We start from the raw sequence: 72,089 nt of genomic DNA, 5'->3' as shown, positions 1-72,089 counted from the left end.
AGAAATAGCCCTGGTTATAGATATTTTTATGATTTTATACATTAATGTATGCTGTTATTATTTGTATGTGTGATGCTTTCAGCCTGTTTTACTGTTTCCTACTCGATTGATCTATTCATGTAATGTTCTGTTCTTATAGGAAGGCAAGTTGTCGCACCTGGAGAACTTTCCCATCAGAGGGAGCAATCAAGACATTGTTAGGACAGTACCAGATGTGCTCCTACGTGTTGAACAATGTTATGTAGTAGTGAGATAAGGAAAATTATGTAGACTTTGTTAGGACAGTACCAGATGTACTCCTACGTGTTGAACAATTCCTGTGTAATGAAATTTTGCATTCCCTGTGTACATGTTGCTTTAATGACAGATTGTGAAAATTACTCAATTGCCATGATAGTACCGGGCCTGAATAGGCCATGACCCAGAAATAAACGTGGTACAAATGTGGTCTGGGGTGAAAAGGCCATGGCCTAAACAATATTTTTCTGGAAGGACAAAAACTAATAAGAAATGCATTATAAGAGGCCATGGCCCAGAAATAAAAAGGCAAAATGTGGGCTTGGCCCATGTAGTCAACCAAATTAATAGTGAAAAAATATTCTAAAAAGGCTGAATTGTTGGGCTAGGCCCATGTAGAACACCGAATTGGACCGGGATGATTCTTGTGCCACATCAGATTGCCACGTCGGATGCCTACGTGGCCTGAGGAGGCTGCTAGTGACCAAAACAAAATAGTAGGCATATTTTGGTCGTAAACGTCTACGACCTTCTCACAGAGAAGGTCGTTAATTTCAGTTTACGACTGCCAGCTTTTGACCTTCTGGTTTTGGTCACAGAAAGGTCGCAAATGAAAAACTATGACCTTTCAGAGACCAATAGTGAAGGTCACAAGTTGACATATTTCTCGTAGTGAATAGGAGGGGGCTGCCCCCCCCCCCCCAGCCCAATAGTCGGGCAGGTTGTGAATTGTCAGGAGGAGCTTAGGGTTGTCAGTACTTGCAGGTTGTGAATTGTGTTTTGTGTTGTGTATTTTGAGAGTACTTTCAGATATGAATGTCTTTTGAATTTCAGATTTGCAGTATTGAGCATATGAAGTATTTTACGAATTCTAGATATCTATTTTTAGCACTTAAAAAATGTAGTTTCATAGGAGTATAAAAGTGCAGACAATGTGATTCTCAGAGAAGAAACTGCAATTTTCAGTTTCAGATAAGAAACTGCAAGTTCAGTTCCATATAAGAAACTTCAACTTTCAGAGGCAGAGCATTTATATTAACACGGCCTTTTCAAACAGGGTTAACATCATGTTGGAAGTTTTATTCATGGTCGAAAATGGAACTACCAGCCAGTTAACATCATGCTGATCAACATTCATGCATAGCACATCTTCATATGATGCACAGTCAAAATGCCCACACAATGTCGAGTGTGCGAAACAAAGAGAAAACGAGGGACGGAGTTTTGGCAAGTGTTGGACGTGGTTTTGGGCTGCCCCGTCTCGAATGGGAGGTCCATAGGCATGTTTGTATTTTCTTAGGGCCGTCATGTATCGACCGACCTATGGACCTCCCATCCGAGGTTTTATTTTTGGCAGCCCAATTTATGTACTTTTTTGAAGAAAACGCAGAGGTCTATTCTATTTTTATATAAGAATAGGAACGCCAGGTCCGACTTATGTTTCCCTTCTAACTATATTGTATATATTTAAATTATTTTATATGTTGACTGTTTAGTTCACATAATTGGCAAATAGATGACCGCTCTCGCGATCCCCTTCGCCCCCGCCACCACCTCCACCCTCGCCGCCGCCCCCGCCACTACCTCCACCCTCGCTGCTGCCATAGATCTCGCTGCCATCCCCCGCCTCCTGACTCCGGGCGTGCCTGCCTCCCTCAGCAAGTCTTCTCGCACGCCCCATGGAGTCGCCGGCCATATCCACGGGGGAATGGCTGGAAGACAGGCAGATGTACAAGATGCATCTACCACATGTCTACAAAGCCTTCCCGCGGATGCTCCAGCCGCTCGACTCCGTCGCGCCGACGGTGCTGCGAGAGACTCGAGGGAGGAGATGGAGGGAGCGGGCGATGCGGATCCGCGACGAAGCTCTCTCCTGGACCCAGTGCACGCGCGACTAGAGGGAAGCAGAGGAGGAAGCTGCGAGGGAGGAAGCCAAGGAGGGACCGAATCCGTTCTCTCACTCGCGCAGGTATGCTCGGATGTGCAAGGATCATGTGGATTGGGAGCAGCTGAATCTATCCCTGCGGATCTACTTCGAAGGAGATTTCTCAGAGAAGCACAGGATGCCCAACCCCAGTGAGCCGTCGATTGCGTTCGTTCGATGGGCGAAGGGAGAAGTGAATTTAGGAGATCCACGCCGTGCTGCGAGATGGGAATGCTTAACTGGACTCCTGCCCACCAGCACGCCACCGGAGCCGGAGCAGGTGGATCCCCTACCTTGCCTCTCCCCCAAACCTGTAGAATATTGAAATTAGGCTTGTAATCTGGTTCAATTGAACTGTCTGGTGGTTATTTCTGCTTCCTGAGAAACAACATCTGGCTGGAGGATGAGAAGGAACCAGGAACTCCGATGAATTTCCCCTATCACAATGGGGTGGAGCGCCGGTTGGGCAGTGGTACGGCCCAACTCCACCCCAAATGGGGGCTCAATCTGGGAAGGCTCCTGTAATTGCCCAAGATCAATCTGCTGGTGGTTCTGACTCTCAGATCAGTGGGAAATCTCAAGGCAAGAATCAGCAAAAGAAGAGATATAGCACATCCAGAAAACTGCTCCTGCCCCTGCTTCGGGTCTTATGGCATACTCTGAGGTGATCTGCTACAACTGTGGGGAACCAGTGCATCATTTGGATAAATGTGTCAAGCCCAAGAGTTGTTTTATCTGCAAAATGGTTACCCATAAAGTTAAGAATTGCCCTGTCAGAAGGAAAACCCACAGTTCTGCTAGATATGTTGGAAGTGCTGCTCCAGGATTATGTCCACCATTGATAGAATTTTCTGTGACACAGAATTAGATAGTTTTTTCCCCTTTCTAGTTGTAGAGCTCTGCCTAGATGTGGTAGTGACCACACTCCTTTGATCTGGGACTCTGGTCTTAACCAAACTTCAAAGAGCAATAGTTTTAAATTTGAAAAGTGGTGGTTGCTTAGAGAAGATTTTACTGAGCTAGTCAGGAAAATCTGGAATGAGCCTACTGGGAGCAGCTGCCCCCTAGAAAATTGGCAGATCAAAATCAGGAGATTTAGAAGAACTACCAAAGGGTGGAACTCCAATGAGGAAGCTAATCTTAGAAGATACAAAAGGCTTCTCCTCCTTAAGTTTGATTCTCTAGATATTAAGGCAGAAACCACTTACCTCTCTGAGGCTGAGACTAATAGATTAAACTTTGTCCATGGAGAGCTCATGAAAATTTGGCTTCAAGAAGAAATCAAAGCCAAACAAAGGTCTAGATATAGGAACATTAAGGAGGGTGATAGAAATACTGCTTACTTCCATGCAGTAGCTAACCAGAGAAGGAGGAAAACCCTCATTCACTCCCTTGATGGCCCTAATGGCCCTGTTACTGAGGTAGATGAGATGCTGAAAGTGGCTAGTGACTTCTACAAAGACCTATTTAAGAAAGAAAACCCTTCTGGGTTCTCTCTACAAAACAATTTTTTCTCTGCTTCTGAAAAAGTCTCTCCTGCTAAAAAAATGAGCTGCTAGAAGCCCCTTTTTCAGAGACAGAGGTGAAGGAAGCCATTTTTAGCTCTTATCCTGATGGGGCTCCTGGTCTTGATGGGATTCCCTTCTTGTTTTACCAGCATTTTTGGGAATTGGTGAAAAATGATCTCTTAGATCTTTTCCAAGCCTTTTGTAGAGGAGAGTTGGATCCAGCAACTTACTCATGGGGGGTTTGTTGGGGTCAAGTTAAATAACTGTGAAAGTGATTTCTTCCTTGCTGGTAAAGGCCTTAGGCAAGGTGACCACATCTCCCCGCTTTTGTTTAATTTAGTAGTGGACGTTCTTACTAAAATGCTGAGCAAAGCTGCTGATCATAGTCTGATTGCTGGGCTCTGTCCTGAGGTCTGCCCTGGTGGCATCATCTGCCCTCAATATGCAGATGATACCATCCTTTTCTTAGACAATGACTCCACACATGCTAGCAATCTGAAAACTGTTCTAACCTGGTTTGAACAAGTCTCAGGCATGAGAATGAACTACTCTAAAAGTGAACTCATCCCTATCAACATGGATGATCAGGAGTTAGCTGACTTCCTCTCTATTCTAGTCTGTAATAAAGGTAACTTCCCCATTAAGTACCTAGGTATCCCTCTCCACTATGATAAACTGAGGAGAGAGGATATCCAACCCCTTCTGGATAAAATCATTAAAAGGATTGCTGGGTGGAGGGGCAAACTTCTCTCTTACAGAGGTAGATTGATCCTCATACAAGCTTGTTTGGCTAGCATTCCAGTGTATCTCCTCTCCTTCTTCAAGTTCCCTAAATGGGCAGTGAACCTCATCAATTCTCAGATGTCTCATTGCTTGTGGAATGATTTTGAAGGAAATAGGAAGCTACACCTTGCTAATTGGGCCCTAGTCTCTATGAAAAATGATTTTGGAGGCCTAGGCATACCTAACCTCCAAGAAATTAACATCTGTCTTCTAGGGTCTTGGATTAAAAGATTCTATGAGGTAGACCTGAAACCCTGGAAGCTTCTTATTGCCCATAAATACCTAGGAAATAAACCTAATATTTTTGCCCCTTCCTCCAACCCTAAGACCTCTAGATTCTGGAAAGGATTAAAATCTATTATGCATGCTGTGAAATTTGGCTACAGATGGAACATAGGGGATGGGAGCAGAACCAGGTTCTGGGAAGATACTTGGTTTGGCACATCCCCCCTAGCAGTCCAATTTTGGCCTATTTACTCTGTCCGCAATGAGCTTGACAAAAGTGTCAATGAAGTTTGGGACGGTCAATGCATAAAACTCTCTTTTAGAAGGAACTTTAGTGATAGTTTCATGGAACAATGGTTCCAGTTGGAGGAAATTGCCAAAAGCATTATCTTTACTGTCGAGCCGAATGCCCTGATTTGGCAGCTGGACAATAAGGGGAAGTATTCCTCCAACTCCCTCTATCATGTTATCAACTTTAGAGGGGTTCAACCCGTGTTTATCCCTGCTGTCTGGAAATTGAGAGTTCCCCCTAAAATTCATGTATTTCTCTGGCTTCTCTCCAAAAACAAATTGATGACTAGGGATAACCTTAGGAAGAGACACATCATCAAACCCCTTGATTGTGTTTATTGCTTGGAACAAGAGTCTTGTTCTCACCTATTTTTTGAATGTATAGTAGCTAAACATCTTTGGGCCCACATTGAGGAATATTTCTCTAGTCAGATTGGCTCATCCTTCGAATCTGTCGCTAGATTCTGGATTGCTACAAAAAAGTGCTCAGTTTTAAACACTGTTAGCTTAGCTGTCCTTTGGTGCCTCTGGAAATATAGAAATTCTATGATTTTCAGTAACACCTCCTGGATTTCCATTCCGCATGTCTTGAGGTTGATCAGGAACATGGTGAGGAACTGGGCGGTTCTCTCCTCCGGATTGGACAAGGATAAGTTGATGAGCTTCGTGGAAACCCTAACAAGATCCCTCCAGAAACCGTTGGCGATCACTTGTGGCTGAACAAGGCTCGACCTACTCTGGGGCTGGACCCGTGGGCTCGTCTCAAGATCTTTGATGAAGATGATGGGCACCTGGCGCCGAAAAAGAGGGACATCCACCATGCTACGCCTTCCAGCCCAGTGTTTCCGCTTGCTTACTGGCCGCCGCAGGCTGACACGGCCTCTCAGCTGAAGACCATGAAGGCTTCGCTGGACCCTCCTTGTGTCATTGGAGTGCTCTATCCGCTCTGCCTTTGGCACCACCCGGGTGATTTGTGTTATTCAGAGAACTTGTTCATCCACCCCCTAGTTTGTAGCTTTTCTACCTTTGCTTTCGAACTCCTCTTTGAGCTGCTGTATCAGAATATGTTGTGGTTTCGTTCTCAGCAATGGAACAGGGGAGATGCTCCCTGTTTTTCTAAAAAAATTATTTTATATGTTATTATATAAAGCTTGGTAAGACTGTAAATTTAAGGACGAATGTAATAATATCACTTATTATTTAAATATATTTATAACAAAATGCTTAGCCCCTTCTTATTTTTTGATAACATTGCTGGCCCAACCCAACATTATAATTAGAATCAGCCCAGCAAAATCGTGTATTTCGAGAAAGTGCAAATGGGCTGTAATTTTTTAGGAAATAAAATAAACGGGCCGCATTGACGCTATATTATTTGTCCACCCAGCCCAGCTAATGGCTGTAATTCAAAAAAAAGATCAAATTGACTGTAAATTCTACCGCGCAAAAAAAGACTATAAATTCTGAAAAAATGGGTTGAATACGTGCCACATTTTTGGAGGTTGAAATGTGGGCCAATAGGTCGAAGCCAATGCAAGTCGTTATCAATTTAGTCAACAAATGATTCTGACATGTTAGCCGTTGGATTTACATCCAACGACCGACATCCATCTTCAATCTCTCATCTTCTTCCTCCAGCGCCGCCGGGGCCACCTCCCCCCTCCTGCTGCTAGCAGCTCTGCTTAGCACGCTTCGCTATGAAGCGCTACTCCACCGTTGGCTAGGCCATACCTCCACCCCTCCACACCTCCTGTTCTTGTCCACCGGCTGCCGAACCACACCGCACTAGAACCAGTTAACCCTCGTACACCTCTTTGTCTGCGACTCTACTCCCGCGTCTTTCCATCTCCGGCTCGTTGCTGTCTGGGGCCTCGCCGTCGTCCACCACCTTGGATGCGCTCGGCGCGGCGTGGTCAACGTGGTCAATGAACGCACCATCGGAAGTAGACTATGCGTGGAGAGGCTGACAGCTGGGTCCACGGCCACACACAAGGAAATTCCTCCTTATTACGCGCAAAATAATGATTCCTCCACCTGACATCTGGGACCCACCGGAAGGGCCTCTGTATTTCGCGAAATAAAGTGCCCCCCGCTGACATGTCGGACCCACCAGCTATCTTCGCACGCAAGGAAGTGCCTCCTTATTACGCACAAAAAATGAATATTCCCCCTGCTAGCTGGAACCCAGCATAGTGGGAGGCTGACTTGTGGGCCTACCAAGTTGACGGGGACGGAGGGCTTTGTCAACTTAGTCAATATGAACGATTCTAGCTTCTGTTACCATACGATATTCATCGAACGGCCGCAGTGCTTCTTCAACCTCTGGTCTTCTTGCTCCAGCCGCCCAAACTAGCACCGGTACTGCCGCGTGCTCCTGCCTCCGGTGGCCGGCTGTGATGCCGCGGAGGCCTCACGGCCCCCTACTACTCCCACCGCTGGCCAAGCCATCCCTCTACTCACCCTCACCCCCTGTTATTCTGCGGTGACAGCAGCCTCACACTGCAACCGAACCAGTAAACCCTCGTACTCCTCTTCGCATGGGCATCCACTGCTGCGTCTTCCCCGGCTTCGAGTCGTCCCCTTCCTAGTCCTCGCCGTCGTCCACCGCCTTGGTGCTCTCGGCGCGGCGCGGTCAACGTGGTCAACAACTGACTTCCATCGGAAGAGTACTATACATGGAGAGGCTCCACGACAGCCGCAAGGAAGTGCCTCCTTATTACGCGGAAAATAATTATTCCTCCACTTGACAGCGGGGACCCACCGGACGGGCCACCAGTATTTTGCGAAAAAAATTGTTTCCCCTGACTGCTGGGACCCATCGGATGGGCCACTGTATTTCGCGAAAAAAACATCCCCCCCGCTGTCAGCTCGGACCCACCGGAAGTGCCTCCTTATTACGCACAAAAAAATGAATACTCCCCCGGCTAGCTGGGACCCACCTTGCTGGGAGGCTGACTTGTGGGCCTACTAAGTTGACGGGGACGAAGGGCTTTGTCAACTTTGTTAATATGAACGATTCTAGCTCCAGTGACCGTACGATGTCCATCCAATGGCCGTAGTGCTTCTTCAACCTCTAGTCTTCTTGCTCCAGCCGCCCAAAGCAGCGCCGGTCGTGCAGCATGCTCCTGCCTCCCGTGGCCGGCTATGCTGCCGCGGAGGCCTCACCGCCCCTACTATTCCCACCGCTAGCCAGGCCCTGCGGCGACGGCAGCCTCACACCGCAGACGAACCAATGAACCCCCGTAGTCCTCTCCGCGCGGGCTTCCACTGCCGCGTCGTCCCCTTCCTAGTCCTTGCCGTCGTCCACCGCCGTGGTGCTCTCCGCGCAGCGTGGTCAACATGGTCAAGGAACGACTTCCATTGGAAGAATACTGTACGTGGAGAGGCTGATAGCTGGGTCCACGGCCACAGCCCAGTTTTTTTGTGATTTGCCAAGTAAGTCGCTTTGTCAGGCCTATTGGGCTGCAAATCTTTCAAGACAAGGAGAGCTTTCATTCGGCTGGCCGAGAAAATGGCCCATTAGTAATGAGCAATGGGTTGTACATTTTTAAAACATATCAAACCGGCAAGTACTTTCAAATATCTTTTTTTTCATTTCAAGATTTTAAATTACATTAATTTTTATGCGTGGAGAATTTGTTGGATTTTATATTGATATACATTTATTTTTAAAATCAGTTTGAATGTGAGTCGAAATTTCGGGATTAAAAATAGTTCGGACCGCACCAAAATATGCAAAGTTTCGTATAATTTTTTAACTGTTGCCACAATATGGGCTGTAATGCTAACAAAAAGAATATGGGCTCCAAAAAAACCTTAAGAATTAGCAATTGGGCTGTAAATTACTAGAAATAATGGCAGATGGGCTGTATGCTATTTTCCACAGATTTGAGGCTTTCCTAAAAAAGGTTTACGCACAAGCACTGACTGTAAGATGTCCATCCAACGGTCGTCGTGCTTCTTCAATCTCTGCTCTTCATGCTCCAGCCGCTCAAACAAGCGTCGGCGGGACTGCCTGCTCCCTCCTCCTCGTGGCCGGCTGTGCTGCCGTGCAGGGCTCGCCGCCCGACCGTACTCCCATCGTTGGCCTAGCCATCCCTCTACTCACCCACACCTGCTGTATTCTCCGGCGACGGCAAATGAACCAGTAAACCGTCGTACAGTCGTACTCCCCTCCAAACACCCCCCCGCAACGCTCACTGTTCATCCAGAGGCAGCATCGATCGGCTTCAGTTAGCAGAAGTAGCGAAGGAATCACTCGATCGGGTTCAGTTAACAGCCATCGATCGATCGCTCGGGTTCAGTAACGCGTAGCCTGCAGTGCAATCGCTCGGGGTTCAGTTAGAGCCCAACGCCTCGCTTGGGTTCAGTTAGAGCCAACGCCTCGCACACACGCGCGTACGTGTACGAGAGAAACGCGCATCGCTCGGCCCCCGGCCTCCCACCGTACCGGGAACTCCGCGAAATTTTCCTCCCTCTCGCTTCTACCATGGTTTTTTCCGTCATGGACGACCCAAAGAATGTCATGCAGCTGCATCTCCGGCCCGCCCAGGACGAAAAGCCCTTTTTCTGTCATGATTTTTTTTCATAGAAGTAGGAGCCCACCACATCTATGATGATACCGGGTTTTATCACAATTATCGTCATAGAAGTGTCATATGTATGACAAAACAAATTCATTCGACCCAAAATGTCATGGATGTGTCTTTTTTTGTAGTGCTTGCAGGTGATACAAAGAATCTGTCTCGCCTGTGGGCGACGTATCGTTAGAGAAGACGACCGTCTCACCACCGTCTATCAATCCTTAAGAAAATTCCCCTCCATGTATGCAACCCAGGAAGGCCCGCCGCACGGCGGGTTGATCCCGATCGGGTGTCGCACGCTGAGCCGTCTTGATGAGGTTGGTGCAGACGTCCGGCTCAGGGCCTGACTCGTCGATCTGGCCGATGAAGACCTTAATTCTGCCGAAGGGGACCCGGTACCTGTACTCAATCGAGCTGGTGTGGCACCCCGGCTCAGAGGAAACTAGAACGCCCCGTAATCCAGCCCAGAGATCGAGGTGAAGTCTTCTGTAATACGGCACTGCTTAGTATAGAACATACCAGCTCTCTATTATAACACGAATATGAATATAAGGGTTCTGATATTACAATGAATAACATCAGCACGGGGGCACTACGCTAACCACGGTTGCTCTATACAAATGAACGGCGATGATGGACTCCAATCCACAGGGACTCTGGCTGGAACATTTATCCTAGCTTGCGAACACAGGAACAACACCAAACAAGCAAGCAATCCAAGCACGACCTGCAAGCTGGCATGACACGCCAGGCCAGTACATTGAATGTACTTGCAAGCTCACAATAACTAGAAGCATTCAAGACAAACAACATCATGGCAATTACAGGTTAAGCAGGAATTATTATGAGATCATCAGGATAACATGGCACGAACAACATGAACATAATATGGCTAGAACAATATGATCATGGCATGAACATATATATCTGATGATACTAGCATGCAACATGATGACACTACATGCACCATTTATCCTGCTCGGGTTACCTCGTAACCATCACATGCATCCCTTACCAACTTCGAACATTACACGATCATCTCAGGATCAAATCAAGCTTGGTATAAACAATACCGTAGTAATCATCAAATGACCACAAGGAGCTTGATCTTTACCCACGATTCTCGCACAACATCACGAACATCCAACAACTCGATATCCTCGATACCACGATGATCATTACGGCGATCACAACCATGACCAACACTTGGTCTCAAACGATGATCTTTCCAGCGATCACAACCAACTTATCTCATCATCGAACCGGGGTTATTATTAAACACATTATTATTATTATTGTTGACTCACAGTGTGACCGACACGAACTGGGCCCTTATCCGCGAGCGCGACTATCGATAGATTTAATATACACTCTGCAGAGGTCAGTACACCGTACCCACACTACGGAACCTATGGCCTCACACTCCCATTCGGGTGGACCAACGACGTTCCGACAAAACCGATCAATTGTCATGACACTCTCCCGGCCACTCCGACCCACTCCCAACTGGGCTAGTCCTGGGTGGCCCCGTGTCTACCAAAGACACAACGACCACCGTCGTGGCCAAACGTCCCTCACGGGGACCGGATCCATAATAACAACAATGGGCACACAAGGTTATGTCTGCTTACTGGGCCAGGGTACCGCACGCCCATAACCTTCCCTAGTTGGAGGCACCGGCGAGAGGCATGACAATAGACCCAGTTAGGACCTTCCCATAAAAGTAAGCGTGGTTGCACCGGTCAGTTCGATATGGTGGCACCATGACTCAGCCAACATGTGTTCAAGTTTAATTTAATCCGGGTAAACTTGAATGCAAATATGCTGAGCCATGATAAAATAACATGATACAAATACAATGCATGAGCATGATGTCAACATAAGCACGAGTGCAACATAACTAGCCACCATATCAACAATGAATCATATCCAACTAAGCATGGCATACTAACTAGCATGAACATCATAAGTACATAATTATCCAAAACATAGCATGACCACTAGCATCAACAATAAATATCATGCAAGACATATCAATAATGCCATTGTGCAAGCATTTAACCAACTGGATGCAATGGAACAAGCATAACAACGGTACTTGGGACAGACGACAGTCTTGCACCGAAGACCATTACCAACATCAGCATGTACTACTAGCAAACATAAGCATATGAAAGGAATACTAACAACTAGCAGGGCATGACCACCAGGTGCATAACAACATAGCAAGAAAGTAAGCACTAGCCAAGAATCATTACCGAACAACAATAACCATGTTTTAAACAAGCAAACTGTTGGCACGCGAAATCGCCGCGCAACACCAGGATATTTGTCGTGCTTTCGTAACAACGAACGATTGCTTTACGAGCAAAGCAACAAATATTTCCTTGCTTTTGTGGAGGAGAACCGGCCGCTTTCCAGCGCAAAACGGCAAAGATCGCCAAACCCTAGGGCTGCTAGGGCTCGGCAAGAAGTAACGACAGAAAATAGACGTACGTGAAAATAGTGTTTGTATTGATAGATCGATTGTTGGGGTTTTCCAATCGGCCATGGCCTTACATATATACGGCACGCTAGACTTGGCGTATAAGACTAAAACTCTGAAGCCAAAACCGACTAGCGGCCCAAATTAACATGTCACGTACAAATACTCCTGGGCCTACAAGGAAAATAGTAAAATATTCCCGCCACGTCGCTATCACCAGATAATATAGTAGCCCAAGCTCTAAGCATACTCGTACAAATACCTTGAGCCTTCAAAGAAAATAATAAAATACTCCGGCAACGTCGCAAATCATATGCAATAGTAAGCATCATGTACTAAGCACACTTCTCCATCTAGTACACGCAAACTCCATACTTCATCTTAGCATACGAGGTTGGTTAAGTGATATCCGTGGCAGCAGTATGCTAGTTCAACGCATCCCTGAAATCTAGTCAGCCTTATGTAGATAACTGGAATATTGAAGCTATGCATCAACTGATTAGTTGGATTAATGATAAAATCAATTTGGCCCATACTAACTAGCCAAATTACATCGTCAACACATGCCCCCTGTTTTTGGTACAATTGTATTGACCAAAAATACAATAGCAATTACCGTAGGATGAAATCGATCACTTCACCGACCATGTTACTGCTCTGAGCGATGTCCAAAGATACATCGGCAATTTTCCTTAGGGTGATATCTTGAATGATATATCAGCCAAATGTGCTCAAGCCTCCTGCCACACGCTAGGATAGTATTTTTTAAAATATTTCCCGTTGAGAGCTTTGGATAACCTCTCTCCCTGCAAAGATTGTACAAAATATGAATTTCCAGGAACAATCTCTATGATTTTGTACGGGCCTTCCCAACTCGGCGACCATTTGCCGAATTTCCTAACTTTAGTTCCAATAGGTAAAATCATTTTCCACACTAAATCTCCTATTTGAAACAATTTCTCTCTCACCCTTTTATTATAAGCCTTGGCTACTCCTAATTTCTCCTTCTCAATTTCTCGCAAGGCTCTTAATCTCTCTTCTGAAATTTCATCTATCCTATCCATCATCAATTCATTATAATCTACATCCGATAAATCATTTTGTCTGGCCAATCTAAGAGCTTGTAAATTAACCTCTACAGGTAACACCGCCTTCTGACCATATACCAAGTCATACGGTGCCACTTGATCAGTTGCTCCATGTTTTGATATCCGATGAGCCCATAAAGCTTCCGAAAGTATCTCATGCCATCTTTTGGGATGCTCCTCAATTTTCTTCTTTATAAGTTTAATTAAGTTTTATTGCTAGATTCGGCCTGTCCATTAGCTTGAGCATAACAAGACGACGAATTTAACAATTTAATTCCTAGAGATTCGGCAAATTTGTGAAATTGATGAGACATAAAAGAAGAACCTTGATCGGTAGTTAAAGTTTGAGGAATACTGAATCAATGAACAATATGCTCTAAAACAAAACTGATAACCTCTTTATGGGTCATGTTTTTCAAAGGAACTGCTTCTGTCCATTTAGTAAAATAATTTGTGGCTACTAGGACGAAGCGATGTCTTTTACAAGATGAAGGATGTATTTCACCAATAAAATCTAAGCCCCATCCTCTAAATGGCCACGGCCTAATTATAGGATTTAACATAGCTGCGGGCGCTAACTGTATATTCCCAAATTTTTGACATGCCTCACAACCTTTATAATACCGAAAACAATCCTCTAACAAAGTTGGCCAATAAAAACCTGCTCTTTTTAATAACCATCACATTTTGTGAGCCGACTGATGTGTTCCACATATTCCTTCATGCACTTCACCCATAGCTATTCTAGACTAATCAGAATCCATGCATTTTAAAAATAACCCATCTATTGTTCGGCGATATAGCTCGTCATTAAACAAAGTATACTTTAAAGCTTGTCACCGAATTTTCCTATCTCTTGTTTGACTTGGATACTTTAAATGATTAACTAGACGAACTCTCCAATCACTTAGTTCTAAATTATTTTCTAATTCGGCCATTTGTGACCCATGCACCGAATCTGCAGTACATTGTACAACTAGTTGTTCAACAGTCCTAGGCCCAAGTGCACCATATGGAAAAGTATCCATCATTATAGACTCAGCATGCATCGGCTTGTCTAATATAAAAAACATTCCTTTACTAATATGATAACCGGATGCTTGCTGTGCTAAACAATTAGCTCTAGAATTATCTTCTCTAGGTATATGATGGATGGTGAATGTATTTAGAGACTTAATTATGTCTAAACATCGGTCCAAATAACTATTTAATAACCCATCAAAACATTGAAATTCGCCTTTAATTTGTTGTACTACCAGAAGCGAATCCCCAAAAGCATCTACATCCTTCACACCCATATCAACTAAAGTATGTAATCCAAAGAGTAAAGCTTCATACTCAGCTTGGTTATTAGTGCAAGGATATTCCAAATGGACCGATGTATCATAAACAACACTATTAGGTGAAACTAAAACATTACCGACGCCTTGCCCGTCCCTACAAACTGATCCATCAAAATAAAGCTTCCATGGACACACACTAACATAATTAATATTTTCATCATCTTTAATCCTATGATCAACAATGAAATCGGCGATAACCTGACCCTTCATAGCACGCAACGATTCATATGTTAAATCATATTTTATTAGCGCGTAAGCCCACTTTCCAATCCTACCACTAAAAATCGGTTGTTGCAACATATACTTAATGACGTCAGCCTGGCAAGCTAATACACACGTACTAGAAAGAAGATAAGGCCGAAATTTGGTACATGCATAGTATAAAGATAAGCATAACTTTTCAATAAACACGTACCGACTTTCGGCGTCGAGCAAACGACGGCTTAAGTATGCAATGATGTATTCTTTCCCGTTGACCTCTTGCACCAACACAGCACTGATCACCCTATCTTCTGCAGCAATGTACAACCTGAACGGCGCACCGGTCTTGAGCGCCCGCAATATTGGAGGATTCAACAATCATCGCTTTATATAATTAAAAGCATCTCATTGCTCTGCCCCCCAAGTAAATTCGGCTTCATTCTTTAGCCGAAGTAAAGGAACAAACGATTCAATTTTACCTGCAAGGTTAGATATGAATCGTCTCAAGTAATTAATTTTTCCTAACAAGTTTTGCACATCCCTCTTACACGTGGGTTCCTCCAAATTTCTAATTGCCTCCACTTTCTTAGGGTCAATCTCTATGCCATTTTCATGAATTATGAAGCCTAAAAACTTGCCAGCCGACACGCCAAAAGCACATTTGAGTGGGTTCATTTTTAATCCATACCAGCGCATCCTTTCAAAAGCTAATCTTAAATCAGCTAAATGATGATCAAACCCATCCCATTTAACAACTATGTCATCAATATATATTTCTAGTACAATGCCTAGAAGATCATGAAAAATTAAATTCATGGCTCGTTGGTATGTAGCGCCGGCATTTTTCAACCCAAATGTCATAATGACCCACTCAAATAAACCAACAAAACCTGGTCAATGAAAAGCAGTCTTAGACATATCTTGTTTGACCATAAATATTTGATTATAACCTGCATTACCATCTAAAAAGCTAATCACTTTATGTCCCGATGCATCATTAATAAGCATGTCGGCTATAGGCATAGGATATTCATCTTTCGGAGTAGCCTTATTCAAATCTCTAAAATCAACACAGATTCTGATATTACCAGTATTTTTCTTTTCCACAGGCACAATATTAGAAACCCAATCTGCATATCTACACGGCCGAATGAACTTAGCTTTTAACAACTGATTGACTTCTTCCTTGATGCGGTCATACAAATTAGGATTGAAACTTCTACGAGGTTGTTTATATGGCCTAAAACCAGATTTAATAGGTAATCTATGTTCTACCAAATCTCTACTCAAACCGCGCATCTCAGTATAATTCCAAGCAAAGCAATCAACGAATTCTTTGAGTAATAAACATACCTTACTTTTCTGATCAGCTTTCAAGATAGCTTTGATAAATGTAGGCCTCGAAATACTTCCATCACCAATATCAATTTCTTCAAGTGGATCAGCTGATGAGAAATCCTGTCCAAGCTTTTTCATGTTATCAAAATTTTCAATAGTTTCATGCATATCGTTCTTTCCGGAACGATACTCCTCCGTGCGCCTTTGCAGCCACTTAATACTGTCGTCTTTATTCATCATTTATATAGATAAATCATTAAGCCGAGCTACATTAGCCAGTTGTGCATTTATAGGTACAAAACCATCTCTACCAATACTGACACAATCATAGTTCGATAAATCCCTACCGGTCAAACATCGCATCTCACCGTGTTGCCAATCAACTGGCGCGTCCGTCAAAGCAATGCATGAAGAATTATCGGCCTCAATCGCCTTCACATCATCATTAACCCACTGAATTAAGCACTGATGTAAGGTAGAAGGGATGCAACAATTTGCATGAATCCAGTCGCATCCCAATAGAATATTATACCGGACATTGACATCAACAAAAAAAACGCAGTCGGCAACGTTTTTCTTCCGACTGTGAGCTCCATAGAAATAACACCCTTAGCCTCGGATAATTCCCCTGAGAATCCACTAAGTCCCATATTGGTCTTCATTAACTCGCTCTCTTTTCGGTTCAGTTTAGAAAACACCGAAAAGGGCATAATATTAACACCGGCACCGCCATCAACAAGCATGCGACCAATAGGCTTACCAGCAACATGACCTCTGATAAATAATGGCTTCACGTGTTGTTCATGCTTCTCCAGTTTCTGAAATGTAGCATTCTTTGGACCAAGAACAAGCTTAGCAATTTCGGCCTCGGGCGCACGAAACTCAGCAGGCAACGCGAACACCATATTAACATCCATATCAGTTGGTACATATATATCATTCTCTGAATTTTCTGCAATAATTGTGTCATCTGTATTTTTATTTTCTTCTGCTGCGATGCGCTTCTCCTTCCAAGTCTTTATAGGTGCCATTGGTTTATCCTGATTGAACCATCTATCGCGCTTCTTCTCAGCTATTTCTTCCTTTATTTCCAATGTCCGCAGACATTGTACACGTCGTTTCTGAGTGTGAGTAAGCCCCTTCGGGTACCACTGAGGTGCTGGTTTAGTCCCTGGCGTGACTGACTTAATTTTCCTGCCCCCCGGATCCTTTGGCCTGTACTGACGTATTGTTGTTACTGGGACAAATGCTTTGTTTTTGGCTGAAAAACCTCCTTGCTGATTGTATACTTTACTAGCATTAAAATCCTGGCCGCGTACATTATTTGAATCCCAACGTGTACATGTGCTGCTGTTATACTTGAAACCTGTTGGAGGCAAACTCTTGGACGTTCCTGGGCCACAATTTCTCATAACTAAATCAGCATACGAACTTGCCGATTTATTCTGTTGATTAGTACGTGAGGATACAACACATTCCTCGTCTGAACGTGCATGCAGGTTATGCCCAGAATTAGCTTTCTCTCCAAATTGATTAGATTGGCCAGCTTGCCGCAACTTCACGCCGTCACTTTTCTCCTCTGTACCAAGAGCTTCTTTTGAGACGCCACTTGTTTCTGTACAATTGAAAACACCTCCATCTGAATGGTGTTCCACTATTTTTAGACCATGAGCAGCATCTAAATCATCTGTACTTTTTTCGGGTTTAGCATCGACACGTTTCACCGGCATCCATACGCGCTTGTGGTCGCCCTTATAGTTGTTGCGTTCTGCACTGCGTACCGGTGATCAACCTCCTCGAATCTCAATAGCACCATGTGATCTAGCGTCCTCATTGAACTGAGCCCTTTTCTCATGCTTGTTTGGTCGAAACATAGGCCTCGGCGGAATCCATCCCGGCTGAAACTAACCTGCTGGTCCTGTAGGATATGGCGCCCAAGGATTAAATCCCCATGGAGGAAACTGTGGATACATCGGAGGCCCACAACCCCAATATGTCGGCTCCATTGCAAAATATGGTTGCTGGTCATACCAATCTCCTTGCCATTGCTCATGAACGCCATGTCCAGAAGGAGATCTAGGACGCTTATTACCTCCGAGCCGATTAAACACATTGTTGGTCTTGTGTGAGGTATATTTTTCCAACAACATGCTAACTGTCGGCTTTAGCCTTGAGGCTTTTCTCCTCCCTTCGTTGACTTTCCACACTCCTGTTTCTAATTTTTTTTGGTTTGATCATCCTTGGAGAAGCACTGTTATCAACAATTTTTTTCTCTCTTGCGGATTCGGCTGATCCGACCGAATAAGCATTTTTTTTATTCTCAAGCTCGACCACATTGATAGGAAAAGGGTCGCTGTCGAGCTTCATCTTAGAACCTTCTGTAAACGTCAATCGTCCTTCATTGATAGCCAATTGCACCTGTCGAGGAAACACGTTACAATCATTAGTAGCATGAGAAAAAGATTTGTGCCACTTACAATAAGCTCTTCTACCCAATTCTTCTGGAGGTGGAATTACATTACCCTCCCTCACTCTAATTAATTTATTTGGTAGTAACATATCAAAAATTCTATCACACTTGCTTACATCAAAAGTATATTTAATTTCGTCTCTTCTAGAAGGTGTAGGTTTTAAAGCAGAACATGCAAAAGGTTTTGACTTTGGCGCTTGAACCCATTCGGCTACACATATATTAATATCATCCTCACTAGCCGAATCACTATCATAATCTAAGGCATTAACTACATGGTTAGCTTTCTCTTTATTTCTATTATCTTTAAACCGGCTATATTGTTTAATTTCCTTAGCCCGGTTTTCCTTGCGCCAAAGCCTTCTGCAAAACTTGATTAACATCTAAAAATTCTTGCCCTTCTAGTTTATCCTTAATATGAGCGAGTAGACCCGAAAAGGCAAGATCGGCTAAATCCTTTTCGGCTATGGTCAAGCTGAAACATCGGTTTTTGACATCCCTAAACCTCCTAATATAATCATGAACATGCTCATTATATTTCTGCCTAACCATAGTTAAATCTGAAAGCCGAAGTTCTGTTTCACCGCTATAAAAATACTCATGAAATTTTTGCTCCAATTGTGCCCATGTTGAAATAGAATTAGGAGCAAGCGATGTAAACCAAGTAAATGCAGTGCCGGATAAATATAATGGAAACAATTTTAATCTAAAAACATCCGATGTGCCGACCTTGCTGCATTGTGATAAAAATTGTCCCACATGCTCAAAAGTAGATCTACCATCTTCCCCCGTAAATTTAACAAAATCTGGAATTCTAAAACCACGAGGATATGGTGTCGAATCAAAATAATCAGGGTATGGTTTTTGATATGCACGTGCTCTACCCTTAGGTTCTAAACCAAATTCTCTAAGTATGTTAACAAGCTGATCCTTAAAATTATTATTGGGCTGTAGAGAACTGGCTTGTGGAGCAGATGGAACACCAGCACATGGTGGAAATTCTGGCAAAGAAATTGGAGCATGCGAAGTTTGCAACGGAGACCCACTAAAATATGAATCAGGAACTGGCCCATACGGAACCCCGGTACCGACAGGCGGCAGCGGTGGCGTACTATATGCCACTGTCCGGTAACTAGGCTGCTGCATATTAGAATTTAATCCAAAACTTCGGTTATTGCTATTGTGATTTTCTGGAACCGAAGTCGAAACAATAGGACCAGTAGTACTAGGAACAAAATTATTAGCCGAACTACCAACATAGTTCCAGCCATCCAGATTATTGTTTAAAGGGGCGTAAGGCTGCATAGCATTAGCCGATGCACTAGGCGTATGTATATTACTTGGCAAATTGTTAAATCTGCTACTGTTCGGTGGCATCGGTCTTTTTCCAGAATACTCATCATTGACTTGTAGCACTAATGAGCGTACATGACCAGGTAAACAATTCTCAAGATCTTTATTAAACTGCACCTTAAATTCTTCAAGTCTATTAGCTACTACTTGAGTAATTGTACGTGTCACATTTTCCATATCAGAACCATATTTACTAGCTACGGACACATCAATTAGATGAGCAATTTCTTCGGTTGAGTTTTTTACCTGCGCATCGGAAGGGCTCGGAACTACCTTTTTGACGACGTCGTTCCTCGTCTTCGCGTATCCAGCCAACTTCAGCTTCAACCTCTCAACCTTTTCTTTCTCAAGCTCCTCTTCAAGCTCGCGCCGAACATCTTCCGACAGATCGTCGAGTGTGACGGCGATGACGTTCTCCGGGTCGATGTCGCTCCCGTTCTTGAACTCGGTACTCATTGTGTAGCTCTTCTTCTTCTCTTCCCCAGTGGAGTCGCCAATTGTGTTGGCACGCGAAATCGCCGCGCAACACCAGGATATTTGTCGTGCTTTTGTGACGACGAACGATTGCTTTACGAGCAAGCAACAAAGATTTCCCTGCTTTCATGGAGGAGAACCGGCCACTTTCCAGCGCAACACGGCGAAGATCGCCAAACCCTAGGGCTGCTAGGGCTCGGCAAGAAGTAACGACAGAAAATAGACGTACGTGAAAATAGAGTTTGTATTGATAGATCGATTCTTGGGATTTTCCAATCGGCCATGGCCTTACATATATACGGCACGCTGGACTTGGCATATAAGACTAAAACTCTGAAGCCAAAACCGACTAGGACATGCCCTATTTCGGTCGTTTACAACTTGCACTAGCGGCCCAAATTAACATGTCACGTACAAATACTCCTGGGCCTACAAGGAAAATAGTAAAATATTCTGGCCACGTTGCTATCACCAGATAATATAGTAACCCAAGCTCTAAGCATACTCGTACAAATACCTTGAGCCTTCAAAGAAAATAATAAAATACTCCCGCAATGTCGCAAATCATATGCAATAGTAACCATCATGTACTAAGCACACTTCTCCATCTAGTCCACGCAAACTCCATACTTCAGCTTAGCATACGAGGTTGGTTAAGAGATATCCGTGGCAGCAGTATGCTAGTTCAACGCATCCCTGAAATCTGGTCAGCCTTGTGTAGATAACTGCAATATTGAAGCTATGCATCAACTGATTAGTTGGATTAATGATAAAATTAATTTGGCCCATACTAACTAGCCAAATTACATCGTCAACACAAACATTTAATAAATATTCAAGTTGAAAACCATGTCTACTGCATGAATATCATGCAAGTGGGTGTTGTAGCTTGCCTGGGGTGACGGAGACTCCAGGAAGAAGTGCGGTGAACCGCGGAATGAAACACCGGGCGGTTCTCTCTCAGAGGGGGCTGATTAGAGGCAACGGCAAAATGGTCATTTTCACTGTGAGAACACCTAGTGAAAATGCTACCAAAAGATAGAGCTCGACGATACGAAGAAGTGAGCGTTGGTTTCACCTCAATCGGAGTTACGGTTGCGGAGTTATGAGGTGTAGAAGATCAGGGACCAATCTGTGAAAAATTTATCACCAACGGGTTCCTGGGAGGAAAAACAGAAAGCGCATAAGGAGAAATACGTTTTCAGACTGAGCAAACGTATTATTGGTTGAAGTAGAATGAAAGTACGCTTTCCGAAGAAGAAAACGTATTTCTGGGAATACATCTCCACTTAAACACGTAGACCGGGGGGAGGAGAGGCTTACAGGTTGGGTCCAGGCGCAGGAGGAGGGGCCGAGCGGTCGTCGTCTTCTTCCTTCCGCTCCTGTGCTCCCGTGCGGTACAGAGGACGAGCAGGGAGGAAGCGGCGAGGGGGCGGCCAGCTCCGGTGGCCTCCGGCCAAACTGAACGCACCGGCGGGCTCGCAAGGATGCAGCACCTCCGTTCAGAGGAGAAACGGCTACAAGGGAGGCGCGTGGAGGAGGGGAGGCTGCAGCGACGGAGGCAGGCAGAGAGGCGGCGGTGGTGTTGGTTGTCGGTGATGTGGGCAGCTCCGCCGAGGGCTGAGGGGTGGGGGCGAACCGCCGGAGTGAGGAGGAGGCGAAGGTGGCGACGAAAGGGAGAGAGGAGGCTCGGGTTGGTCGGAACCAAGGCGAGGCCGAGGCGGCCATGGTGGATGACGGCGAACAACGGCGAGATGAGGCGATTTCTAGAGAGAAAATGAGGCGACAGAGAGATGGGTGAGCTGTGGGAGGGCTCAGGGCATGCTTATATAGCCGAGGGGAGCCTTCTCGAGCATCGCTAGTGAGCTTGAGCAGTGCTCTAATGGAGGTCAGAGGCGGGGCATGGCACGGGCACTGCTCTAGCGGCACATTAATGGCAAACCACGATGAGGAAGCGATGCAGGGTGACGCAGTCATGCACGGGCGAGCTCCTGGACAAGGTTTGAGGTCGAGACGAGGAGGGAGGAGACGAGCATAGTGGTTGTAACAAGCCAGAGCACGTCTGCAGCCATGACACAAGCGTGATCACCACGCGCACTAGCGCAAGCGGTGCTCTTTGGCGTGGCCAACCATGTCCAGTGGATGGACCTTGGTGCCCTCAGTCAAAATGAGGAAATAAATCGGTCTAGGAGCAAAGAAGAGATTTGCACTTAGCTCCAAAACTAAATCAGTAAGAAGGTGTTTGTAACTCTCTATGGTTAAACCAGCTAGGTAACGTGGTAACTAGTTTGTCTGATGATGATCACATACTAAGGTGATGTTGATCACCAAAAATCAGACTAAGAGGAGGAGTTTAGTTGAGGGTTGCGGTAGAAAGTGCAATACTGGCCAGAATTGGGGATTTGGATGATGCGCTCACATAATTGATCTATGTGAGCTAAAATTTGGCATAGAATGGTTATATGATGATATGAAGCTGCTGTAAAAGTTTCATGCCATTTGGAAATACCAAAGTGGCACTTGCTTCACAAAGCTTCATTCTAGACAGAAACTTGGAAAAAATACACAGGGTAATTGGATTAACCAATTGAGGTAAAACTTGGTGGAGGGAGTTGATATAGGTAGAATCATGTCCTGGTAAAGTTTCAGCTCAATTGAAGCAATATAAAATATAGTTGCTTCACAAACTGAAAATCTGACCAGAAATTACGATTTGGAGCTGGGCTCACATAGATGAGTTACATGATCTCATATTTGGTGGAGAGTCATTATTTGACCATAGGAAGGACCTTGCAAACTTTCAACTCATTTGGATATTCCTAGCTTGTACTTCCTTCACAATCGCTTCCCTCAGACAGGAACTTTCAAATAATTCTCAGGAATATTTACTACGCCAATTTAGTTGAATGTTGGCATAGGTCAATGATATGAACAGGAAATGCTGTCCAAGAAGTTTGGGGTCAATCAAGCAAATATAAATAGCACTTCCTTTGCAAAGTGCCATTTAGGACATAATAGGAAACGAATTATTGGAGGATAGTTTTTGAACATGGAAATGAAATAGTTTGCCCTGTTTGAAGAATATATTACCCAAACAATTTATGAGAATTATTTGGGAATTTTACGAGTGACAGAAATAAAGGTTGCTTCACAACCTAGGGTGTTAAGGGTTATTCCTTTATCAGGAAAGGAATATTCCCAACAAAAGAATTTTGGGTTAGGTCAAGGATGGAAATGACATGATCTTGGGATGATGAAGAGGGTGACAAGCCACTATAAAACCTAGGAAGACATGATCTTCCCAAGTTTTAGAACCACATAGCCACGGTAAAGCAGAACAAAACATGAAATCCAAGAAAATCAAAGGAAAAAGAAGAGGGCAAAAATCCAGGCTGTTACAGCCGGCATCGGGGCCCCATCCTTCGTCGTCAATGTAGAGCTTGCCGCGATGACTCTTGGTCATCCGGCCCACAGCGTATCCCTTGAGCCCTTCGAAGTTGCCCGTCAAGAACTCAAATCCACCGTGCGCTGGCCCCATGGTGGGCGCCAACTATCGTGGAATTGTCACGACAGATGTCCTAGAGAAAGGACTTAGACGTAGGGCCATCGCAACAAGGAAGCTTAAAGGGGTTAATCGGGACAAAGGACACGACAGGTTTATACTGGTTTGGCCCCTTACGGTGAAGGTAAGACCTAGTCCAGTTGATGTTGTATTGCTAGGTTTCGATAACCAAGGAGCGAATCCGCTAGCTTGGCTATCGATCTGTTGTTTCTTGTCTTAAGCCACCGCCGGGTTGTCCCCTTATACATATGGGTTAACGCCTGGCGGCCTACAGAGTCCCGGCCGGCTCATAAAACGTGTCCGGCTCGGTGACTTCTTTTATATGACTTTCTTTACAAGTCTTTATTTACATATGGCGGTTTACAAGGTTATCATGCCATTTTTCACCTAAGTAAGGTAATTATGCCAATTTTAAGATAACTAAGCATATTATGTCATTTTGGAGGAAACAAAGTTAAGTATAGGTCATTTTAGAGCTAACTTGGGTAAAATAGGTCATTTTGGAGCTAAGTAAGCTTATTATGTTATTTTGGATGAAAATAAGATGAGTATATGATATGTATGAGCTTACGAAGGTTATTATGCCATTTTAAACCTATGTAAGCTAATTATGCCATTTTTGACATAAGTAAGCTAAGTATTGGTCATTATTGAGCTAACCTAGGTAACTAAGCATATTATAGCTAACTTAGCATATTTGAGCTAACTTAGGTCATTTTGGAGCCAACTTAGGTAAAATGGATCATTTTGGAGCTAAGTAAGCTTATTATGTCATTTTGGAGGAGAATAAGCTAAGCATATGACATTTATGAGGTTAGCAAGGTTATTATGCCATTTTTTTACCAAAAGTAAACTAATTATGTCATTTTTGTCATAAGTAAGCTAAGTATATGTCATTATTGAGCTAACCTAGGTAACAAAGCATATTAGAGCTAACTTAGGTCATTTTGGAGGAAACAAAGCTAAGTATAGGTCATTTTAGAGCTAACTTAAGTAAAATGGACAATATTATTGTCAGAATTCAGTAAGAAGGATATATAACTATTTCTGAATACTTGAGTAGCAATGGTATGGAATTTTTTGTATTTTCATCAACCAATTTGGCCCATTTTATATTTGTTCTGATTTTCTAGTATTTTCTCTCAGCTTCAAGGAGCTTATTGGTATGATAAATAAGTATCTTCCTGAAGTTCTTTTTGGGCCTGGACAGTGGTCTTTGATCTTCTGGCCCATCAAGTAACTTGACATAGAAACAACATCTCTCCATGGTGAGGTTCAGCTGTCATAGCTTTTTACTCCAATTTTTTAAGCCGTTTTTGATTTACTTAATGTTTTTTGCTAAGTCACCAAAGTGAGCACTATTCAACCAATGGTTTTATACTGTTTCAATAAAGCCCTCGAATTCAATCCAGAATTCCTCAAGTCTGAAGATATGACATTTAGGGATATGGCTATCAATTTATACCTTAATAGGGACATGATCAGATGAGATCTTAGCAAGAGGAATTGCTAGAGCATTCAGAAATTTTCCAGTCCAATTAGAGCTTGTGAAGATCCAGTCTAGTTTCTCAAATAGAGACTGGTCCTGCATGTTGCTCCAGGTGTATTTTCTACCTTTGAGAGGGATCTCCATAAGGTCTTGATTAATGATAATGTTTTTGAATATCATCATACTATTTGGATCTCCATTGTACCTGATTTGTTTCTATCTTCTGGGCTTCTAATGAAGTTGAAATCTCCCACTATCATCGAGTGCTCCAATGTACTGGAGTCAAAATTTCTGACGAAGTTCATTACATAGAGCAAAAGACAATGGCCTTTGATAAAGGTTATGCTAAACATATAGCAGGGCATGTCCCATTTGTAGAAATTTTGACTATTCGTTGGAATTGTCATACTTAAGTGGAGTGGATGACACTTCATGAAGTTCCATCTTGCAATACCCAGTACTAATAGCCTGCAATGTGTCAATGGGGAGCACTGGAGGGGTGGTTCCTGCTTATCCACAACAAAGGCATCAAATTTGGGGCCCAAATTCAAAGCAACTTTAGTTTTCTTCTTATTGATAGTTTTTGCATCAGACTGTGGAGCCTGCATCTTCTCCTTGCCCTTTTCTTTAGCAGCCAGTACGGATTGTTTGTATTTAAACCCCATGTTGATCTGAGCAATACTTCCACTTCTCCTACAGAGAGACTCATCCACAAGTACCTCCCACATCAAAAAGGTTAAATTTGGCATTTACAATCTTGGCTCCTCTAAGTTTGGGAATGATATCATGGGCATTGGAGACCAGATTGTCAATGACGCCTTGCAGTGCAGCAATACTACCAGACATGTCATCATCTCCATAGATATTTGGGTAGTATTCAGAGCTATCAGCAAAAGTATTGGTCTCATAATTCATAGCAGTGTTGCTTGGGACAAATACTGGGCTGTTGGCCATGGTAGGAGCAGAGTTGTCCAGCACAGGGGACTGTGGAACAGGTATGACATCATCATTTGCTTGGGCAAGATCATCCAGTAGAGCTGCATTAGGATGGTTCTGACCTACAACCACTATAGGAATCGGCTGATTTTTCGTCTGCCATGGCGACAAATGACCAAAGAGGATGGCATAGGTCTTTGTTGTCTGCCGCTGACGAAATACTTTTATGGCACTCACAGTTACGGTAAAGAGCCTCTTTGCCATATGTTTTAGCATATCGGACAAAAAGACCTTTGCCATTAGCTTTCCTACCAAGCAGACGACTCAGAAAGTGGACGACAAAGAATAGACGTTAGCAACGTTAGATGGCAAATGGGAGACTTTGCCGTCTGCCAGCTGACGGCAAACGTGTCCTTCCCTTTGTCGTCTGCTTCCTGACGTCAGTAGACCCGTGGTTGACGTCACTCCTCCCCGCTCTTTGTCGTGTGCCGCTCTTTTTCTTTGTCGTCTGCCGCCCTTTTTCTTTGCCGTCTGCCACAGACGGCAAACCACACCATCCTTTGCCGTCTGCACAGACGGAAAAGTGACCAAATGGGTCAGCCCTAGTGCTCCCAGGTTGCACAGGTTGCTGCCACGTGGCCACTTTGCCATCTGTGGCAGATGGTAAAGACCCCTTTGTCGTCCGTGGCAAACGGCGAAGTGCTTGTATTGCCCCATTTCATTCTATTTTTTGCTATATCCACACATTTTCACAGCAAATATATGAAATATATATATATATATATTTCACAGGGCAACTTTCATAGCAAATATATGAGATATCCAACACATAAGTTTCATCCATACATACATAGTTCCATCCATACATACATAGTTTCATCCATATTACAATAGTTTCATCCATATACCAAGTTCCACATTATTTGATCGATACAAATTCAAAACAGAAAGTAAAAACAAGCACTCCATCAATGCAAGCTTCCGTGAAGTGCATGAAATCTGCAAAATGGGAAATAAGAAAGTTAGAAGAAGAAAAAGAAGACTAGAAGAAGAAGAAAAAGAAGAAGAAGAAGAAGTATATGACATTTATGAGGTTACCAAGGTTATGATGCCATTTTTTATCTAAGTAAGCTAAGCATTTGACATTTATGAGCTTAGCAAGGTTATCATGCCATTTTTCACCTAAGTAAGGTAATTATGCCATTTTTGAGTTAACTAGGCATATTATGTCATTTTGGAGGAAACAAAGCTAAGTATAGGTCATTTTAGAGCTAACTTGGGTAAAATATGTCATTTTGGAGCTAAGTAAGCTTATTATGTCATTTTGGACGAAAATAAGCTAAGTATATGATATGTATGAGCTTATGGAGGTTATTATGCCATTTTTAACCCAAGTAAGCTAATTATGCCATTTTGACATAAGTAAGCTAAGTATTGGTCATTATTGAGCTAACCTAGGTAACTGAGCATATTAGAGCTAACTTAGCATATTTGAGCTAACTTAGGTCAATTTGGAACCAACCTAGGTAAAATGGATCATTTTGGAGCTAAGTAAGCTTATTATGTCATTATCGAGGAAAATAAGCTAAGCATATGACATTTATGAGGTTAGCATGGTTACTATGCCATTTTTTTACCTAAGTAAACTAATTATGCCATTTTTTACATTAGTAAGCTAAGTATATGTCATTATTGAGCTAACCTAGGTAACAAAGCATATTACAGCTAATTTAGGTCATTTTGGAGGAAACAAAGCTAAGTATAGGTCATTTTAGAGCTAACTTAAGTAAAATGGATCATTTTTAGCTAAGTAATCTTATTACGTCATTTTGGAGGAAAATAATCTAAGTATATGATATTTATGAGTTTACAAAGGTTATTATGCCTTTTTTTACCTAAGTAAGCTAATTATGCCATTTTTGACATAAGTAAGCTAAGTATATGTCATTATTGAGATAACCTAGGTAACTAAGCATATTAGAGCTAACTTAGCATATTTGAGCTAAGTTATGTCATTATGGTAAGCATATCTGTTGGGAATATAACTTTCAGGTATGACCCGCCCAGGAGGGGCCGGGTCAACCCTAATGACGGGTTGTTAAGAGAAGCCTAGTAATATTCAAGGTGATAGTTTATTAAGAATTGTAGAAGGCCTAAGCCCAAAGGCGGCTTAAGGCCCAATATTGTAAACCACCATATGTAACGAAAGACTTGTAAAGAAAGGCATATACAAGAAGTCACTGAGCCGGACACGTTTTATGAGCCGGCCGGGACTCTGTAGGCCGCCAGGCGTCAACCCGTGTATATAAGGGGACGACCCGGCGGTGGCTTGGGACAAGAAACACAAATCGATAGCCAAGCTAGCGGATTCGCTCCTTGGTCATCGAAACCTAGCAATGCAACATCAACTGGACTAGGCCTTACCTTCACCGTTAGGGGCCGAACCAGTATAAACCTCTCGTGTCATTTGTCCCGATTAACACCTTTAAGCTTCCTAGTTGCGATGGCCCTACGACTAAGTCCTTTCTCATGGACATCTGCCGTGACAATTCCACGACAGTTGGTGCCCACCAGCGCACAGTGGATTTGAGTTCTTGAAGGGCAACTTCGAAGGGCTCAAGGGATAAGCTGTGGGCCGGATGACCAAGAGTCGTCGCGACAAGCTCTACATCGATGATGAAGGCTGGGGCCCCGGCCCCGGCTCAATTGAGTACGGGTACCGAGTCCCCTTCAGCGGAAACCATGTCTTCATCGGACGGATCGGCGAGTTAGGCCCTGAGCCGAACATCTGCACCAACCTCATCGAGATGGCTCAGCGCGCGAGACCCACCCGGGCTCAATCCGCCATGCGGCGGGCCTTCGTGGGTTGCATCCATGGAGGGGAATTTTCTGAAGGATCAATAGACGGTGGTGAGACGGCCGTTTACTCTGATGGTGCATCGTCCACAGGTGAGACAGACTCTTTGTATCAGGTACAAGATGGCGTGCTTGGGGATTCCTCCGATGGCAGCAGTATTTCAGACCCCTCTGAGCCGCTAAATCAATCTGGAGTCTTCATGGCTGGCACTCAACCCGGGCAGAATTCTACGGCTGCAGCAGCAATAACCACCGGGTCGGCAGCAGCCGGGACAGGAGACCCCGCACGCCCCCGGCTCAGGTACTAATGGACCTCATGGATAAGATTACGGCTCTGTTGACTTCTGTGGTTGAGCCGGCGAATAAGGCTCAACATAACATGGAGGTAGCACGACTACGTGAAGAGGTGGCACAAGCCAAGGAAAAATTAGTAGCAGAAGATGTCAGGATGGATGTGGAGCGGGCGATTTTGGATGCTCGTGCTCAGCAGCTTCAAGCGGAGACTTTCCGGCTCTCGATGGATCTGAACGCGTCAAATGAGGTCATGAGGAGAAGACACCAGAAAACTAAATCACGTCTGCCTCTAATTTACGATCCTAGGATCCTTCTCCATACACCCTGGGCCGATCCCAGCAACCCGCTGGAGGCAATCCGGATCACAACACCCGGGACGGGGGCCCCGGTTTAGCCGAGGGCCATGGAACCACCCCGCGTGAATACTGCTCCGCCTCATTACACGCCAGTACCACCGGGTCACTTCTCTAACCCTTTGGAGAATTTAATTGCTGCGTCGGTTCGACTGGCGGTTCTCCCAATGGAAGGTGACTCTCCAACGGTGATCAAAACACGAAGGGTTAGAGAACTTCTTCAGACAGCCCTGGCACAGCAGGATGCATACTCTTATAGTCGAGACAGAATCCATTCAACCCCTCGCCCAAGCCGGAGCCTGAGCTATAGCAGGCATATGGACTCAGCGGCTATGTCAAGCAATGCCCAACGCTGTAACCAACCGCGCAAGCATGACCTGGCGCAGGACAGAGCCTTTAACTTCGTGGATCGGGAGAGGATCCATCAGGAGGCTGAGCAGGTGGTTCAACTGACAGCTGAGCAGGCGGCTCATCAGGCTTTTCCGGTTTATCAACCAACCTCTGTTGAGGCAGGAGTGGCCACAAGGACAGGAGGTGTCCCTTGCCTGGTGCCGACTCTACGTAATGAGCACTTGCCAAAAGATTTTAAGGGGCCTCGTAAGGTGCCTAATTACACAGCCGACTTGCAGCCTGGGGCATGGATTGAAAGTTATGAGATGGTGATGGAGCTATTGGAGGTCAGCGATGCAGCAATGGCTAAATATTTCACTATGATGTTGGATGGAACAGCTCGCACTTGGCTGAAAGGGTTGCCACTCAACTCCATCGGCTCATGGGCGGAGTTATTAGCCCGGTTTATTCAGAACTTCAAGGACATATGTAAGCAACCTATGTCAATCATGGACTTGACTAACTATAATCAAGAGGAAGGTGAGTCCATGACCCATTGGGTGTGTCGGTTCAAGGAGATAATACATTCATCTGATAAGCGTGATTGTCATGACATGGGCCAGTTGATGGCGGCTCTGGTCAAATATGCTGATTCAGATAGTACCAAGGATCCCGCGTCTGATGAAGAGAAGGCAGGGAAGGGAAAAAACAACGACAATGGCAAGGGTCACCAGCATAACCCGGCGAATCAAGGAGGTAATAAACGTAAGGCTGACGAGTTTGTGGATAATGCCAGTACACAAGGCAACAACCAACGGCGCAAGGGGAGGCTACCTCCTCGGTCAGGCGGGTCAGGTCCCACCCTTGAGAAACTACTGAATGAACGGTGTATGAGACATGACACCCGAGAGAAGCCAGCTACCCATCTATGGAAGGACTGTATGATCATGAATGCGTTTAAAAATTCCAACATGTTCGATGGTAACCACGGACCTGGCGGCGGTTCAGGCGGTGGCGGCTTTCATGGCCCGGGCGCCGGCTCGGGCGGAGGAGGTTTTCACGGCCAGGGCCATCCGGGTAACCAAGGTGGTTATAATCAGCAATCCAGCCAAAGTAATCAGCAGCAACAGCAGCAGCAGTCCGGGTATCAGAGTAACCCAAAATAGCTGAACAGTGGGCAGTACCACGTATTTACCACTAGTTTGTGCAAGAGGGACCAGAAACTTCACAAGAGGGTTGTAAACGCTGTTGAGCCGGCGCTTCCATGTTATTTGAGATGGTCAGAACAGCCTATTATGTGGGGTAGGGAGGATCACCCTCCCCGGGTTGATAACCCGGGTCACTTGGCTTTGGTAGTGGCGCCTCAGGTTGGTGGATATAAGTTTACTAAGGTGCTCTTGGATGAAGGCAGTAGTATCAACATCCTCTATTATGAGACGTTTCATCGCATTGGATTGACTGACAAGTGTCTTAAACAATCCAACACTATTTTTCATGGTGTTGTACCTGGTAAGTCGGCATACCCAGTCGGTAAGATTGAGCTGGAAGTAGCCTTTGGGGATGAATATGATTCTAGGGCTGAGAAGTAAATTTTTGAAGTGGTTAAGATCAAAAGCCCATATCATGCCCTGTTTGGACGGCCGTCCTATGCCAAGTTCATGGCTTGGTCGTGTTATGTGTATCTGCAGCTGAAGACGCCGGGTTATAAAGGCACCATCATAGTACATGGAAGCCGGAAAATAGCCCTGGAATGTGAAGAAGGTGATGCTGCTTATGCTGAGTATGTTTGTGCAACAGAGGAATTAAATTTTTATAAAGATAACGTTAAACCAGCAGACATGATGTCTTTGAAGAAGCCAACTACGGAGCATGAACCGGTGTTGAAATTCAATCAGCTGATGACAACAAGATGGTTGATTTTGTGCCTGGCAACTCATCTAAACAGTTCATTATCAGTTCTAACTTGGATCCAAAATAGGAAGGCACGCTCATCGAGTTCATCCGTGAGAACCAGAACATCTTTGCATGGAAGCCTTCTGACATGCCGAGTCCCCCGAGAGAACTCGCTGAGAACACTCCAATATTGATCCAAAATTTAAACCGGTCAGGTAGTTTCTTCGACGGTTTAACGAGGAAAGGCGCAAGGCGATTGGAGAAGCGGTGGCCCGGCTCTTGGTGGCCGGGTTCATTGTTGAAGTTTTTCACCCGGAGTGGTTGTCAAACCCGGTGCTTGTACTAAAAAAGAATGGCACCTGGCGCATGTGTGTGGATTACACCGATTTAAACAGGCTTGTCCGGCTGACCATTTTGCTCCTCGTATTGATCAGGTCATTCATGCTACGGCGGGTTGCGAGCGTTTGAATTTTTTGTATGCCTATTCGGGTCAACATCAATTCAAGATGGCAGTTAAGGACCAGGAGAAGATAGCTTTCATCACTCCGTTTGGAGCCTTCTGCTATGTTTCTATGCCTTTTGGGCTTAAGAGTGCCCAGGCGACTTAACAACGATGTGTGCATAATTGCCTTCACAATCAAATTGGGCGTAGTGTTCATGCTTATGTGGATGATATAGTGGTGAAATCCAGAGAGAAGGAAACCTTGGTAACTGATCTGAAGGAGACCTTTGATAACCTACGGGTCTACAAGATGATGCTTAACCCGGCCAAGTGTGTTTTTGGAGTTCCAGTTAGCAAACTCTTGGGTTTTTTGGTGTCTAACAGAGGTATTGAGGCTAACCCGGAGAAAATTAAGGCAATTATATCTCTGGCTAAAGCGGCGTGCATCAATGACGTTCAGGGGTTGGCGGGACGTGTCACATCCTTAAGCCGGTTCAGAAGCCGTTTAGGGGAGAAGGCGATGCCTTTGTATCAAATGATGAAGAAGGCGGATGACTTTGTCTGGAGTGACGCTGCTAACTCTGCTTTTGAGGATCTGAAGAAACAACTCGCTGAGCCGCCGATTCTTGCTGCTCCGGTTGAGAAAGAGCCATTGTTGTTGTATGTGGCTGCTAAGTCACGTGCTGTCAGTGTGGCCATTGTTGTGGAGCGCAAGGAGGCTGGCAAGGAACATCCGGTCCAACCGCCGGTTTACTACGTCCGTGAGGTGCTCACTGAATCTAAACAAAGATATCCACATTGGCAGACGCTTGTTTATGGGGTGTTTATGGCAAGACGGAAGCTCAAGCATTACTTTCAGGGTCACCCAATCACTGTGGTTAGCTCTGCTCCTCTAGGAGACATTATTCAAAACAGAGAAGCCACATGACGAGTCGCCAAGTGGGCTATTGAACTTGGGTCTCATGGTTTGAAGTATGTGCCACGTACCGCGATCAAATCTTAAGTGCTGGTTGACTTCATTAATGGCTCGACAGAGTTGCATATGCTAGAGGAGAAACCAGACAACACATATTGGACGATTCACTTTGATGGGTCCATACAATTGGAAGGCTCGGGGGCTGGAGTTGTTCTAACTTCTCCCTGAGGTGACAAGTTTTGTTATGTGTTAGGATTGATGTTTCCTTGCACTAACAATGCAGCTGAGTACGTGGCCTTGCCTCATGGTCTTCGAATGGCTAAGGAAAAGAGTTTAAGCCGGGTACGGTGCCTAGGGGACTCAGATCTAGTGGCTCAACAAGTGTCAGGCAAGTGGGATTCTAAGGATCCTCTCATGGCGGCTTATCGTCGCGAGGTCGACGCTGTTGCGGGGCATTTTAAGGGTTATAAAGTGGAACACATTGACCACAGAAAGAACGAAGCGGTGGATGCCTTAAGCCGCTTGGGATCTCAGCGTAAGCCGGTACCACCTAACACCTTTTTAGTTTTTTACATAACCCTTCTGTCAAGTTGCCTACAGAGGAAGACTTGGCCGTTCCTGACCCGGAGCCTAGTTGGTGGCGGCTCTTCATGTCATACCAGATTGGACAGTGCCGTATTTGGCTTACATGACCCAAGGCGAGTTGCCAGAGGATGATACCTTGGCAAGACAGATAACATGGCAGTCTAAGTCAATGACAATTTCCAATGGTGAATTATATCATCATAATGTCACTAGGGCATTTCAACAATGTGTCTCTCCTGAAGAAGGTCAAGAGATTCTTCATGAGATCCATGAGATAGATTGTGGCCATCATGTCGGCTCAAAATCTCTAGTGGCCAAAGCTTTTCGTCATGGCTTTTACTGGTTAACGGCTCATGCTGATGCAGAGGATCTGGTCAGTAGATGCGATGGATGTCAAAAGTTTGCACGACGAGCACATGTACCGGCTCAAGAACTGCGGATGATTCCAATCACTTGGCCGTTTGCGGTTTGGGGGGTTGATATGGTTGGACCTTTCAAAAGATCCAAGGATAAAAAGACACATATCTTGGTGGCAGTTGACAAATTCACGAAATGGGTTGAGGCAGAGCCAGTGAGCAAGTGTGATGCAGCCACGGCGGTTCAGTTCATGAAAAAGGTGATCTTTTCCTTTGGTTTTCCACACAGCATTATAACTGACAATGGCACTAATCTGTCCAAAGGTGCCATGGAGGAGTTTTGTTAACGTGAGCATATCCGGCTTGATGTTTCGTCATTAGCCCCCCCCCCCCCAATCCAATGGTCAACCCGAGAGAGCAAATCATGAAATCCTAAAATGTCTCAAGCCCCGGCTTATGGTTCCTTTACAACGGACGCCGGGTTGTTGGGTAGAGAAATTACCTTCGGCGCTGTGGAGTATCAATACCACTCCTAACAAGTCTATAGGTTATACACCTTTCTTCATGGTTTATGGAGCAGAAGCGGTTCTGCCTAGTGACATCCGTCATGACTCGCCTCGCGTGGCGGCATACGCTGAAGCTGATAATGAACAAACCCGACAGGATGCACTTGACTTGTTAGATGAGGAGAGAGATTAGGCGGCGGCTCGATCAACAATTTATCAACAGGACCTGCGCCGTTATCACAACCGCTGGGTTAAGTCCAGAACCTTTCAAGAAGGTGACCTGGTGCTCCGGCTCATCCAGGATCTGTCTGATGCACACAAACTATCACCACCTTGGGAAGGACCCTTTGTGGTCAGCAAGAACTTAAACAACGGGTCATATTACCTCATTGACGTTCGAGAGCACAAAGACTCACGTAAGTCGGTGGAGGAGACCCGCCGGCCATGGAACATTGCTCAGCTTCGGCCATACTATACTTAAGCCACCGGCTCTCGTCATGTACATACTTTGACATCATATATATTATGATAAGTAATAAAGTAGGACCTCTATCCTTTTCCCTTTCGATGATCATATATCTTTATTATTTTCATTATTTAAAAATGACCAAAAGGGGGCTGATCGTATCCGAATCTAGCTTAACCCTTTTGGTCCGGCTCATGATCATATTCGAATCTAGCTGTAAACCTCATGGTCACTTAGGGGCTTCCTGTTCAAACATAGGTCATATTCAAACCAAAGAGAACATAGCTGTTGTAACCCTCTTGATCGGCTCAAAGCCAAACTCACTAGGGGGCTTCTTGATCGTATCCGAATCATAGCTTAACCCCTTTTGGGTCCAACTTGGAATCATGGTCGTTAAAAACCTTTCAAGGTCATTTGGGGGCTTCCTGTTCAAACATAGGTCGTATTCGAACCAAAGAGAACATAGCTGTCGGTACCCTCTTGATCGGCGCAACGCCAAAGCCACTGGGGCTATATGATCATATTCGAATCTTAGCTTAACCCCTTTGGTCCGGTTTACTGATCGTATTCGAATCAGAAGCCTCCAGTTTTTATTTAAATGTTTTGATTTATCATCTCAAATCAAACTGTCAATATGGTTTCAAATTAAACCGGCTCGGTTATTTGACAATGAGTTGCCAAGGCATAACAGTCATTAGACATATGGAAGTATTGACTTCTTCAAAAGATTGGGTTATCAACCTCATCATTCGGGTCATGTAAACCGGCAGTCCAGATTCAAAGAACACAGGTATGACAGTGTCATTCATGAACATGCTTCTTTGTGTTTTTTCGTTAATCAAAGCTTTTTTCAGCCTTGTTTACCTTACATCTGGTTCTGTCTTTTACGCTATGATAATTTCATAAGTCATATACTGGGTGTTTTGACCCGTCAGGTGCTAAACCGCCAGGACAGCTTTGTCATTTTTTGCAGGAACGGAGTTAAAACATTGCAGATGTAATCACGGATGTGCTGCATATATATATTGACATCATTGGCAAAGATTCATATGCAATATTTTATGCACGATGGCATGGGTAAAACATACAGTTTCCAAACTAATCTATTACAAGGCTTTGAGAGCCCAAAAGATGGTTATGACTCTCCCCTCGCCAGTTCACCTCCCTCTACTTGTTGGAACGTGGCATTGGACCAGTCAAAGCCGTTCGGAGCAATGAACTCTGCTTCATCGTCAATCAGGTCGACTAGGTCGACTTCTGGGGCAAAAGTGTGTTGGCGAACCGGCCGGATAAGATCTGTCACCTTATAAGAGGGAGTCGCCATCTTCTTATTCTCCATGTCAAAACCCATCTGATATTTGTCGATGTTGGTCTCCTCTCCAAGAATGGTAGCTTGAGGACGAACTCCCCTCACACAGGCAATAAAGTCATCTTGCTCAAATAGAGTCCCGTCTTCCTTCACGGTAGGGTACACCTTAACCACGTCCACCGGGTCTAAATTCGGCACCCAGGCTTTGGAGCGGCTCAGGGCAGTCAGGGCTCCGGCTCTGCATAGGATCGTTTAACCTCTTGAAACCTGGCGGGTAAGATTGATAACTTCTTCAAAACATCACTCAAACGGTTGGGTACTTGGTTGGCAGGAGAGATAGCAGCAAGCGCCCGTTGAGCCCCCGTATAAAGTTGTTCCACCAAGGTATAAACCGCCTTCAGCTTTGTTACACTATCCAGGCTCAGCTTGTTACTCCGTGGACCTGTAACTATTTTAACAAAAGTTAAGCAGGCGGTTTACATTCTTGGTAAAAATAGAGTGTAAGTGACTTATGCAAATAACTCACCGAAGATGGCGAAGACCATTTGATACACATGATTTTTAAACCAGTGAGCTCTGTAGTAGCCTCCACAAGAGCCGCCTTAGCTGTTTCAGCGCGTTGTATCAGCAGTGTCTTTTCTTCGGCCCAGGATTTCTTTTTTGCAACTAAGCTGGTCTTCAATTTCTCAGATTCGGAGAGGCTCAATTGGAGTTTAGAGTCAGTGGTCTTTATCTCTGTCTCCTGCTCCGCCAGCTGGGTCTTGGCATCTGTCAATTGAGAGCCCAATTTAGATAGGGCGTTCTACAAAACATTCATAGGTGTGTCAAGACCTAAACTAAAAGTTATAAGGGTTCAAGTCTCAAGTACTTTGCACCGCAATACCACTTGACACTTGGGGGCTAATGTCTGCCAAAGCAATTTTTTATGTCTTTTGTATGTTTCAAGTCCCAAGGGTTTTACAAAGTAACAACGCTTGGCACTAGGGGGCTAATGCATGATATTCAGAAAGTTTTTCAAGATTGAGACGGATCACATTAATTATTGGGACTAGTAAAAGACAGTTATGCAATTAAGTATCGGTTCATTTATGATAAATTGAGCCGACCCTTGGGGACTACAGGTGAAGTTTATGCTACTTTATTGGACTTTCAAAAAACCTAGAGACAAAGTATCAACTTATATAATAAAGTCTACAGATCATTCAAGTTCATCATCGGAAGACTTGGGGGCTGGCAGACTATAAGTAAACCGGAGAACATACCTCATATTTTAGCTGCAATTGTTTGACCATCTCGATTTCCGAGTCACGGCTGGAGTGCACATGACTGAGATAGCCGGACAGTACATCATTGAAATTGAGGTGAGCGTAATGGGAGATATCAAACCGCACTTTCTGCTTCTCTAAAGCCTCTTGCTTAGCGGTATGCCGGGCTAATACAGTGGGGGTCCCCGGTTCAACAAACCGGTTACCGGTAATCAAAACGTCAGCATCAGAAGTTGTTGGCGGGTTAGCTGAGCTAGATAGTTCAGTAATGGTCGGATTAAGGGTGGCCTCATCGGCTGACAACTCAGGAGGGTCCAATTGAGTATGAACAGCCGGGTCTTCTGGTGCTTCAGTTTGAGAGGGAGTGGGCATGGCCGACTCAGGTGTAGGAACTTTCGGGTCTTCTGTCGGATTAATCACCTTGGCCTTCTTGGATTTGGCTTGACCACTAAGAAAGATTTTATGAGACAGTTAGTGTATTAATGCAGTTTTTAAAAGATGCAGAAGAAAGATGATTGTCCTTACCCAGGGGCAGTCTTGAAAGCCGGAAATTGAGTTTGCGACGAGTCGCCAGAAGATCGAGAAACCTCCTACAAAGGTAAAATAAAGTTAGTGATGTAAGGGAATAGATCCATTAATGGAAGCAAAAGACAAAGATGAAAGAAACCTCATTCTGGCGTTTTCGAGGAGTTTGTTGTAAATCAGAAGGCGGTTCATCGTCATCATTAGTCCGGGCCTGCGGCTCTCATGTTGCTGCTTCTTCAAAAGAAAATGAGCGTCTAGATAAGCCAAAGGGTGCGAAAACCTTACTTTCCAGGTTACCAGTCGAAGTTTCTGTCTTGGCAAAGGGGCTAAGTCAGAGGAAATAGTTACCTCTTCTTCCACAGCCTGGCTGGCCCCCGTGTCGTCCTGGCAATAGTGAGTGTCAATAAGATAGTTAAAAAACTGGCCAAGGGCGTCAAGGGCTACCTCCGACTCAGAAGCATCATCCAGGTGGAATAAGTCAGATGCAGTCTTCTTCTTCTTGGGCTTCCGGGTCGTTCTCCTGGCGGCTATGGCAGTGGCTCTAGCCTTCTTGGCAGCTTCATGATCATACTTGGCGTTCTAGAAGTCATATTTGTCCTGTAAACAAATTAATAAACCGGTTAAAAGGTCATGCAAGTATTTAAAGTACTGAGAAAAACACAAAAAGAGAAAGAGGTCAGGGGTTTTCACCTCTGGTGCCGGGTTAAGTTTGCAGAAGGGGTTTAACCCAACCTTACTGTAGTCCTCGTATTTGCCGTTCACAAGGATGGTTGACATTGCAACAACGTCTTCTTCAGTCAATTGAACAGAGCTATAACGCAGAGAGTCATTTGGGCCTCTGCCATACTCATACATTAACTTGGATCAGCGGCTTAGAGGGATGACCCGCTGTAACACCCTCGATGTGACTATATCTCCCACGTGTCGAGGCATGACTTAGAGGCATAATCGCATTGAAGGCATATGTCACAAGTTAGGCAATCTTCACAACATCCCATGTAATATAGATAAAAAAGGGGAGATAACATAGTTGGCTTACACTCGCCACGTCAATCAAGGTACATAAATAACATTACATCAACCAAGCACTCATGGCCCGACTACGGCGCCAAAATAAAAGATAACCCAACATGCGACACGGTACCGATCACCCCCAACTGGGCACCACTACTGATCATCAGGAAAAGAAACATAGTATCATTGAGAGTCCTCGTCGAACTCCCACTTGAGCTCGAGCGCGTCACCTGGAGCGGAATCATCAGGCCCTGCATTTGGTGTAATAGTAATCTGTGAGCCACAGGGACTCAGCAATCATGCACCCTCACGATCAAGACTATTTAAGTTTATAGGTAAGGCAAGGTAAATATGTGGAGCTGCAGCAAGCGACTAGCAAATATGGTGGCTATCCTATTCGCAAAAGAGAGCGAGAAGAGGAGGCAAAGCGCGAGCGATAAACTAGAGAGCAACCTGCACAAACATTACTCCAACACCGTGTCCACTTCCCGGACTCCGCCGAGAAGAGGCCATCACGGTAACACACACTGTTGATTCATTTTAATTAAGTTAAGGTTCAAGTTATCTACAACCGGACATTAACAAATTCCCATCTGCCCATAACCGCGGGCATGACTTTTGAAAGTTCAAATTCCTGCAGGGGAGTCCCAACTTAGCCCATGACAAGCTCTCACGGTCAACGAAGGAATAGACCTCCTCCCGAGACGTTCCGATCAGACTCGGTACCTCGGTTCTTCAAGACACTTCGACAGGTTAAAACAAAACCAGCAACACCGCCCGAATGTGCCGACAAATCCCGATAGGAGATGCACATATCTCGTTCTCAGGGCACACTCAGATGAGCCAGACGTCGGGTAGGCCAGCCCAGAGTTGCCCCTGGTAGCCCCGGACATCGCTCGGTTGGACCAACACTCAGAGGAGCACTGGCCCGGGGGGGCTAAAATAAGATGACCCTCGGGCTCCGGAAACCCAAGGGGAAAAGAGGATAGGTGGCAAATGGTAAAACCAAGGTTGGGCATTGCTGGAAAAGCTTTAATCAAGGCGAACTATCAAGGGGTTCCCATTATAACCCAACCGCGTAAGGAACGCAAAATCCGGGAACATAACACCGATATGACGGAAACTAGGGCGGCAAGAGTGGAACAAAACACTAGGCGAGAGGCCGAGCCTTCCACCCTTTACCAAGTATATAGATGCATTAAGATAACATGGCAATATAATGATATCCCAACAAGTAAATAAAGTTCCAACAAGGAACGGTCTCCAATCTTCACCTGGAACTAGCAACGCTATAAGAGGGGCTGAGCAAAGCGGTACATAGCCAATCAACAGTTTGCTAGGACAAGGTGGGTTAGAGGTTTGACATGGCAATTTGGGAGGCTTGAAAGCAAGTGGTAGGCATCGTAGCATTGGCATAGCAAAAGAGCGAGCAATCTAGCATAGCAAAGATAGTAGTGATTTCGAGGGTATGATCATCTTGCCTGCAAAGTGGTCAGAGCTGACTGGATCCTCGAAACCAAACTCAACGGGATCCTCGTTAGCGAACTCGTCTCCCGGCTCTACCCAAACAAGACAAACAAGCAACAAGGACACAATCAACCACGTGCAAAGCTCAAACAATATAATGCAAGGATGGTATGCTATGCGGGATGCGATGCGGGATGCATATGCAAGATGTGACAAGGAATGCATGAACCTGGCCTCAACATGGAAATCCAGGTGTGGCACTGGAAAGATGAGACGAAATCGCTTGAAAACGATATAAAGAACGCCAGAATCGGAGTTACGGTTTGGAAATGGCAAGCGATTCAAATATGACCACGTTCTGCGATTTACAGCAAGTAGTCATCTAAATGCAATGAGGTGAACATGATACAGCACCCAAACATGACAACAAAATACATGGCAGGGATACATTCATGATGCTTAACAAAAGTCTAGCACTGAGCTACGGTCAAATCATCCATTAACAGGTTCAAACAAGCATGGCAAAAATGCATATGGCAAACAGATTTCAGACTTGGTGAAATTAACACTTGTCTGGAATTTCAGTTCAGATAGCACTCTTCGGAGCATGAAAAATACATGCTACAGGACCTGAACATGGCAAAGTAAACCATGGAATGGAGCTACTCAAAGAGCTTAACAAAAGACCCTTAGTGACCTTGAGCCAAAAGGGATCAGAAAATACAATTGCAAGCATGTGAACATGGCAAAAACATAATCAGTTCTCAGACTTGGTGAAAAATTGGAGCATGCTGAAACAGATATCAAGTAGGCATGTTTACGAGCTCGATGCACTCACTATGGAGCAAGTCATGACAAGCTAAGCCTACACCCATCAAGAACAATAGCAAGAACAATAGCATAGCATGCACGGATCAACTTCAACATCATCGGCAAAATCGCTAACAAGTAGACAATCTGCCCAGATTCACGAAATGACAAAAGTAGAGCTCGATTGACTCAAGCTAGGGTGCTCCATAATTGCAAACAAAGACATGTATGGATAGAGCACTATAAGATTAGCAAAACATCCTTACTGCTCATCCTCAAAAGAGGCACGGATCACTAGGAAACAACATGAACATATCGCCATATGAGATAAACAGGTCAAGGACTTAGTGAAAATGCTAAGTCCCTGAAATCAGCATTACCAAGTGCCTCACTTGGCAAGCTTGTGCTAGACACCACACACATCACAAAAATACATGGGTTGCACCTCAGGAAAGATGGCAAAACCCTTAACAAAACGTATGTAGAGCACCAGGGCATATCATGCACACAATAATCATGGCAAAAATGACAAATATCTAAATGGAGCAGCAGATCTGACAATTATCTCAAGTAGCCTCCTTCTAACAGCATTTCGGGCATCAATATGAACTCAAATGAAAATGATGCAATGGAATGAAATGATGTGCTCTCTGAGATGAACATTTTGATATGCTATATGCCCAAAACGGAGCTACGGATGCAAAGTTACGACACGATGAACATGGCAATATGAACTAGGGTTTCGGGAAAAAGGTCAACCGTCCAACTCCAGATCCAGATCTGAGCCGGTGGTTACTGTAGATGCACGAGTCTCGAGGCTCGCTGGGGTTGAGGATGTCGCCGGACTGCAGCAAGGACTTGCTGGGGCGGCGGCCGGAGTCGGCCCCGGGCGGCGAGGTGGCGAGGACGGGGCGGCGAGGCGCGGCTCTGGCGCGGGGCGACCGAACGTCGGCGGGGCTCGGTCGGAGAGGCGAACAGAGGCGAGGTCGGCGGCCACCGGCAACGAGGAAAGGCAGGGCGGCACCGGCGGACTCGGGCAGCGCGCGGAGGAGAGGAGCGGCGCGGGGCGCGGTGGAGGCGCGGCCCGAGAGGCGGTGGAGGAGGGTCGGCCGCGGGCTTACGTGGGCCGCAGGGCGGCGGGTGCCGGGGTGCCACGTGGCGTGCTGTGGCTGGCTGGGCGCGGCGGGTGGACGCGTCCGATCACGGCCGGACGTGTCCGATGACGGCGGAGCTGAATTTTTAGGGTTAGGGGGGAGAGGAGATCCGGGATTTTCGGGGAAGGTCTAGTTTTATAGATAGAGGGAGCTAGGAAGCTCCAAATGAGGTGCGGTTTGCGGCCACACGATCGTGATCGAACGGCCTAGGTGATGGAGGAGGTTTTAGGTGGGTTTTGGGCCACTTTGGAAGGGTGTTGGGCTGCAACACACACGAGGCCTTTTCGGTCCCTCGGTTGACCGTTGGAGTATCAAATGAAGTCCAAATGGTACGAAACTTGACAGGCGGTCTACCGGTAGTAAACCAAGGCCGCTTGGCAAGTCTCGGTCCAATTCGGAAATGTTTAATCCCCACACACGAAAGAAAGGTAGAAATGACCACCGGAGAAGAACGAAGCGCCGGAATGCAAAACGGACAACGGGGAAAAAGCTTGAATGCATGAGATGAACACGTATGCAAATGCAATGCACATGATGACATGATATGAGATGCATGACAACGGCAACAACACACGGAGACAAAAACCCGAACCCGAGAAAAATAAAATAACTTAACGCCGGAAACGGCAAGAGTTGGAGTACAAATTGGGAAAGTCATATCCGGTGTGTTACAACAGTCCACCACTACGAAAGGATCTCGTCCCGAGATCTAGGACTGAAAGAACGTCGGGTACTCATAACGGAGGTGATCGTCGCGTTCCCAGGTAGCTTCACGGTCAGAATGGTGTGACCACTTGACTTTGAGGAATTTGATTGACTTGTTGTGAGTCTTGCGTTCAGTCTCTTCAAGAATAGCCACTGGGTGCTCACGATAAGAGAGATCTTCTTGGAGCTCAATGCCCTCGAAGTTGACGGTGCGGTCAAGAGTCTTGAAGCACCTTCGAAGCTGAGAGACATGGAACACGTCATGAACATTTGCAAAGTTTGAAGGAACCTCGAGTTGATAGGCGAGATCGCCTCTCTTGCTGACAATCTTGAAAGGTCCCACGTATCTGGGGGCAAGCTTCCCTTTGATACCGAAGCGATGAGTACCTTTCATAGGAGAGACGCGGAGGTAAACATGATCTCCGATCTCGAAAGCCAAATCACGGTGCTTACTGTCATAGTAGCTCTTCTGGCGGGATTGGGCTGCTTTGAGGTTATCTCGAATGACTTTGCACATTTCCTCTACCTCTGTGATTAAGTCATTACCCAAAAGCTGACGTTCACTGGTTTCAGACCAGTTGAGACGGGGTACGACACTTCCTGCCATACAGAATTTCAAATGGGGCCTTGCCCGAACTTGCTTGAAAACTGTTGTTGTAGGAGAATTCAGCATAAGGAAGACAATCCTCCCACTTCATGCCGAAGGAGATCACACAAGACCTGATACCAACTTGTAACACCCTCGATGCGACTATATCTCCCACGTGTCGAGGCACGACTTAGAGGCATAATCGCATTGAAGGTATATGTCGCAAGTTAGGCAATCTTCACAACATCCCATGTAATATAGATTAAAAAAAGGGGAGAGAACATAGTTGGCTTCCACTCGCCACGTCAATCAAGGTACATAAATAACATTACATCAAGTAAGCACTCATGGCCCGACTACGGCGCCAAAATAAAAGATAACCCAACATGCGACACGGTCCCGACCACCCCCAACTGGGCACCACTACTGATCATCAGGAAAGGAAACATAGTATCGTTGAGAGTCCTCGTCGAACTCGCACTTGAGCTCAAGCGCGTCACCTAGAGCGGAATCATCAGGCCCTGCATCTGGTGTAATAGTAATCTATGAGCCACAGGGACTCAGCAATCTCGCACCCTCGCGATCAAGACTATTTAAGCTTATAGGTAAGGCAAGGTAAATATGTGGAGCTGCAGCAAGCGACCAGCAAATATGGTGGCTATCCTGTTCGCAAAAGAGAGCGAGAAGAGGAGGCAGAGCGCGAGCGAGAAACTAGAGAGCAACCTGCGCAAACATTACTCCAACACCGTGTCCACTTCCCGGACTCCGCCGAGAAGAGGCCATCACGGTAACACACACTGTTGAGTCATTTTAATTAAGTTAAGGTTCAAGTTATTTACAACCGGACATTAACAAATCCCGTCTGCCCATAACCGCGCGCACGACTTTCGAAAGTTCAAATCCCTACAGGGGAGTCCCAACTTAGCCAATGAGAAGCTCTCACGGTCAACGAAGGAATAGACCTCCTCCCGAGACGTTCCAATCAGACTCGGTACCTCGGTTCTTCAAGACACTTCGACAGGTTAAAAAAAACTAGCAACACCGCCCGAATGTGCCGACAAATCCCGATAGGAGCTGCAGATATCTCATTCTCAAGGCACAGTCAGATGAGCCAGACTTCGGGTAGGCTAGCCCAGAGTTGCCCTTGGTAGCCCCGGACATCGCTCGGTTGGCCCAACACTCGGAGGAGCACTGGCCCGGGGGGGGGGGGCTAAAATAAGGTTACCCTCGGGCTCCGGAAACCTAAGGGAAAAAGAGGATAGGTGGCAAATGGTAAAACCAAGGTTGGGCATTGCTGGAAAAGCTTTAATCAAGGTGAACTATCAAGGGGTTACCATTATAACCCAACCGCATAAGGAACGCAAAATCCGGGAACATAACAGTGATATGTCGGAAACTAGGGCGGCAAGAGTGGAACAAAACACTAGGCGAGAGGCCAAGCCTTCCACCCTTTACCAAGTATATAGATGCATTAAGATAACATGGCAATATAATGATATCCCAACAAGTAAATAAAGTTCCAACAAGGAATGGTCTCCAATCTTCACCTGCAACTAGCAACGCTATAAGAGGGGCTGAGCAAAGCGGTACATAGCCAATCAACGGTTTGCTAGGACAAGGTGGGTTAGAGGTTTGACATGGCAATTTGGGAGGCTTGAAAGCAAGTGGTAGGCATCGTAGCATTGGCAATAGCAAAAGAGCAAGCAATATAGCATAGCAAAGATAGTAGTGATTTCGAGGGTATGATCATCTTGCCTGCAAAGTGGTCAGAGTTGACTGGATCCTCGAAACCAAACTCAACGGGCTCCTCGTTAGCAAACTTGTCTCCCGGCTCTACCCAAACAAGACAAAAAAGCAACAAGGACACAATCAACCACGTGCAAAGCTCAAACAATATGATGCAAGGATGGTATGCTATACGGGATGCGATGCGGGATGCATATGCAAGATGTGACAAGGAATGCATGAACCTGGCCTCAACTTGGAAATCCAAGTGTTCCACTGGAAAGATGAGATGAAATCGCTTGAAAACGATATAAAGAACGCCGGAATCGGAGTTACGGTTTGGAAATGGCAAGCGATTCAAATATGACGACGTTCTGCGATTTACAGCAAGTAGTCATCTAAATGCAATGAGATGAACATGCTACGGCACCCAAACATGAAAACGAAATACATGGCAGGGATACATTCATGATGCTTAACAAAAGTCTAGCACTGAGCTACGGCGAAATCATCCATTAACAGGATCAAACAAGCATGCCAAAAATGCATATGGCAAACAGATTTCAGACTTAGTGAAATTAACACTTGTCTGGAATTTCAGTTCAGATAGCACTCTTCGGAGCATGAAAACTACATGCTACAGGACCTGAACATGGCAAAGTAAAGCATGGCATGGAGCTACTCAAATAGCTTAACAAAAGTACCTTAGTGACCTTGAGCCAAAAGGGATCAGAAAATACAATTGCAAGCATGTGAACAAGGTAAAAACATAATCAGTTCTCAGACTTTGTGAAAAAATGGAGCATGCTGAAATAGATATCAAGTAGGCATGTTTATGAGCTCGATGCACTCACTACGGAGCAAGTCATGACAAGCTAAGCCTACACCCATCAAGAATACACAAAATGCAAGCGAGACATGGCAAAAACAATAGCATAGCATGCACGGATTAACTACAACATCATCGGCAAAATCGCTAACAAGTAGACAATCTGCCCAGATTCATGAAATGACAAAAGTAGAGCTCGATTGACTCAAGCTAGGGTGCTCCATAATTTCAAACAAAGACATGGATGGATAGAGCACTACAATATTAACAAAACATCCTTACTCATCATCCTCAAAAGAGGCACGGATCACTAGGAAACAACATGAATATATCGCCATATGAGATAAACAGGTCAAGGACTTAGTGGAAATGCTAAGTCCCTGAAATCAGCATTACCAAGTGCCTCACTTGGCAAGCTTGTGCTAGACACCACACACATCACAAAAATACATGGGTTGCACCTCTGGAAAGATGGCAAAACCCTTAACAAAACATATGTAGAGCACCAGGGCATATCATGCACACAATAATCATGGCAAAAATGACAAATATCTAAATGGAGCAGCAGATCTGACAATTATCTCAAGTAACCTCCTTCTAACAGCATTTCATGCATCAAGATGAACTCAAATGAAAATGATGAAATGATGTGCTCTCTGAGATGAACATTTCAATATGCTATATGCCCAAAACGGAGCTATGGATGCAAAGTTACGACACGATGAACATGGCAATATGAACTAGGGTTTTGGGCAAAAAGTCAACCGTCCAACTCCAGATCCAGATCCGAGCCGGCGGTTACTGTAGATGCACGAGTCTCGAGGTTCGCCGGGGTTGAGGATGTCGCCGGACTGCAGCAAGGACTTGCCAGGGTGGCGGCCGGAGTCGGCCCCGGGCGACGAGGTGGCGAGGACGGGGTGGCGAGGCGCGGCTCTGGCGCGGGGCGACCGAACGGCGGCAGGGCTCGGTCGGAGAAGCGAACGGCGGCGAGGTCAGCGGCCACCGGGGATGAGGCAAGGCAGGGCGGCGGCGGCAGACTCGGGCGGCGCGGGGCGCGGTGGAGGCGCGGCCCGGGAGGCGGTGGAGGAGGGCCGGTCGCGGGCTTCCGCGGGCCGCGGCGGCAGCGGGCGTCGGGGTGCCACGTGGCACGCTGTGGCTGGCTGGGCGCGGCGGGTGGGCGCGTCCGGTCGTGGCCAGACGTGTCCGATGACGGCGGAGCTGAATTTTTAGGGTTAGGGGGGAGAGGAGATCCGGGATTTTCGGGGAAGGTCTAGTTTTATAGATAGAGGGAGCTAGGAAGCTCCAAATGAGGTGCGGTTTGCGGCCACACGATCGTGATTGAACGGCCTAGGTGATGGAGGAGGTTTTAGGTGGGTTTTGGGCCACTTTGGAAGGGTGTTGGGCTGGAACACACACGAGGCCTTTTCGGTCCCTCGGTTGACCGTTGGGGTATCAAATGAAGTCCAAATGGTACGAAACTTGACAGGCGGTCTACCGGTAGTAAACCAAGGCCGCTTGGCAAGTCTCGGTCCAATTTGGAAATGTTTAATCCCCACACACGAAAGAAAGGTAGAAATGACCACCGGAGAAGAACGAAGCGCCGGAATGCAAAACGGACAACGGGGAAAAAGCTTGAATGCATGAGATGAACACGTATGCAAATGCAATGCACATGATGACATGATATGAGATGCATGACAACGGCAACTACACACTGAGACAAAAACCCGAACTCGAGAAAAATAAAGTAACTTAACGCCGGAAATGGCAAGAGTTGGAGTACAAATTGGGAAAGTCATATCCGGGGTGTTACAACACTCCACCACTACAAAAGGATCACGTCCCGAGATCTAGGACTGAAAGAATGCCGGGTACTCAGAACAGAGGTGATCCTCGCGTTCCCAGGTAGCTTCATGGTCGGAATGGTGTGACCACTTGACTTTGAGGAATTTGATTGACTTGTTGCGAGTCTTGCGTTCAGTCTCTTCAAGAATAGCCACTGGGTGCTCACGATAAGAGAGATCTTCTTGGAGCTCAATGTCCTCGAAGTTGACGGTGCGGTCAGGAGTCTTGAAGCACTTTCGAAGCTGAGAGGCATGGAACACGTCATGAACATTTGCAAAGTTTGAAGGAAGCTCGAGTTGATAGGCGAGATCGCCTCTCTTGCTGACAATCTTGAAAGGTCCCACGTATCTGGGGCAAGCTTCCCTTTGATACCGAAGCGACGAGTACCTTTCATAGGAGAGAGGCAGTGGTAAACATGATCTCCGATCTCGAAAGCCAAATCACGGTGCTTACTGTCATAGTAGCTCTTCTGGCGGGATTGGGCTGCTTTGAGGTTATCTCGAATGACTATGCACATTTCCTCTACCTCTGTGATTAAGTCATTACCCAAAAGCTGACGTTCACTAGTTTCAGACCAGTTGAGAGGGGTACGGCACTTCCTGCCATACAGAATTTCAAATGGGGCCTTGCCCAAACTTGCTTGAAAACTGTTGTTGTAGGAGAATTCAGCATAAGGAAGACAATCCTCCCACTTCATGCCGAAGGAGATCACACAAGCCCTGATACCAACTTGTAACACCCTCGATGCGACTATATCTCCCACGTGTCGAGGCACGACTTAGAGGCATAATCGCATTGAAGGCATATGTCGCAAGTTAGGCAATATTCACAACATCCCATGTAATATAGATAAAAAAGGGGAGATAACATAGTTGGCTTACACTCGCCACGTCAATCAAGGTACATAAATAACATTACATCAACTAAGCACTCATGGCCCGACTACGGCGCCAAAATAAAAGATAACCCAACATGCGACACGGTCCCGATCACCCCAACTGGGCACCACTACTGATCATCAGGAAAGGAAACATAGTATCATTGAGAGTCCTCGTCGAACTCCCACTTGAGCTCGAGCACGTCACCTGGAGCGGAATCATCAGGCCCTGCATCTGGTGTAATAGTAATCTTTGAGCCACACGGACTCAGAAATCTCGCACCCTCGCGATCAAGACTATTTAAGCTTATAGGTAAGGCAAGGTAAATATGTGGAGCTGCAGCAAGCGACTAGCAAATATGGTGGCTATCCTGTTCGCAAAAGAGAGCGAGAAGAGGAGGCAAAGCGTGAGCGAGAAACTAGAGAGCAACCTGCGCAAACATTACTCCAACACCGTGTCCACTTCCCGGACTCCGCCGAGAAGAGGCCATCACGGTAACACACACTGTTGATTCATTTTAATTAAGTTAAAGTTCAAGTTATCTACAACCGGACGTTAACAAATTCCCATCTGCCCATAACCGCAGGCACGGCTTTCGAAAGTTCAAATCCCTGCAGGGGAGTCCCAACTTAGCCCATGACAAGCTCTCACGGTCAACGAAGGAATAGACCTCCTCCCGAGACGTTCCGATCAGACTCGGTACCTCGGTTCTTCAAGACACTTCGACAGGTTAAAATAAAACTAGCAACACCGCCCGAATGTGCTGACAAATCCCGATAGGAGCAGCACATATCTCGTTCTCAGGGCACACTCAGATGAGCCAGACGTCGGGTAGGCCAGCCCAGAGTTGCCCCTGGTAGCCTCGGACATCGCTCGGTTGGACCAACACTCAGAGGAGCACTGGCCCCGGGGGGGGGGGGGCTAAAATAAGATGAATCTTGGGCTCCGGAAACCCAAGGGAAAAAGATAATAGGTGGCAAATGGTAAAACCAAGGTTGGGCATTGCTGGAAAAGCTTTAATCAAGGCGAACTATCAAGTGGTTCCCATTATAACCCAACCGCATAAGGAACGCAAAATCCGGGAACATAACACCGATATGACGGAAACTAGGGCGGCAAGAGTGGAACAAAACACTAGGCGAGAGGCCGAGCCTTCCACCCTTTACCAAGTATATAGATGCATTAAGATAACATGGCAATATAATGATATCCCAACAAGTAAATAAAGTTCCAACAAGGAACGGTCTCCAATCTTCACCTTCAACTAGCAACGCTATAAGAGGGGCTGAGCAAAGCGGTACATAGCCAATCAACGGTTTGCTAGGACAAGGTGGTTAGAGGTTTGACATGGCAATTTGGGAGGCTTGAAAGCAAGTGGTAGGCATCGTAGCATTGGCATAGAAAAAGTGCAAGCAATCTAGCATAGCAAAGATAGTAGTGATTTCGAGGGTATGATCATCTTGCCTGCAAAGTGGTCAGAGTTGACTGGATCCTCGAAAGCAAACTCAACGGGCTCCTCGTTAGCGAACTTGTCTCCCGGCTCTATCCAAACAAGACAAACAAGCAACAAGGACACAATCAACCACGTGCAAAGCTCAAACAATATGATGCAAGGATGGTATGCTATACGGGATGCGACGCGGGATGCATATGCAAGATGTGACAAGGAATGCATGAACCTGGACTCAACTTGGAAATCCAAGTGTGCCACTGGAAAGATGAGATGAAATCGCTTGAAAACGATATAAAGAACGCCGGAATTGGAGTTACGGTTTGGAAATGGCAAGCGATTCAAATATGACCACGTTCTGCGATTTACAGCAAGTAGTCATCTAAATGCAATGAGATGAACATGCTACAACACCCAAACATGACAAAAAAATACATGGCAGGGATACATTCATGATTCTTAACAAAATTCTAGCACTAAGCTACGGCTAAATCATCCATTAACAGGTTCAAACAAGCATGGCAAAAATGCATATGGCAAACAGATTTCAGACTTAGTGAAATTAACACTTGTCTGGAATTTAAGTTCAGATAGCACTCTTCGGAGCATGAAAACTACATGCTACAGGACCTGAACATGGCAAAGTAAAGCATGGCATGGAGCTACTCAAAGAGCTTAACAAAAGTCCCTTAGTGACCTTGAGCCAAAATGGATCAGAAAATACAATTGCAAGCATGTGAACATGGCAAAAACATAATCAATTCTCAAACTTAGTGAAAAACTGGAGCATGCTGAAACAGATATCAAGTAGGCATGTTTACGAGCTCGATGCACTCACTACGGAGAAAGTCATGACAAGCTAAGCCTACACCCATCAAGAATACACAAAATGCAAGCTATACATGGCAAGAACAATAGCATAGTATGCACGGATCAACTACAACATCATCGGCAAAATCGCAAACAAGTAGACAATCTACCCAGATTCACGAAATGATAAAAGTAGAGCTCGATTGACTCAAGCTAGGGTGCTCCATAATTGCAACCAAAGACATGGATGGATAGAGCACTACAATATTAACAAAACATCCTTACTAATCATCATCAAAAGAGGCACGGATCACTAGGAAACAACATGAAAATATCGCCATATGAGATAAACAGGTCAAGGACTTGGTGGAAATGCTAAGTCCCTGAAATCAGCATTACCAAGTGCCTCACTTGGCAAGCTTGTGCTAGACACCACACACATCACAAAAATACATGGGTTGCACCTCTGGAAAGATGGCAAAACCCTTAACAAAACATATGTAGAGCACCAGGGCATATCATGCACAGAATAATCATGGCAAAAATGACAAATATCTAAATGGAGCAGCAGATGTGAGAATTATCTCAAGTAGCCTCCTTCTAACAGCATTTCGGGCATCAAGATGAACTCAAATGAAAATGATGCAATGGGAAATGATGTGCTCTCTGAGATGAACATTTTGATATGCTATATGCCCAAAACGGAGCTACGGATGCAAAGTTACGACACAATGAACATGGCAATATGAACTAGGGTTTCGGGCAAAAAGTCAACCGTCCAACTCCAGATCCAGATCCGAGCCGGCGGTTACTGTAGATGCACGAGTCTCGAGGTTCGCCGGGGTTGAGGATGTCGCCGGACTGCAGCAAGGACTTGTTGGGGCGGCGGCCGGAGTCGGCCCCGTGCGGCGAGGTGGCGAGGACGGGGCGGCGAGGCGTGGCTCTAGCGCGGGGCGACCGAACGGCGGCGGGGCTTGGTCGGAGAGGCGAACGGCGGCGAGGTCGGCGGCCACCGGCGACAAGGCAAGGCAGGGCGGCGCCGGCGGATTCGGGCGGCGCGCGGAGGAGAGGAGGGGCGCGGGGCGCGGTGGAGGCGTGGCCTGGGAGGCGGTGGAGGAGGGCCGGCCGCGGGCTTCCGCGGGCCACGGCGGTTGCGAGCGCTGGGGTGCCACGTGGCATGCTGTGGCTGGCTGGGCGCGGCGGGTGGACGCGTCCGGTCGCGGCCAGACGTGTCCGATGACGGCGGAGCTGAAATTTTTGGGTTAGGGGGGAGAGGAGATCCGGGATTTTCGGGGAAGGTCTAGTTTTATAGATAGAGGGAGCTAGGAAGCTCCAAATGAGGTGCGGTTTGCGGCCATGCGATCGTGATCGAACGGCCTAGGTGATGGAGGAGGTTTTAGGTGGGTTTTGGGCCACTTTGGAAGGGTGTTGGGCTGCAACACACACGAGACCTTTTCGGTCCCTCGGTTGACCGTTGGAGTATCAAACGAAGGCCAAATGGTATGAAACTTGACAGGCGGTGTACCGGTAGTAAACTAAGGACGCTTGGCAAGTCTCGGTCCAATCCGGAAATGTTTAATCCCCACACACGAAAGAAAGGTAGAAATGACCACCGGAGAAGAACGAAGCGCCAGAATGCAAAACGGACAACGGGGAAAAAGCTTGAATGCATGAGATGAACATGTATGCAAATGCAATGCACATATTACATGATATGAGATGCATGACAACGGCAACAACACACGGAGACAAAAACCCGAACCCGAGAAAAATAAAATAACTTAACGCCGGAAACGGCAAGAGTTGGAGTACAAATTGGGAAAGTCATATCCGGGGTGTTACACCCGCCATGCGACCCAGCAACGGATCAGGTCAACTCTAGGTAAGCCATTCCCAATAAAGCTTGAATCCTTTTAATAGATGGAATAAGCTTCTTGCGTTCAGCAGCGGTAAGCTTATCAGGGAGCACAAACCTGGAATCCAGACGCTCTGCGCGATAACCCGACAGTCGTTTTTCATTGGCTGGTGACGTATCTTGGCAGTAGAACCAGGTCTGATTCCAATCTTTGGGATGGCTTGGTAAGACTATGAAAGGAAAGACGGCGCCCTGTCGGCGCTGAATTGAGATTCCACCAAGCTCCAAACTAAGGCCGTTGGTGCATTCGTTCTGGCGGTTCAGATAAAAGTATTCTCTGAAGAGTTCCATGGTCAGTTCTTCTTGAATATATACCTCACAAAGAACTTGAAAATTGCAGATATTGGATATAGAGTTGGGTCCAATGTCTTGTGGGTGAAGCTTGAAAAAATGCAGAACGTCTCGGAAGAACTTTGAGCCGGGTGGTGAGAAGCCCCGGTTCATGTGATCAGTGAAAATGATAACTTCACCGTCTTTGGGCTGGGGCCGTTCTTCGTCCGGGTCAGGAGCACGATAAGATATAACGTTTTTCTCTGGCAAAAATCCTATGGTGACAAATTCCTTCAAGGTATCCTCACTAACTGTGGAAGCGACCCAGTTCCATACGTTTGGCGCTTTGGACGGCATGATGAAAGGACAGACTGAAAAGAAAGTGATGTGCCGGTTCAATTCAATGATGAAATTAGAAGTTAAATGATGATAGTACAAATAAGTAATGGCGTCTTAAAGTAAGGGCTAATGACATATAAAGGAAAAGTGAGCCGGCGTGATAAGCCGCCATGACTAAATATATTCGAAGGATGCCAGAAAGAGAATTGGCTAAGTGTTGACACAAACAAGTTTACCAAGCTGTCACTATTATTTTGGATCAAATGGCCGTTCCGAAAAGAAAATATTCTAGACCTAAAATCTAGTACAGATAAGTTCGTGAGTTATAATGAGGCCTCTGTACAGGAAAAAGGGATCTCCTTGTATCAAAAATGGACGCAAAACAACTACCGCACGAGTTATATGTTCCTTTTTGAATCAGAAGAGGCTGCGGAGGAGGAACTACGAAGAAACTATGATGAACTATGAAGAAAACACAGAAACCTAGGAACCCTAATGCGGATCAGAGGAGCAGGAAGGTGAGCACTTACAGCCACAGATCTTCTGCGGAGGGTCGTCGTCGTTCTCTGGATCGATTCAGGTTGATGCAGCGGCCGAGGTCGAGGAAGACAAGGTGCTCTATGACGGCGGCGGAGCTCGAGCGGATGTAGGGTTGCGAGAGGAAGAAGATGAAGAAAGGGAAGAGTGAGGAAAGACCTGGTCGTGCCTATTTATAAGGGGATAAGCGAACAGGCAGGCGCGAAAATCAAGGAAGACCCAAATAATGATTATCCAGCTAAATGGACACCTCGATTCTCGGAAGACATTAAGGGATAAATATTTGTTGGAGATGACGTCGTATCAGGCTTTCATATTTTCAGAAAATGATGTCACGGCGGGTTACAAAGCTTTTACAGACAAAGGAAGATGGATTTCGTCTAAATGTTGAAGGTTGACAAGAACAAGGTTCAAATCAACCTGGGGCCGAATGTTGGGAATATAACTTTCAGGTATGACCCGCCCAGGAGGGGCCGGGTCAACCCTAATGGCGGGTTGTTAAGAGAAGCCCAGTAATATTCAAGGTGATAGTTTATTAAGAATTGTAGAAGGACTAAGCCCAGAGGCGGCTTAAGGCCCAATATTCTAAACCGCCATATGTAACGAAAGACTTGTAAAGAAAGGCATATACAAGAAGTCACCGAGCCGGACACGTTTTATGAGTCGGCCGGGACTCCGTAGGCCGCCAGGCGTCAACCCGTGTATATAAGGGGACGACCCGGCGGCGGCTTAGGACAAGAAACACATATCGATAGCCAAGCTAGCGGGTTCGCTCCTTGGTCATTGAAACCTAGCAATACAGCATCAACTGGACTAAGCCTTACCTTCACCGTAAGGGGCCGAACCAGTATAAACCTCTCATGTCCTTTGTCCCGATTAACCCCTTTAAGCTTCCTAGTTGCGATGGCCCTACGACTAAGTCCTTTCTCTAGGACATCTTCTGTGACAATTCCATGACAATATCAGAGGTAATAAAGCTAAGTATATGTCATTATTGGAGGAAATTCAACCAGAGTTCGACTACTATGTGGACCGAATATATCTAGAGTTCTCACTAAGGAGGCATGGATAAGGCACCTATCCTGTTTGAATGTGTAGAGAAAATGATTCCCCGCGATAGCTTGCGTAGACGTTGCTTGAGGATGAGGATGAGGATTATACGTGTAACTCTCTCCAAGGTTTTATGGTACATAATATTCATCGAAGAAGTCTACATGCCACCAACAGTCACGCCTAGAACTCCACTGACACCAATGACTCCAGGAAGGGGACCTTCAAGGAGAAGAACCTCGCAAGTGCGTCGGTGTGGTGGGGGGAGGAGCGGGCTATGGAACAACGCAGCGTATGGGGGATAGCGATAGGTTACCAAATAAAGATCTAATTTGTTCGTCTAGATGAAAACCATTTTAAAGAGAAAATCTTGGAGATTAGTAAATAGAAAACTGATATAAGTACAAGGGATAGCATACATCCGAGGACAGATGAAAAGGTTCATCAAAAGTTATCACAAAAGTATAAACATTTACCAATCCATCGATAAGTAGACCATTTAGGACGGCAGCCACTCCTCGGATGCGTTAGTAAGGAACAAAAATAGACGAAGGAAACCTTAATTTTTTAGATATTTTTTAGATCATACGTATTTTTTTGGCAAAACTGTTTTTTGATAGTAAAGATTTGGTTAATAAGTGGAGGCGTTCTGCTTAGTTTATAACAGCTCAACTAGCCTAGCACTAAAATCCATTTTGCAACGGCTGATCTTTTTTTTTGCGAGAAAACTTCCGATCTACTCCTCCATTTTTACGTAAGATGTATTAGCCTAGAACAAGAAAGAAAGAGATACACGCAATGAAGAAAGATACTTTCCTTCCTTTCCTACAAGGAGAGTGTCACGCCCAATATGTGACTCTATCCAAAAGGAACTCGAAGGTCCCACCAAGGATAGAACCGCATATTGACACGCTTTTGCAAGGTGGATATCATTGCATTATACCATTACATAATAGTTGGGGATACATACAAGACATACAAATGCCACAAGAATACATCAACATCATACATGAGAACAACATCCGACTACGGGTGTAGCACCAACAAAAGCTCAAACAATATCCACCCTGCTAGCCCAGGCTACCGACCAGGAACCTAACCCAAGATTGATGAAGAAGAAGAACTCCAAAACAAGAAAACATTGCAGTAGCAATTTCTGTAGTAAACTGTGAGCCACGAGGACTCAGCAATCCCATTACCATGGGTATCAAGACTAGCAAAGCTTAATGGGTAGGAAAAGCATAAGTGGTGAGGTTGCAGCAGCGACTATACAATGTATGGTGACTAACTCACGAGTACAAGAGGAAGATGAGAAACTACGCAAACGGTCGCAAACTAGTAATGATCAAGAAGTGATCCTGAACTACTTATGTTCAAACATAACCCAACTGTGTTCTCCTCTCACACTTCCCCGAAAAGATATAGTCATGGTTACGCACGTGGTTGGTGTATTTTAAATAAGTTTACTTCAAGTCCTCTACAAACGGATATTAACAAATTCCCATCTGCCACATAACCGCGGGCATGGCTCTCGAAAGTTTAAATCCTGTAGGGGTGTCCGAACTTAGCCCATGACAAGCTCACGATCCGCGGAGACAATCCTCCATCACGAGACCCTCCGATCAGACTCGAAATCCCGATGCACAATACATTTCGACAATGGTAAAACTAATCCAGCAAGACCCCCCGACGTGCCGACACCCTAATAGTAGTCACGCGTATCTCATCTCAGGCCATGACCGGATAATCGAAGCATACACGATCCAAATACCTCAAGTTGCCTAGGGGTGGTCCCACACGGTGCTCTAGTTTGGGACCAATATGGCCCCCTGCTATGTAGAAAGAATCTGCGGGTTCATGATGCCCTATGCCAATTAATTATTTAGTTCAAGTATTATTATGGCAAATGTTAAACCCAATATTGAGCCTTGCTAGAAGAGTTTTATTCAAAGCGAACTGTCAAGAGGGGCACATAAACCCTCACCATGTTAGGGACGCAAAATCAAGGAACATAACACTGGTATGACGGAAACTAGGGCGGCAATAGTGCAACAAAACACCAGGCATAAGGCCGAGCCTTATAACCTTTACCAAGTTTATATGTGCATTAATTAAAATAAGAGATATAGTGATATCCCAAAATATCCATGCCCCAACATGGAACAACCTGTAACTGCACCTACAACCAGCAACGCTATAAGAGGGGCTGAGCAAAGCGGTAACATAGCCAAACAATGGTTTGCTAGGAAGGGTGAAAAGGTTAGACGCTAATCATGGCAATTTGGGAGGCTTGATAAACAAGTGGTAGGTAGCACGACACATCGATAGCATCGAGATAACTAGCATAGCAAAGATAGTAGTGAGATCCAAGGTGACGGTCATCTTGCCTGAAATCCTGCTAGGAAGAAGAACGAGTCCATGAAGAAGATGATCCCATGTAGTCGAACGAATCCTCACAATCACAACGAAACATGAACTATCGAGAAGTAGCACAACTGGAAAGAAGCAAGCAACATGGTAAACACACAACACATAAACATGACATGATGCTCAACCAAATATGATGGATGGCAAGGCTATATGATGCTACTCATGGCAGGAGATGATGCATACAAGAACAACACATCAAAGCAAATTTAAATGAGGCTGGAAACAACATATAACAATTCTGGTAAGTCCTCATATGTAAATTTCGAAATTGGTTCTGATCTGAACAAAACCTTGTGTTAAAGTTGTTAAACATCAAGTTAAAGTTCACCAGGATGATCTACACGGTTTTCTAGTCAAGTTACTTATAAAGTTCGTTTAATTCAGAGCTACGGCCTAGAAGATATGAGCAAAACAAGTTAAACATGGCATTGATTGCAAAATGTATGCAAAACAACATCACAAACACTCCAAAACAAGGATGCAACAACGCAACATGAAACTACATGCAAAACTAAGCAAGTTTCATATAGAGCATGCCCAAAACGGAGCCACGGTCAACACATACACTCAATTCAAGTTTCAAACAGAATCTACCCAAAACAACAATTAAACACTTTGCAATCAAGGAAACAACATGCTATAGAAAACATATGGACACAAACTTGATATGCACTCAAAGTACAGATTGCATGCTCCAAATAACATTAAGGTTCAAGTTCATAGGCATCAGGATTAATCTAGGATGATCAATGCGAAAACCAACTTGATAACATAGATTATGACTGAGGAAAAAACAGAGCATATGCGTGAGGATAAATAACATGTTGACATGTTGGAGGCATGAAACAATGATGCTATAGTGAAAGAACTTAACAAGCAAAAGTATGGCATTCTAGTACAGGTTGAACATGGCAAAACATGATTACTAAGCATCTCCATAAGAGCCCTATATCAATGGCAATCAACAAGACAAGATGCAACGGGATATAAGATGATTCTCAGACTAGAGGAAATCTGGGAATGCAAAACAATAACATTATGATGCTGACTTTGGAGGAACAAAACAACAAGCATAGCAAATTAATTAATCATGCAAAAGACATGGGCATGTAGTAGACATGATATACTTTAACTTAGTCCAGGGGCACAAGTTCATATGAAGAATGGAGTAATTACTATGATTCATGCAAAAAGGAACATGTTGTTAACAGGATAACAGATTTAGCATAATCGCAACTTGAGAGCAAGAAAGAGACAAGCTACAGCAAGTTATATGGCAACCAAGGGCATGGCATCAAATTATACATAACAAAGATCAAAAACATCAAGGCATCATAACCATATGAATCATGGCCTAGCGGGAACCATCAAGACAAGTTTGCATGTTATAAAAGTTTCAGCAAGTGTAAAATAGCAACTTCAGCATAGCATATTTGCAAGCATGGAACATAGGTCATATGGAGTCTAAAATTATCAAACTTGGCATCTGGACAAAGTACGCATAGCATACTTCAAATCATGTAATTGCAGCACCTCCAAAAGAGACATAGTTCAATTAATAACAAGATCACAACATGGCATCATGAAGTTAACGGAGAAATGGAACATCATTTAGGCATGTTCATGGGAATGAAGACATATGCTACAGGACATATGTGAGGCATCAAATGGCATGGCATGATAGAGCATAACATGACCATCAAAACATGTCAACTAGGCATCTCCAGATTATGCATGGAATAGATGGTAGCATCAAACTAACATGGCATCACAATGTAACAGTTACAGACTTAGCAAAAATCACCAAGTCTTAGAAATCAGCAACATCAAGTAGCACACTTCACAAGCTTGTGCTAGTCACCACAAGGCACATAAAAATACATGGATTGCCCCTCTATAAACATGCATGAAGATGCTCCTAAACCATGTTGACACGATGCTCAAAAGATGAACACACAAAATACTATGAAAAAGACAAATCAGCAAGTTATAACAATTTTCAGCAGTTAACAGCACATGGCACTCTTGCAACAATGATTAAGACATCAATATTAACATTAACATGCATGAAAATGACACTATCATGTAGAGCATTCGTAGACGAACAATTTGACATAACATGCACGCAAAACGGAGCAATATGCGTGAAGTTATGACATGATGAACATGCACACGTGATGTTGGAATCTGGGGACTTAGCAGAAATTATACCCTCCGAAAAGTCAATGCGGGACGAGGAGAAGCAGGACGGAGGGATCCGGGCGTGGAGGCGACGTTTGGTTCGGCGAACCGGTGGATCCGGTCCACCTCCAGATCTGGCGACTGAGGAGGACGTCGGCGAGGCTCTCCGGCGAGGGGCGAGGTCGGCGCGGGCGAGCTCTAGGAAGGGCGGCGGTGGCTTGGCGAGGCTCCAGCGGCGAGGCGCAGTGATGGCGCGTGGCAGCGGCGGCACGGGCTAGCGGTGCGGGCGGCGAGCTGCTGGGCGGTGGCAGCGCGGGCGGCTCAGGTGCCGGCACGAGGCACCGCCCGGTTCGGCCCTGGGGCGGGCCCGCGTGGAGGAGATGGCGGTGGGGTGACGTGGCTCCTTCCGATTCGTCGAGGGCGGCGGCGCTGGATGCGTCTGGCACGGATGGACGTGTCCGGCAGCATGGAGGGAAGATGGAGGCTAGGGTTTGGACTGCGAATTCGGGCGGGGAGGACCTATCTATAGGTAGAGGGAGCCAGGAGAGGCCAAATGAGGTGCGGTTTTCGCCCACAGGATCATGATCCAATGACGAAGAGCATGGAGGGGGTTTAGATGGGTTAGTGGGCTATTATGAAGGGGTGCCGGGCTGTAAAGAGAAGGAGGGGTTTCAGTTAACGCGGTTAACAGTTGGGGCATCAAACAACCTCTAAATGGAACGAAATTTAACAGGAGGTGTACCGGTGATATACCAAGGCCACTCGACAAATCTCGGCCCATGATGAGAACTTTTTTCTCCCGCTCACAAAACGAGAACTGGAAGGTGCAACGGTTGCATGTGTGAGTGTCGGATGTCGAAACGGACAATGGAGAAAGTGACCGGATGCAAATTTTGAAAAATATGATGATGCAATGCACATGATGACATGGAAAAATGCAACACACAAGCAAACGTAATGGCAACAAGGACGAATAACTAGAAGATACCTGGCGCATCGGACTTGGGGCGTTATAGAGATATACATAAAATCATGAGAGAGATACTTTCCTTTTCTATAGAGGGCTAAAAATGAAATTATGAGGAATTATAAGAAATGCAGCCGAGGCAGTATTCACCAACTAGCAGGTAGTTCAAAGAATACTAGAAGTAAAATTTACATTGAGGTCGATAGACCACTTAGCGACGACCACAAGCACTGGAGCTAGACAAAAGGCGCGCCGTCGTCATCACCCATCCTTCATCGGAGAAGGGAAAACATTGTTGTGGTAGATAGCCAGGAACAAAAATACGTTGCAGCTTGTTAGTTTCCAGCTTAATATGTTTGATGGACCATTGGTATGCGCTTATTTTGTGTGCAAGAGCAATGAATCTATTTGGTCCCAATAGCCAATAAGCCATAATATGTTTTCCAGCTGTCCTGACTCTTGGTATCAAAGATGATTGTTTACTACAGAATTATTCAAGTCCATACATCAAGGTCTGCAGAAGGTATGGTTAAGTTTAAAAGATTTGTCACTATCTGGTGTGTAGTTCCAGATTTAGATGAAAAAACGTTCTTGTTGAAATCATAGTATTAATTATACTTCGGTGGTAGATTTAATTTAAATTTTGCCCAAAAGTCGTCCCAATACGATGAGTGTAATGCACATGTATGTGAGCATCTATGTTAAAAAGGCCATGATACGGGTTCAAGTACAAAGAGTAGGAAAATAAAAAAGTTGGATTTAAATTATTCCAGCTAGAAAAACAATTCATAATGATCCCAAGTGAATCTTTATTTCCAAACATTATTCTTGGTCATTTTCTTGCTACAATTATCTAATGCATTCGCAGTGACCATCATGGCAGGTCCCACCTCCGTAACCATCTCTGTTGCAGATATCATTACAAAATGAAGGATCTGTACATGGAGTGTAGGGTTCATGGTGCCCCTCGATGCCAATGTTAGCTTCCTTGCCTATAACAATAAAAAATAAAAGGTGCCATGAGAACCTTTTGTTGTTCATATTTAAACTAGGATTCTGTGAAATCAATGTAGTATGCAAATAGTAGGACAATAGTGGAGTGCTAATACAAACACGGGAAGAAAAACTACTGACTGGTATATAATTATTATGTACTATGGAAACCATACGTACCACGACAGAATTGTAATGGTGATCATAAAATCACAAGGAAAACACCTCTTTCCTTCCATGCCATTGTTAAATAACACTAGGTTTAAAGTACTATGAGGCATGATAACTTTCAAATAAGGGGACAAGCGTGACACACAAGTTTCCACTACGAGGAAAAAATAGTTTTATATCTATTTTTTGCGAGTATGAGGAAAAAGATACTTGCCTATCTTAACTAAACACCTCACTCTATTAGGCACGGTTTAAACACTTTTCTCTTGCAAAAATACTTGCATATATTAACTTGAACGATCAAACTTCATAAGGAACATTCATATCATTGGCAACAGAGAATGATGCAATATGATCAATTTTTTATCTAGCTCCAGAAAACCACAAATTCATATATACTATAGTTGATAAGCTCTAGTAAATAGAAATGTACCTATCTTCCTCCCCGATGCTTCACTCGACAATAAAGTGGTTGGAACCATCAAAAGTACCATCAAGCACAGAACACCAGTGTTGATCCGGATTAGAGCCATAATGAAATTGTTTAGTGTTCTATTCTCCTATGTCCTTTTGGTTGTAGACTTGTACTACTTTGCTGGTTCCTTCTGATGTTTATATAGAGGCATGGCCGATTCTTGGAGTATCAATGTTTGCCATTTTATTCATTCCTGCTTTGGCGTGTTTCCTTTTTACAATTCACCATAATTAATAAGGATCCTCGGATGATACGCACATCATGGAATATCCTATAGGTATCGATTGACAAACTACAAATATATCCATAAGAAGTTTATTAGTATTCCATATAGACAATTAGGGCATATACTACCTCCTAAAAATAAACATAGGAAATTAATTAGTTTTTCATTATAACATTGTGACATTTTATTGGCTCCCAATATTATTTACAGGCGGAATTAATTAGTAATACTCCATACCAAGATTATGGCATTTATTCGCTCCAAAATTACAAGAGAAATTAATTAGTAGTATTCCATAACAAGATACATAGTGTATGCGAAAATGTGTCATCTTGATAGTTTTGTATTAGTTTATGTGTTTAGCACCTTTGATTTCTGAACAAGACACAATACGTTGCACGTACGGTCTCGCTAGTGCATAGTCACCTGATATTTGACTGAATTTGTTATTTTGATTTTTTTAGTCAACTATGCAGGTTTCATTTCGGGCGGTGGCGCACTTTTTATCCCACTAGCAGGGGGCATTTCATTACTCAAGCTATGAGAGTTTTACAATAATCGGTAATCATAATGATAATCTCCTAGGGAGCGAGCATGTGTAATCCAAGAAGCTGTGTGCTGCTGTCCGTGACCAATTGTCGCCATTACATGCCCAGCTTTATTCTTCCCATGACTAATAATCTTATGGATTTCAGTGTTGCGTTCGTTGAGCAGATGTACTATCTCTGTAACTTGGTGCATATTTTCGGATCGATCACCCGGCCCAACTTTTACATAGGTGATGATCTTGGCACAGTATGTCCCAACCTGAAACAGGGCTTGAGACCAATGCAGAGTTAGACGGAGGCCTATCCCTTGGTGACTGAGGCAACCTGAATTACTTCAAAACCGCCTCTTGGAAAATGACGATAGTATCTCGGAGCAAGCTTTCACTTCATTTTCTCTCAAGAGTGGCAGGACAGGGCGCTGCGGCCCATTATTCACAAGTACCATGTACACTCAGATCACCGGCCAATTGTCCTTCACTAGAAATTGCCCGTGCATTGCAACAGACGATAGTGTATTATTTAAATATCAAAAATTGGGACACATATGCAATTTCAAAAATCGAAACACATATATGTCATTTTTTGAAGGAATATTTACACATGTATATAGTTATGTTATACTAGGACAATGCCCATGCGCTGCTACTGTAGATCTCAAAAAATGCCTCAAGCACGTCATAGCAAGCACTAAAGTTTCACTTCCCACGTCCCACCAATTTATCAACCACTGTGATTCCCAATCAGACTTAAATTTTTAAGATCAAATGGGAAGGTCAAATTTAAGCACCTAACGATGAGAAGCGAATGATATGGTGCAATATGACCAAAATATATCTGCTATTAAAGATCGACATGCATATTTCATTGTCGACTTCTCTTGTACCATTTTCTTCTTCACTAGCAATACTTGCATCTCTATTTCACTACTGGGAAAAGTCTTATATATTTTTTGAGCAAAAATAGTAGGGTAAACCCCTACTATAACACGTTTTTGATTAATATAAGAGTGGTGTTACAAGTCGATGTATAATGTGAATATGGCTATGTGTATGCCTATGATAGAATTACAAATAATCTAGCTAAGTTTGCATCCCTTCCTTCAGGCTTGGTTTTGCTTTCCTCATGACTATACCAAAGTGTTCCTTGAAACAGGCATTGCAATATTCTAAGCTATTTGTCTTGTGGTAAAAAATAATGATGTTTCTATGCTTCCAGATGGACCAGGATCCAGAAATCAAGCATGCTCTGAATGGTTGTATGTTTGTTCTGTTTTTTTTTTTGCTTTATCTAGCATTTCGTTGATGCTATGGTCAGTGTTCCATTCAATCCCAATAGATATCCTGAAATTGTGGCTAAAGTCACATGGGGAAAATAGATGCTTCAGGTGTTCATTTGGCTCATCATCACATAGGACACATTTGCTTGATACAATATGGAAGTGTTTCCTCACTAGCAAGTCTCTGATATTTAGCCTATCAAGTAGCAGTAACCAGAAGAATTTTTTTCGCTAAGAATCTAGATTTCCAAATCCATTGGAATGGTTAAGGGGTATCCGGTGGGTTTCCAATCAATTCTAGATAAATACTTTTGGTGGAATACCTTGTAGATGACCAGTAGAAGTGCCAATTGTCTCTGCTATTGTTGCTTGTAATATTGATCATGTTTCTCAAAGATATGCTTTGTTGTACGGCAACAGTTAACATGGGTAGATGAAACATTTCATATAGACCTTCCGTAGCTATATCATGTGTAGTAGCATATGTTATATCCTTGTTTTTAGCATATGAAAATAGTTGGGGGAGTTTATTCTCAAGATTATCATCCTCCCATTTATCGTACCGTAACCTGAAAGTAGATCCATCACCAACTTTGCAAAGTTACATGCTTTTGAAATCATTTAGAACACAGCAACAGTCTCTCCACCCATGATCCAACTTTTGTTGGATAAGTTGGTAGCTCACCATTGTTGTAGTATGAGTTCCACAATATTTGCACCCATGTTATGTCATGCTTATTAAAGAACTTGTGTATGAACTTTGTGAGACATGCTCTGTTATGAGTTCTGAGGTCTAGTACTCTAGGCCACCAGCTTTTTGATTAAACATACCTTCTCCCATTTGGCAAGACATTTGCCATGTTTGTTAATATTCTTCCAATACAATAAGAAGCACCTGCCAGATTTTTCAAAATGATCTAGGATGGTAAAGGCAACTCTAATGTTACACATTGCAAAAATGGGAAGTGCATTGACCATGGCTTTAAGATGGACCAATCTTCCTGCATATGACATCATAGGTGCTATACCAGATAGCCTGACATCTAATCTTGACACCATGGGCATCAAATCATCAATTTTTGGGGTTGGGGAGCCCATTGGTAAACCAAGATATGTGAAATGCATGCTTTATTTTTTACATCCAAGTATGTTGGCAAGTTGCAGAGCTCTTTCATCTATTATGTTGATTCGTAAAAGGGAGGAATTACTATAGTTTACCTTAAGCCTGGTGAATTCAGAGGAGATTTTATATATGTGTACCAAGTGAATGAGTTGTTGACGACCAGTTGGCATGATGATCAATGTGTCATCTGCATACTATATTATGGGGTAGTTCATACAACCATGGTTCTCAATAGGAGTAGACAGGTGACCTTCTAGCCATGATTTATTAAATAAACTTGTAGAAGCTCAGCATCAATGACATATAGTATAGGGGACAATGGGTCTCCTTGTATGACTCCTACTTTGCATTTTTTAATCTTACCAGGCACTCCGTTGAGAATAACAAATGCAGACGTCGTTGTGAGTAACCGTTTGATCGACCCAGTCCATTCATGAAAGCCTAGGTGTTTAAGCATGTATAGTATGACATTCTAATCTAGTTTGTCAAATGCTTTTTCAAAATCAATTTTGAAGATGATGATCTGCTTCTTGGATTAGTGGCACATATGGATATACTCAAAAGCACATGCAAGGCGGTCTTGAGTGGTCTTTGTTTTGATAAAACCATACTAGTTTACACTAACCATAGGAATAATGACCTTTTGTACTCCGTTTGCTAAAATTTTGGTGAGTACTTTGATTCACATGCTCATCAGGGAGATGGGCTCGAAGTCATTGGGGGTCTTAGGATTATCCTTCTTAGAAACTAGAGCTATGTATGCTGAGTTGACTAGGGATAAGTCTACTTTTTCATCATGAAAGTCTTAGATTAGCTTATAGAAGCTTTATTTGATGGTATGATGGCATTTCCTCAACAATAGTCCATTAAAGCCATCAGGGCCTGGTAATTTATCATTTGGCATGGACTTAATCACCTCATCAACCTCCTCCTTGGTGAAGGGTGATACGTCTCCAAAGTATCTATAATTTTTTATTGTTTCATGCTATTATATTATCAACTTTGGATGTTTATGGGCTTTATTATGCACTTTTATATTATTCTTGGGACTAACCTATTAACCCAGAGCCCAGTGCCAGTTTCTATTTTTTCTTTGTTTTATAGTATCGCAGAAAAGAAAAATCAAATGGAGTCCAATTGATCTGAAACTTCACGGAACTTATTTCTGGACCAGAAGAAGTCCACGGAGTATCGGAGTTGGACCAAGAGAGTCCCGGGCTGCCCACGAGGGTGGGGGCGTGCCCACCCCCCTGGGCGCCCCCCCTGCCTCGTGGATAGCCCGGAGGTCCACCAACGTACTTCTTCCTCCCATATATACCCATACACCCTAAAAACTTCGCGGAGCAGAATAGATCGGGAGTTCAGCCGCCAGAAGCCTCTGTAGCCACTGAATGCCAATCTAGACCCGTTCCGGCACCCTGCCGAAGGGGGGATCCCTCTCCGGTGGTCATCTTCATCATCTCGGTGCTCTCCATGACGAGGAGGGAGTAGTTCTCCCTCGGGGCTGAGGGTATGTACTAGTAGCTATGTGTTTGATCTCTCTCTCTCTCTCGTGTTCTTGAGGTGTTACGATCTTGATGTATCGCGAGCTTTGCTATTATAGTTGGATCTTATGATGTTTCTCCCCATCTAATCTCTTGTAATGGATTGAGTTTTCCCTTTGAAGTTATCTGATTGGACTGAGTCTTTAAGAATTTGAGAACACTTGATGTATGTCTTTCGTGGGATACCTGTGGTGACAATGGGGTATTCTATGATCCACTTGATGTATGTTTTGGTGATCAACTTGCGGGTTTCGTGACCTTGGGAATCTTTGCATAGGGGTTGGCACACGTTTTCGTCTTGACTCTCCGGTAGAAACTTTGGGGCACTCTTTGAGGTTCTTTTTGTTGGTTTGAATAGATGAATCTAAGATTGTGTGATGCATATCGTATAATCATACCCACGGATACTTGAGGTGACATTGGAGTATCTAGATGACATTAGGGTTTTGGTTGATTTGTGTCTTAAGGTGTTATTCTAGTACGAACTCTAGGGTTGTTTGTGACACTTATAGGAATAGCCCAACGGATTGATTGGAAAGAATAACTTTGAGGTGGTTTCGTACCCTACCATAATCTCTTCGTTTGTTCTCTGCTATTAGTGACTTTGGAGTGACTCTTTGTTGCATGTTGAGGGATAGTTATGTGATCCAATTATGTTATTATTGTTGAGAGAACTTGCACTAGTGAAAGTATGAACCCTAGGCCTTGTTTCCTAGCATTGCAATACCGTTTGTGCTCACTTTTATCATTAGTTACCTTGCTGTTTTTATATTTTCATATTACAAAAACATTTATCTACCATCCATATACCACTTGTATCACCATCTCTTCGCCGAACTAGTGCACCTATACAATTTACCATTGTATTGGGTGTGTTGGGGACACAAGAGACTCTTTGTTATTTGGTTGCAGGGTTGTTTGAGAGAGACCATCTTCATCCCATGCCTCCTATGGATTGATAAACCTTAGGTCATCCACTTGAGGGAAATTTGCTACTGTCCTACAAACTTCTGCACTTGGAGGCCCAACAACGTCTACAAGAAGAAGGTTGTGTAGTAGACATCAGAGGGCTTCCCTAGATCTTGTAGATGTTCATGGCTGGCCAATTCATCAATGTTTATGTTTTTATAGTAGTTTATCTCGTACAAATTCTTTCTTTGAAGGATAGCCACAAAATAGCAGTTTTCTGTTCATGACCATGGACAATATTATTGTCAGAATTCAGTAAGAAGGATATATAACTACTTCTGAATACTTGAGTAGCAATGGTATGGAATTTTTTGTATTTTCATCAACCAATTTCGCCCATTTGATATTTGCTCTGATTTTCTAGTATTTTCTCTCAGCTTCAAGGAGCTTATTGGTATGATCAGTAAGTATCTTCCTGAAGTTCTTTTTGGGCCTGGACAGTGGTCTTTGATCTTCTGGCCCATCAAGTAAATTGACATAGAAACAACATTTCTCCATGGTCAGGTTCATCTGTCATAGCTTTTTTACTCCAATTTTCAAGCCTTTTTTGATTGACTTAAATTTGGAGACAATGTTTTTTGCTGAGTCGCCAAAGTGAGCACTATTCAACCAATGGTTTTCTACTGTTTCAATAAAGCCCTCGAATTCAATCCGGAATTCCTCAAGTCTGAAGATATGACATTTAGGGATATGGCTATCAATTTCTACCTTAATAGGGACATGATTAGATGAAATCTTAGCAAGAGGAATTGCTAGAGCATTCAGAAATTTGCCAGTCCAATTAGAGCTTGTGAAGATCCAGTCTAGTTTCTCAAATAGAGACTGGTCCTGCATGTTGCTCCAGGTGTATTTTCTACCTTTGAGAGGGATCTCCATAAGGTATTGATTAATGATAATGTTGTTGAATATCATCATACTATTTGGATCTCCACCGTACCTGATTTGTTTTTATCTTCTGGGCTTCTAATGAAGTTGAAATCTCCCACTATCATCAAGTGCTCCATTGTACTGGAGTCAAAATTTCTGACGAAGTTCATTACATAGAGCAAAAGACAATGGACTTTGATAAAGGTTATGCTAAACATATAACAGGGCAGGTCCCATTTGTAGAAATTTTGACTATTCGTTGGAATTGTCATACTGAAGTGCAGTGGATGACACTTCATGAAGTTCCATCTTGCAAGACCCAGTACCAATAGCCTGCAATGTGTCAATGGCGAGCACTGGAGGGGTGGTTCCTGCTTGTCCACAACAAAGGCATCAAATTTGGGGATCAAATTCAAAGAAACTTCAATTTTCTTCTTATTGATAGTTTTTGCTTCACACTGTGGAGCCTGCATCTTCTCCTTGCCCTTTTCTTTAGCAGCCAGTACAGATTGTTTATCTTTAAACCCCATGTTGATCGGAGCAATCCTTCCACTTCTCCTATAGAGAGACTCATCCATAAGGACCTATTTCTTCCTCTTGTTGGAGCCATTCACAGGCTTGCTAGTTTCAGTAAAATATTCCTCAGTAATCTCAAAAATGCTAGCAGAGCTCTCAAATGTAGATTGTTGCTCCTGGATAGTACTGATCTAAATATAACACCTTTTGCTAGTCCCATTAGTACCTTCCACATCAAAAAGGTTAAATTTGGCATTTACAATCTTGGCTCCTCTAAGTTTGGGAATGATATCATGGGCATTGGAGACCAGATTGTCAATGAGGCCTTGCAGTGCAGAAATACTACCAGACATGTCATCATCTCCATAGATATTTGGGTAGTATTCAGAGCTACCAGCAGTAGTATTGGTCTCATAATTCATAGCAGTGTTGCTTGGGACAAATATTGGGTTGTTGGCCATGGTAGGAGCAGAGTTGTCCAGCGTAGGGGACTGTGGAACAGGTATGAAGTCATCATTTTCTTGGGCAAGATCATGTAGTATAGCTGCATTAGGATGGTTCTGACCTACAACCACTATAGGAATCAGCTGATTTTCCGTCTGCCATGGCAGACGACAAATGACCAAAGCGGATGGCAAAGGTCTTTGTTGTCTGCCGCTGACAAAATACTTTTACGGCACTGACAGTTATGGTAAAGAGCATCTTTTCCATCTATTTTAGAACAACGAACAACAAAGACCTTTGCCATCAGCTTTCCTACCCAAGAAGACGACACAGAAAGTGGACGGCAAAGAATAGACATTAGCCACGTTAGGTGGCAAATGGGAGACTTTGCCGTCTGCCAGCTGACGGCAAACGTGTCCTCCCCTTTGTCGTCTGTTCCTGACGTCAGGAGACCAGTGGTTGATGTAACTCCTCCCCGCTCTTTGCCGTGTGCCGCTCTTTTTCTTTGTCGTCTGCCGCCCTTTTTCTTTGCCGTCTGCCACAGACGGCAAACCACACCATCCTTTGCTGTCTGCACAGATGGAAAAGTAACCAAATGGGTCAGCCCTAGTGCTCCCAGGTTGCACACCATCTGTGGCAGACGGTAAAGACCCCTTTGTCGTCCGTGGCAAACGGCGAAGTGCTTGTATTGCCCCATTTCATTTTGTTTTTGCTATATCCAAGCATTTTCACAGCAAAGTATATGATATATATATATATATATATATTTCACAGGGCAAGTTTCATAGCAAATATATGAGATATCCAACACATAAGTTTCATCCATACATAGTTCCATCCATACATACATAGTGTCGGTGTCAAAACCGGTAGATCTCGGGTAGGGGATCCCGAACTATGCGTCTAAGGCAGATGGTAACAGGAGGCAGGGAACACGATGTTTTACCCAGGTTCGGGCCCTCTTGATGGAGGTAAAACCCTACGTCATGCTTGATTAATATTGATTATATGGGTAGTACAAGAGTAGATCTACCACGAGGTTAGAGAGGCTAAACCCTAAAAGCTAGCATATGGTATGATTGTATGTTGTCCTATGGACTAAAACCCTCCGGTTTATATAGATACCGGAGAGGGCTAGGGTTACACAAGGTCGGTTACAAAGGACGAGATACACATATCCGTATTGTCTAGTTTGCCTCCCACGCCAAGTAGAGTCCCATCCGGACACGAGACGAAGTCTTCAATCTTGTATCTTCATAGTCTAACAGTCCGTCCAAAGGATATAGTCCGGCTGTCCGGAGACCCCCTAATCCAGGACTCCCTCAGTAGCCCCTGAACCAGGCTTTCAATGACGATGAGTCCAACACGCAGTATTGTCTTCGGCATTGCAAGGCAGGTTCCTCCTCCGAATACATCACAAAAGAGTTTGAATACCAGGATAGTGTCCGACCCTGCAAAATAAGTTCCACATACCACCGTAGAGAGAATAATATTTCCACAAATCCAATTTGCTGACTTGTTTTGGCAACATGACATTACGCCATGGCCCGGTGATTATTCGAACCGTTTCCTTTAACTAGCCCCGC

The sequence above is a fragment of the Triticum aestivum genome, chromosome 1A (genome assembly GCF_018294505.1).
Source record: "Triticum aestivum cultivar Chinese Spring chromosome 1A, IWGSC CS RefSeq v2.1, whole genome shotgun sequence".
NCBI lineage: Eukaryota > Viridiplantae > Streptophyta > Magnoliopsida > Poales > Poaceae > Triticum > Triticum aestivum.
The sequence above is the reverse complement of the archived record's forward strand: the minus strand, read 5'-3'. Positions refer to the sequence as shown.